The sequence below is a fragment of the Chenopodium album genome, chromosome 6 (assembly GCF_948465745.1).
Source record: "Chenopodium album chromosome 6, dcCheAlbu1.1, whole genome shotgun sequence".
Lineage (NCBI taxonomy): Eukaryota > Viridiplantae > Streptophyta > Magnoliopsida > Caryophyllales > Amaranthaceae > Chenopodium > Chenopodium album.
Genome location: NC_137839.1, coordinates 71,569,865 through 71,641,953, shown reverse-complemented (window position 1 = coordinate 71,641,953; position 72,089 = coordinate 71,569,865). Strand labels below are relative to the sequence as shown.

At 31.6% G+C, this 72,089-nt stretch overlaps 2 protein-coding genes across 3 annotated transcripts; one reads left to right on the top strand and one right to left on the bottom strand.

The window, feature by feature from the left end:
* The first annotated feature begins 20,707 nt into the window (after window positions 1-20,707).
* LOC145635170 (WUSCHEL-related homeobox 9-like) lies at window positions 20,708-24,610 on the top strand. Its single transcript, XM_081686456.1, has 4 exons — window positions 20,708-20,974; window positions 21,194-22,111; window positions 22,994-23,283; window positions 24,263-24,610. Exons 1-4 carry the CDS (start codon window positions 20,839-20,841, stop codon window positions 24,284-24,286), a joined length of 1,368 nt encoding a protein of 455 aa, XP_081542582.1. The 5' UTR covers window positions 20,708-20,838; the 3' UTR covers window positions 24,287-24,610.
* Window positions 24,611-40,459: 15,849 nt separating this feature from the next.
* Window positions 40,460-46,803, bottom strand: LOC145635169 (rac-like GTP-binding protein ARAC2). 2 transcript variants are annotated; one of them, XM_081686455.1, is made up of 7 exons: window positions 46,424-46,803; window positions 46,107-46,194; window positions 45,911-46,020; window positions 44,849-44,912; window positions 44,679-44,743; window positions 43,721-43,786; window positions 40,460-40,780 (listed from the first exon to the last, which is right to left on the bottom strand). In XM_081686455.1, exons 1-7 carry the CDS (start codon window positions 46,520-46,522, stop codon window positions 40,763-40,765), a joined length of 510 nt encoding a protein of 169 aa, XP_081542581.1. In that variant the 5' UTR covers window positions 46,523-46,803; the 3' UTR covers window positions 40,460-40,762. The 2 variants fall into 2 exon arrangements, with proteins under 2 accessions (XP_081542581.1, XP_081542580.1); XM_081686454.1 differs by having other exon boundaries at window positions 40,460-40,793; window positions 46,424-46,799.
* Between the last annotated feature and the right edge of the window lie 25,286 nt (window positions 46,804-72,089).

Sequence of the window (72,089 nt, the reverse complement as noted above, 5' to 3'; positions counted from 1 at the left end):
TAAGATCATTTTATAAGATGTAGTATTATATTTTTCTCCATTGAATTTTGTATATAAATAACTTTATTCTATTTATATATTCAATTGCTCATAATAATTCTCGTGGAATGTAGAATTCCTTCATGGTAAGATAGTGACATTAATCTATACATCGCATTATTATAATACCTTAATTATTAAAATAATTTGCGAATATTACAATTGCTGTTATTTGTTAATGTTATTGATTGGTTGATACAAGAAGAGTTAATATACTGGTACTTTCTTTCAAACACTACTCACTATAGTATTATCATATAATTAACCAAATCAACAAAATCTATCTCTTCTAAACACTATGTATATAATTTTAATTTATCATTAATCACCACATTTCCCCCAGGTATAGTACGTACTTGGTCTTAATCAATATTCCTCCCACCTGGAATATTTGTTAAACACCGAAAAATAATTAATAGAACTAATGTTACAATACGAGTTTTAATTCGAATAGATAAATCGACTAAATCAAATTGTATTAACCTAATGTATAAAAATCTAGACTTAGGTCAACTTATGTTTAATAATCTACAAATAGATAAGTTAATTAATCAACACAAATCATTTTTCTAAGATAGTTATGATATATTATATAGTATAATTGACTTGTGTCTTTGATATGCTAATCAAATCATGCATGAAATTCAATGAGATGTTCACATGAAAGCAAGCATTGGGTAGATTTAACTAAGACAAGCAAAATTTTGTGCCGAAGAATCTCCTAACAACATTCTAACTCAAATATATGCATATGTTTATCTTGCAAAATTTAGTGCCACAAAAATAATAATAATAAAAATAACACTCAAATATTTAGAAAAATCAGAAAATTTTTAAACATGAAAATAGTTAACATGCATGTGCCCCAAATTTATGAATTTAACCATTAGGATGTCCCCTATTTACTACAGGCACGTTTGCATTAACTGATCTTTGTAAGCGCATTTTGCGCCTAAGACACACATACCCATTTTCATATTTGCAATAGACTAATATCAACATTTATTGAAATCATGTGCTTGTTTCCCCTAGATTATACTATTTCTTCATTGTAATTGTATACTTATATCAATAAAAACTCGATTATATTCATTGCTCTGTATATATCGTTTAATGGTATGCACAAATTTGTTGTATGTATTATTTAACGACCTAATTAGTTGATTCACAACCCGAATACATCTGTTGCCTTGTATGTGTCATATAAAGGTATGCTCAAATTTGTTGTATATATTAACATATATACAGTGTAAGAATGCAAGGATATTGTAATTAACATGTAATATAGATTGGAATAAACTACTTATAATTAAAAGATTTGATATAATAAATAGACAATTTCCTTTCAAAAAAAAAAAGACAAGTTGAAATAGTCACAAATTTGAGCGAAATTTTCTTTGTATATGTTAAATTAGATAGAATTTCATGTCTAGAAGTTGAACTAGGGATTGATGTTGAGACGGGATGAACAACAAGGTCTTTTCCAAGGTTTGAAAATTTCTCGTCGCTCTCCTTCGGTTTCTCACTTGTTCTTTGTTGACGATGCTTTATTGTTCTTTCGTGTTTCGCCGTCGGCTTGTGATCATATTTTGTCAGTTACGAAGGAGTTTTGTTCTGTTTCTGGTCAGATGGTTAATCTACAGAAGTCCTTTATTAGATTTAGTGCTAATACTCCTTCTGATTATCGGGATTTTTTGGCTGCTTCTTTGCGTATGGACGCAAAATCTTCAATGGGAAGTTATTTAGGGCTCCCGGTTGATTTAGGTCGGAGTAAATGTAAAGACTTCCAGTTTTTGATAGATAAAGTCGTTCAACGACTTTCGTGCTATGCTTCTCTTAAGCTGTCTTCTGCGGCTAAGTTGGTGGTCATTAATTCAGTCTTGGTGGCTGCTTTTACTCATGTTTTGTCCGTGTTTAAGATTCCAGATACGGTTTGTGATCGTCTGGACTTGTTGTTAACTCGGTTTTGGTGGAAGGCCAGTTCAGATGCTAAAGGTCTTTCTTTGGCCTCTCCGGCAGGTTTGCATACCCCTAAAGGTTTAGGGGGTTTGGGTATTCGTCACCTAAGGTCCTTCAACATAGCTTTGTTGGCCAAGAAATCGTGGCGTCTTATGAGGCAGCCTCAGCTCTTGGCCTCTCGTGTGCTTAAGTCTAAGCATCCGGGGTTGTTTTCTCATCCGCCTTCAATTTCTGGGTCTAGGCCATCTTGGGGTAGTCGTGGTCTTCTTGAAGGTGGTTTGGTTCTTTCTAAAAGTTTGGGTTGGAAAATTGGTTCAGGGAGCAATATTAGTATCCTTAATGATACCTGGGTTCCACATGTTCAGGTTGTGTTTAAAGATACTGTTCCTGTTGAGAACCGTCCTGAATTGGTATCTGAATTGTTGTTGTCTGATTCGATGGTTTGGAATGCATCTCTAATTCGTCTCTTATTCTCTCCTTCCATTGCCTCTTCTATTCTAGGTCTTGATCTTCCTAAAGAACGAATTGATGATTTTGTGTATTGGAAGTATACGAAGGATGGTATCTTCTCCACTAAGTCAGCCTACTCAACCTTGGTTTCTCAGCATTTCAATCTAGATCCTGGTGGAAGACCCGTAGGTTGTTGGAAACAGCTTTGGGGATCTCCTTTATTTCCCAAATGGAAGATGTTTGCGTGGAAGTTAATTCGCCATGCTCTGCCTACGACTGACATCCTTGTTTTTAAGGGTATTCCTGTTGATCCTACCTGTGTCTTCTGTCGGGACACATCTGAGTCTATTGCTCATTTGTTCCGTGACTGTCGGGTGACTCAAGGGCTGTGGGAGGTTTTTCCTTTACCTTCTCTTCCTTCCTCATTGCCAGCCCATTGGTCGGTTTGGTTTATGGGTTTTGTTTCTGAGTTTCTTCGGGAGAAGGATTGGGACAATTTAGATAGAATGTTTGCTATGTTATGGGCTATTTGGTTGACTAGGAATAGTGTACGTTTTTGATCTGCGGTTTTTTCTCCACATGCTATTCTTGATTTGGCCTACACCTGGTTTGAAAGAAGTAAATCAGTTCGCTTGTTTGGTGTCACTCAGTCTGGTAGACCGCCTGGTTTTTCTCGGTCTCCTTTGGTTCATGTTCTTAGGGGTAGTATCCAGGATAGTTGTGATTCGACTGTTTGTTTTGATGGTTCTTGGGATTCTTTTTCTCATAATGCAGGGGCAGGATGGTATGTTTTGCCTTCTTCTGCTGTGCCCCAGGTGACTGGGGGGCTCGTGCCTGTATGACTAATTCGGCTCTTCAAGCTGAACTTTTGGCCTGTTTATTTGCATTGAAACATGTTTTGCGTCATGATGTTTCTCGTGTTTTGCTTCTGACGGACTGTTCAGTTATTCCGCACTTACTTCTGGATTCTGGGCCTGCGGATATCACTGTGGCTTGGATTGTTAAAGATATTAAAAGCCTTCTTCGTTCCTTTATGGTTTGCCACATTCGTAAGGTGCCGAGGTCTTCTATTACTCGGGCGCATGATTTAGCAGGAGCGGCTCGGCGTAGGGATTTATTGTCTTTTTTTTTAGTTTTTTTGTTCTAAGTTTTTTGTTCTCTTTGCCAAAAAAAAAAAAAAAAAAAAAAAAAAAAAACAAACACTAGTTATCAAGCAAATTATAGAGCCTCGAGTGATCTAATATTCTATCAAGTACCTTTTTCAATTGATACAATAGTACGGAGTAGCATAATATATATACCTACCTCTAACTACGATTTTCTCTAAGGAAATACTAGTAACCTAGCAAGTAGCAACTTGATGTTGAATTTTGATTTATATTATTACAATTGATTTGGCCTATCCTTGTCATATTGCTAAGAGCATACAACATAAGTATATACTATTATTTGTGTTGTGTAATTTAATACAACCAAGAATAACTTTCATTGACACAAACTTACTTTGGCCCAGCTATAATCATTGTCATCAATTATGTAACTTGTCGACTTACAAAAAAGATAACAATAATGTAGCACGATGTATATTGTAGATTGAAAATAGCTTGAAACCATATCATATACCGCCACTACAATGTACGGAGTATAGCAACAAGTCTATCCTCTATGAGCTTCTTCCCACGATCCTCACATGTCATTCAAGTTATTTTTCTAAGATATGGGCCTTGTTTGACAATTCGATGTTGGGTTTTGGTTGTCGGCTAATTAAACTTGACTAATTTGACTGCATGTTATCATTGATTGTTTTTGCACATGTTAATTGGATCAAACATTGTGTTACTGTATGTAAAATTTGCATAGCTTAAATAGTTAGATATGTCAAGATTCTAGAGAGAACTCGGAAAAAAAAATAAAAAATAAAAACAACGCTGACTATATATATATATATATATATATATATATATATATATATATATATATATATATATATATATATATATATATATATATATATATTAGTATATGTTCAATTGATAAAGCCTTGAATGCGGCATCACCTAAAGTATACGAGATCAAATTTCTTCTGTATTATCGCCCACAGTAACCAGTTCTATTAATTCAATGAGTTGGGCTTTATACATTTATTCTCCAAACATTAATTACTTGTCTACTTATTAAAATGATTCTTGTACAAATTATTGAACAATACAATGCAAGAATATCAAGTTGGAGAACTTTAGAATTGTTAATTCTAAGTTCCAAATAATGCTTGTAGGGTTGTAGCTAGTAAATGCAAGACATACACTTTAGCTAGAATATTGTTGACCAATGCCATAGCTAGACCTTATAAATGAAATCATTCAAAGATTGGATCAGTGGTTAAAGATGGTAAAAAATCAAATCGAAATTTACCATTCTAGTTGGAGACAAATTGAAAGAAACAGAAAAGGTTAAATACTTAAAATAGGTTAATGAAAAGGAAAGACATGAAAATAGCTTTAAAGTAAACATAAATGTTAAGTGTGTACGTTTGATTAAAAAGGTTATTAATCAGGTAACTATTTTGACTTAATTAGCTAATGATTTTTTTTTTTTTTTTTTTACCACTGTAAAAACTGTAAAGAGTAGAATGGGCAAGTTAAGTTATGTGGGTCCCTTCTTAAAAATATGCAATAAACGAGGTAGTACGTGCACAACATTTGGATTGATGTCAATTAATTTTTGTTATTCATACTCGTATTTTTATCTTTCTTACTCATTTGTTTGTGTAGTAAAAATCTGATTTCGTCTGATTTGTACTAAAAACTCAAGCTCAAACTCAAACTTTTTTCTGCACTTTAACTGAAATTTCTGATGACTTCAAATGAAGATTTATGGATCACAAGTCAAGTCACACCTAGTATAGTCTTAATAATGTGCAATGTTGTCATTGACTTAAAGTTATGAGTGAATAACACTTTTTACTACTTTACAGTCCTGTTTAGTTCACCTTACAAAAATATTCAGTAAAAATAATTTCACTTTAGTAAAATTAATTTTAATTTTGTAAAAATAATTTTAGTTCAGTAAAAATCAGTAACTCTAAAGAAAAAAAATTCAGTAAAAATAATTTCAATTTAGAAAAATTAATTTCAGTTCAGTAAAAATAATTTAATTACAGCAAAAATAATTTTAGTTCGGTTAATTAATTTAAGTTCAGCAAAAATAAGGTAAGTAATAAAAAAATTTTCTAGAACTCTAAGGCCCTGTTTGATTCACCTTAATTTTGCTGAACTGAAATTATTTTTACTGAAATGAACTTAATTTTATTGAACTAAAATTATTTTGACTGATTTTCTATTATAATTCTTCTTTAAGAAAACTGAATTTTACTGAACTGAAATTATTTTTACTGAACTGAAATCAATTTTACTGAACTGAACTTATTTTTACTGAACTGAAATTATTTTTAGTTAATATTATTTTTTTAAGTGTGAAAAGTCACCTTTTTCCGTTTTCAATAAATGTAGTTTTCCACCAAACTTTTCAAAAAATCAAAATTAGTTATTTCGAGAAATTGTTACATACACCCGGGTATACCGTACATCCATAAGTATTTATTTTTATTTTGATGATTGTTTTTCATTTTAGAGCAAAAACTAAACTTGAGTTAGTTGGGTGTACAGTACATGCGAGTGTTTATAAAAAATTATAAATTATTTCTCCCAACTCTTTTTTTTTTCTTTTTCTTTTATTATTTTTTTAACAAATAGTTATTCTCCCAACTCTAAAAGGAAGTAAAATTATCCAATTGACCATGAAATTTTAGGATTCTCATGAGATGTTCTATTTAAGTAGGGAGAATTATATATGGAAAGAAGTAATCAGTTTTCTCATTTATGATTAATCCAATGTCATTGTTAGTGTTTTTAAAACTTATTATGAGACTACCAAACCCTAAGAGCCATATAAGATGCCCAATGTTGTAAGATCAAATTTATGCGGCCCGTTGTTTCTATTTATATACTAGTAGTTTAATTTAACCGATGCTTTTCATTTATGTGGTTAGCGGTACTTTTTATTCACCTATTTTTACTTAATTCGGATTTGATATTGATGTATTCAATTCACTCATTTTTTCCTATAAATGATTATTATAAACTATCTTATCCAAATTTATTTGAACTCATTAAAATTTATATGCACTTATTTTAGCTGTAAGTAAACCTCACCAACCTTTATCGTAAGTTATTATAAAGAGAACTTGTAATTCTTTTTTTGACAAGAAACTTATAATTTTTGAACTTATCTTATTGGAACTTTATATTTGCTAAAATAAGTGAAAAAAATGAACATAGTTTACCCTGATTTATCTTATTTTATCTGAACTCAAATATGAACTTATATGGTCTTATGAACTTAGTTAAGTATGGAGCTTTGGTGACCCTTATAAACACTTATGAAACTAATCAGGGTCGGGTCTATTTTGTTCAACTTGTTTTCACTTATTTCAGATGTAATAATAAGTTCAGATAAGTTCAATTAAATTATATTCAAGAAAAATAAGTTCTGATAAGAGTTACTCAAGTACAAATTAAAACTATAATAAGTTTTCATAAGGTTCAATAAGTTCTGGTAAGTTCAAATAAGATAATATAAGGCCTCGTTCACTTCATCTAATTTTTTTTTGAACTGAAATTATTTTTGCTGAATTGAAATTATTCTTACTGAACTGAAATTATTTTTACAGAACTGAAATTATTTTTTGTGAAGTGAAATTATTTTTAATCATTATCTATTATATTTCTTCCTTAGGCCCCGATCACTTCACCTTATTTTTTTTTTTCTGAACTTAAATTATTTTTACTGAACTGAAATAAATTTTACTGAAATGAAATTGTTTTTGCTAAACTGAAATTAGTTTTATTGAATTTGTATTATGTTCCTTCTGCAAAGTTACTGATTTAATTGGAGCTGAAATTATTTTTATTGAACTAAAATTAATTTTACTGAACTGAAATAATTTTTACTGAACTGAACTTATTTTTACTGAACTGAAATTGTTTTTACTAAACTGAAATTATTTGCTAAGGTGAAGTGAACAGAGCCTTACAGTTATTGATTTTTAATGAAGTGAAATTATATTTACTAAATTGAACTTTTTTTTACTGAACTGAACTTTATTTGCTGAACGGAAATTATTTATTTATTAACTTGAAATTACTTGAATTAAACTAATCAATTTTTGAAAAAATTAATTATGACAAAATAAATAAAAAAAAAAAAACTGTATTTGGGATAGATTAGAGAATTCATTGGAGTATTGATTATTTTAAAAAGCATCAATTACAGTTGTTTAGAAGTTGGACAACACTTGTTTTTTTTGAAGAAGACAACATAAGCGCATAAACACTTGAGTGGTATTTAGACTATGTTTGTTTCATTTGATTTTTCTGAAATTAATTTTATTTTATACTCTATATAAACATATTTTATTTTAGGATAATAGTACTACACTTTGTATCAAATAAAATCAAGCTAAGTTAACAAATAGAGTCTAATAAGTACTTAATATCAATTATTTATCACATGTATATATGCATGAGTATAATAAAATTATATATTAAAGATAAAAATAATAGATGAAAATAAAATATATAAAATTCTCAATTATTTAACGGGGAAGAAACTTAGTTAAGCTTGCTACATCGACTATAGCTAGTAACGATTGATAGAGGTTTTTTTTTTTTTTTTCTTTCTTTTTTTAAAGAAACTGATAGAGGTGTTTTTTTTTCCCATATAGTAATTGGATTTCATTGACTTGAATTTTTGAGTAATATATATGAAAATCAATACTAATACAAATAGTATCAAAACTGTTAACTATGTTTCTCTCAAAAGAAAAAAAATATATATTATTCTATTAAATAAATTGAATAATCATAATTTATGTTAATTTTTGCAAATGGCCTATCTTCAATCTTTTTTTCCTCTATCAATTGGAGATATATATTTGGGTAGTCTTGATTAAATGAAATTTTACATATTTGTGTAATTATTCAAATACTCGTAATTGATTTCTAAGGAGTAATATTATTTTTTTCCATGGCTAAAGAATTGATTTTTTTTTTTTTTGGATAATTGGTTGACTTTATTTAATTATTTGTATTCTATATTGAAACGAAGAAGATTATTTTAGTATGGCACCGCTACCCTTACTCTATCTTATAAGATAGAGATCATATATTATTTTATTTCATTTTAAATTATTATTTAATTCAAATCAATTTGCAGTCAACAAGTCAATATGACCGAAAAAGATTAATATTTCAAATGCTCCGTCAATGTTTCCGTAGTTTTATGTTTGACAAATGGCCAAAATGAATATATAATGTGACAAATAGTTTAAGATTAAGCAGTGACAAACCTAACAATCTTTTTTAAGTGAGTTCAAATAAAGTAATACTAAATTTTATTTAAACTTAATTATGTTAATTAATCTATTTTTGTACACATATCATACATATATTGCACATATATCATATATAATACATGTACATATATGACACATACAACATCAACAAATTAATTAACTCCTTTAATTAAGTTTGAGTACCTTATATTTGTGGATTGAATACACAAATTGTTTTTTCCAAGATAAGCAATGTAATTGCTTTCTCTTCTTATTATGTACTGGTAGTATAATTGAATAATATAACAAACTTTTACAAGAGTGAGTTAATTTATCTTGAACATGGCTACCCCTATAAAACATATACACTATATAAAGTTTATATCCTTAGTAAAGTGAAACAGAATAGTCAAAGAAAACTAATAATCTTAAAAGTGAGTTAAAAAGATGGACAATCTCATCTAAAAAACTTGAATTTCTAAAAAGGAGGGGCATATATTAATTATTGGTTAAATTATCAAAGAAGTTACATTTGGCCAAATTAGCTGCTGTTTGCCTCACAATAAGCAAGCCAATGGTATCTAAAACAGTTGAAATTCAGAGGAGTTTTAATGCCAATCTTTTACCTTAATTATCTTTTCTTTGGTTTTTTTTTTGTTGGATGTGTGTGGACCCACACCTCACAATAATCTCATTCTTATCCCAAATTTTTTTCCAATTTTTTTTTTACTATTTTTAATTTATTAGTTTTTGCCTCCCTCTTATATTTAGTAACTACATCGTAAGAATTTCAATTAAAATCACGGGTAATAATGATATATACTACCTCCGTTTCATATTATGTGCAACAAAGGGGTATTATTTGTGAGACATAAAATATTCCTTTATTGCACATAATAAAAAACGGAGGTAGTACAAGATTTGATCTTAGTTAAATGTTGGATGCCACCTAATCGATTTTTTATGTTACACGAAGTAACTAAGTAGATTAGAAGACATTCATCTTTGGCATTTTAGTAGATGAATGATTTTCAGTAGATTATTTTTGCATGACATGAAAAGTAAATTTTTTTAAGCAACTATTCTTACAATATTTTGTACTCGTATTATTATTTGTTAGTTTGTATGTACTACTTCTTACTTCTTGTACTGTTGTACATGCTACTCTTAGTAATTACACAAATAATCTAAGATTGCATATGTCAGACCAATCTTTTTACTACTCACAGTTTCCACATTTTATTAATGACAACTATGAAAATTTTATGCTTACCAAAGCAAAATTTACATAAAAATGAAATTATGCAAAGACTAATCCAACGATAAAATTGCAAGTATTAGGCATCATAGCTTACCAAGTATGGCCGTTTGGAGTACTGCGCTACCAAACAATGGCTGCTATATGAGTAGTTAGGACCTGTTTTCATACGATTATTTTCAGTTCAGTTCTAATAAGTTCAGTTCAGTTCACCTCTTAATTTCCTTCTCTAATAAATTATTCAGTTCAGTTCAGCTCTAATAAGTTCACTTCAGTTTAGTTCAACTCAACTCATTTCAATCAATGAGAACAGGCCCTTAAGTTAGCTTTTGGTTGCTGAGAGAAGTGATAAGCTTGAGTCAACGGCAACAAAGTTGATACCTAGAAATTCTTTTGATATTCTATTGACTTTCTTTACCTCCAAAATAAATGCATACACAAACACAAATACACAATTTTACCTTTTTCTCGAAATGCACAAGACCCCTACTCCTAAGTCTTAACAAGTAATAATATCCACAAGAATCGAGCCCAAAATCAACCCCATGTATAAAAGATAAGGCACTTGAGACAAGCCAAGTTGTGCGTTTTTATTTTATTGAAATAATTTAGTCTAGTTAATATAATTAAATTTTAACAAAAATAATTCCAGTTAAAATTAAAATCAGAAGAAGATCAAGAATATATAGGGCGACCTTAGGTCTCGTTCACTTTACCTTATTTTTGCTCAAGTGAAATTATTTTTACTGAAATAAAATTATTTTTACTGAACTGAACTTATTTTTGCTGAACTGTTATTTTTATTGAACTAAAATTAATTTTACTAAATTGGAATTAATTTTATTGAACTGAAATTATTGTACGGATTTTCAATTATATTTCTTCTTTAAGTTTACTGATTTTAACTAAACTAAAATTATTTTTACAAAACTAAGTATTATTTTTGCTGATCTGAAATTAATTTTACTGAACTGAAATTATATTTAATGAATATTTTTTTTTTAATGTGAAGTGAAGGCCTTAGTGTCTAATAAATCAATCAAATAAAACAAAGTAAGAAAATTTTCTATATTTATTCAGAAAGTTTGAGTAATATTTGCTGTATTGCCTCTATACATAGTTCGTATATGTTTTGATACCAAGTAAAATGTACATATTTTTACTCCATAAATTAATGATTTTGAAACACAAAATTTGTACCCCATAAATTAACTATGGGAAATGATTTTGAAACACAAAATCTGATTTTGATACATTTTTACATGAGAGCATAATTTTTTATACTCTTCTCATCTAGGGGTGTGACCGTGTGACAAAATCAATAAGTGGTATGCCAAAATCAATTTCACTAACCACCATATGATTCATATGAAGCAATAAATAATCTAAATCGTACGTATACACATGAAATTGATTGACTAGACACTACACTAATAATCTGACATGCTCTATTGTTAGTTTTCCTAGCAGGCAACAAATACAAAAATATGCTTTGCTATATAATGGAGGCTCAACCGCTCAAGGCCGTCTCCTGCTTCTCAGGGAATAGATCACCATCATTAATTCATTATAATTTTTTCAAAGCTAAGGTTACTTGGGCTTTTTTCTTTTGGAATGAACTGAGAAATTTTTTTTTAAAAAAATAAATATAATAATAATAATAATAATAATAATAATAATAATAATAATAATAATAATAAAAGAGAGTAAGTTGAATTGAAGTGAACTAAAATAATAAACTGAGTTGTATTACATTAAACAAAATTAAAATGAAAATAAACTTAGAAAAACCAAACCTTACTAAATGACAAATTAAAACTAAATCATTATTGTGGTCTTGTGGATGATGGTGAGATCGAGCAAATACATCACTGATGAGAAAATCATACAAGTGATGTAGTGTGTGTGATAGACAAATTTGAATTAAATTCACAACTTTATTTGCCTTTTAAAAGTATAGGGAACCACTTTTGAAATGCTAATTAAAAAAGCAGTATATCTCATAATGAATTAATAAATTTAGATAAAAAAAAAAAGGTTGTACAAGGCACAATCGCCTTAGTTATTTCTTGTATGATCCGTTTAACTCTTCTAGTGATGTATTCTTGTTGACCATCTACGAGGATTAAGTAAATTGGTGTTTTGTTAAGGGCTCACCTAATACTCCATTTGTTCTCAAATAATCACAGTTGTTGCAAGTATTCAGAAATATCTGAAGAAGTTTTCTTCCCTTCACCAAGAAAATATAAATTAGAAGTAAATATAATGACCACTATTGGTTAAAACCAACATGTAATATTTGGGGATACTACATTTGATTATTTTTAGCAACATTTTGACTTATATACTAATTGTATACTCTATGCTTGTTTCATTAACACCAAATATCATGAAAGTCCAATTTCTTATGAAGTAGAAAAGTGTAGAAAAGTGTGTTATGTATATTTGTTTAATTTGGTTAGCAAAATAATGGGAAGAAACCGTACTTTATAGGAATACAAACTTCTCACAAACTATAGGGAGTTGTTTACTTACATCTCCTTAGATATAAGTATTTCTTAGGGAAAATTTTACTACCCGTAGGAAAGCAACCAATTTTAAACATTCTCTACATAACACTTTTGATCGGTGTGTAGCAAGGTTGAATTTGAGGTCTAAACTCACCCTGCTAAAGAAATAGATGAGAAGTAAACTTCAAGACAGTAGACAAAGTTTAAATTTGTGTGTTCGTTAGTTAAATTAAGGGTATGTTCTTATTTTACTGAAATGAGCTGAACTGAATTGAACTAAATTGTTTACTCCGTATAAGAGAAGGAAATTAGGAACTGAACTGAACTGATTGAGATTGAACTGAACTGATTGGAGCTGAACAGAAGTGAAATTAAGCTGAAAAGAACAGACTTTTTTTTTTTTTTAGTACGGAGTACAATACCATATATATAGGACTTAAATACTTGCTTTTTTTTTTTTTTTTTTTAAGGGAAAATACTTACTTGTTCTTCACTTCTCACCATGATAAAGTTGCTTATTTGGTATAAATATCAACTTACTTACTATCTCCAAAATTCAATCCGATGAAAAAAATTCATTGCGATTAAACATTAAATTAAAAGACCAGCCAAGTGCTTAAGTTAAGACCATTAAATCCCGTATTATTGATATTGGCCAATTAATATAATTAGTATGGGTGCAACTTTGAATCTGATCCTTTGTTTTCTTAATCTAATGATCTAGTCACATGATGATTTTCAGTCACATTTTTCTCCTTCATAAATTGAATTGTACTCTGTAACAAAATTTCTGGTATTTGTATATTACCTTATTCCTTTTTAGTCTCTCTTTTCCTCTCTTTGATGAACGTTAACCATATATTTTGGCTTTATTTGGTATTTTTATATTCTTTTATTTGTCTTTAGTATCTCTGTATAACATTTTTTTGGGTGTTTGTTACTTTAGGATTAATAAGGCAATACAAAATTACCACCTATAAATCAATATGCTTATATAAATGGGTATATGTAGTTGTAGTCCTAATGGCTACATATAAGCATTAAATACACTCGTGATAAAACACGCATAAGTCAGTATAATTAGTGTTCATATTTTTATGATTTTCAAAATATATTTTTATGTAGCCCTAAAGAGTAAAGACTATTTATAGCATTTTTTCCTATATATTACAATAAGGGTCTGTTCTCATACATTTATTTTCAGTTCAGTTCAGCTGAGTTCAGTCAATGAGAACAGGCCCAAAGTTCAATTAGTTCTTGACTTCTTGTTTTATTCATCCTATTTTCACTTAGGTCCCCTAAATTTATATAAAGGTTAATAGATTTGGAGAGTGAGGGATAACTTAATTAGTAGAGCTTCCCTCTGTGTTTCAGTTAGATTTTGTAAATAGAATAGGACCAGCTAATCAGGTGATTGTAAATTTGTAATGCACCATACATGTAAAAAAAAGTCACTAAATTGAATTTACTAATTGATAGATTATGTTAATAATCTATTGTAATTATCTTGTGAATATTTTCGTATATATCTTTCCTTAGTTAGCTTTAGCTTAACCTAGTAGTCTTGATGTATATATACTCAATTCACAGTAATGAGAAGGCACGGCAAATATTCTCATATTCTCTCATGGTATCACGAGTCTAGGTTTTTCAATCCGAAACCCTACTTCTCTTCCGCACATCTTCTCTAATCTTACCTTTCTTCTTCTTCTATTCGGTTCTTATCAATGGTCGATCATAAGATTCATCCTGCTACTCTTGTCCCCAACATCAAAACTTGCATACCTATTGTCCTTGATTACAGCGGTACTCAGTACAATACATGGTCTACACTATTCCAACTCCATTGCCGTACGAATTTAGTGATCGACCATATCATCTCTCCCGTTGCTAGTGACAAGCAGAAAGCCCCTGAATCTTCTTCTGACCCTGTTATGTGGCAAAGACTTGACAACATCGTTCGACAATGGATATACAATACCATTTCGACTGATCTTTTTGATTCAATTATCGATCCTAATGATAAGGCTATCGATGCTTGGAAACGTTTGCAGAATTTCTTTCTCAACAACAAGTCAGCCCGTGCTCTTCACCTTGATGCGCAATTCACAAACACCAGGCTCGATCAGTTCGAGGGTGTTAAGCCGTATTGCACTCGCCTGAAATCCCTAGCGGATAGTCTCCGAAATGTTGGTGATGCAGTCTCTGATAATCGCATGGCTTTGCAATTATTGAAGGGGCTCACGGAAGAATACAAGCCTTTCCGCACCTCCGTTCGTCACTTAAATCCGCTTCCAAGTTTTGACACTTTGCGCTCCATGCTCGAATTGGAGGAGCAGGGTAATGCGTCTGATGTTCTAGATTCCGTTGAGGAGGCTCATCTCTCACAATCATCATCATCGAATGCATTTAATTCACAACAGGGCAAGCAGAATTCTGATGCAACTCGTAGCAATTCGCAGCCCTCTCGTGGTGGTCGGAAAACTAAGGGGAAGGGCGGCAAAAAGGCCGGCGCTGGGTCCGGTGGTCGGAGCACCCAGCCGCCGCAGCAAGCAGCACAACAACCACCGCACAGTTTACGGGACAGCAGGGGTGGATGTATCCACCTCCATGGGCATACTGGAATCAAGGTTCTTGGGCTACACCACCCTGCCCATACCCTTCTCAAGGCCCAGGCCCAATGCCATGGGGTGCACGGCCTACCCAGCCTTCTCCCTCACAGAATGGTGTTCTGGGCCCAAGGCCTCAACAGGCGTATTACATGGCTAGTCCGCCTCCTTCTTCCTCGGGTTTTGTGCCAACCAACATCGAGCAAGCTATGCATACAATGTCTCTTGCCGACCCGAACTATTATATGGATATCGGAGCTACCTCTCATATGACGAACTCTCAAGGTAACTTGTCATCGTATTTACATTTGAGCAAAAATAATAATAATTCTATTATTGTTGGTGATGGTAGCAAAATTCCTATACATGGTTATGGTCACAAATCCCTAAACCAAAACACACTTCAACTCAAAAACGTCCTACACGTGCCTAAACTTGTCAAAAATCTAATTTCTGTTAGAAAATTCACTATTGATAATCATGTGTCAATTGAATTTGATCCATTTGGGTTTTCTGTGAAGGACTTGCAGACGGGGAGCAAAATACTGAGATGTAATAGTAGTGGCGATCTTTATCCCTTCTTCACCGATCGTCAAGTCATTTCAAATTCCAATCCGTCAGCTTTTGCAGTTGTTTCTCCTAGTGTGTGGCATTCCCGTTTAGGTCATCCGGGAAATGCAATTCTTAGCTCTTTGCGTAGTAGCAATCTCATAAATTGTAATAAGGATTCTAAGCACATTTGTCATTCTTGTCCTTTGGGAAAATTAATGAAATTTCCTTTTTATGATTCAATGTCTCATACTACTATGCCGTTTGATATTGTTCACAGTGATTTATGGAAATCTCCAATTGTTAGCTCTCTTGGTCACAAATATTATGTTCTTTTTCTTGATAATTACACGAATTTTCTATGGACTTTTCCTATCTCTTCCAAGTCTCAAGTCTATGACTTATTTATTCGTGTTCGAACATATATTAAGACTCAATTTGAGAGGGAGATTAAAGCTTTCCAATGTGATAATGGAACGGGATTTACCAAAACTCCATTTCAAAAATTTTGTGAACAAAATGGCATGACTTTTCGCTTCTCTTGTCCATTTACTTCACCTCAAAATGGCAAGGCCGAAAGAAAGATAAAAACGATCAATAACATTGTTCGCACTCTTCTCTGTCATGCTTCCATGCCACCTTCTTTTTGGCATCATGCTCTTGAAATGGCTACCTATCTCCACAACATCTTACCGACCAAAATTCTAGACTATAATTCGCCTACTCAAATTCTCTATCAAAAACTTCCCGATTACTCTCATCTTAGGGTGTTTGGTTGTTTATGTTATCCCCTCTTTCCATCCTCTAAAATTCACAAACTTCAAGCTCGTAGTAGTCCATCTGTTTTTATAGGATATCCATCTAATCATCGAGGGTATAAATGTTTTGATATGTCGAGTCGGAAAATTATCATAGCTAGACATGTTTGGTTTGATGAGTCGGTCTTCCCATTTTCAAAAATTCATACTCCCGAACCTCATACTTATGATTTTTTGGATAGTGGATCGAGCACCCTTGACAACCCCCTTTTGCGTCAAGCCCTCACTCAACCCGAGCAGCCCCCACACCCCGTCCCTACTGCTGCCACACAGCAGATTCCACGGACAAGGCCCCTGCTGCCATACAGCAGACTCCACAGGCAGGCTGCGGTGTGGGAGCACAGCCCGCAACCCTCCTGCGGAGCTCTCTGCCCAGCCCCACACATCACCTCCCTTCTCCTCGCTGCCCATCTCCTGTGCATGACTCGTCCCCCACTACTCAGCAGCGTGGTCCTAGACCACCTCCTGCTAGCCCCGCCGGGTCAAACGCGGGCAGAGGTGTGGCCGAGCACATGTACGGCGAGACAGAGCAACCTCCATCTCCTACTCTCACTCTTCCTCCCTCTCCACCTCTCTCTTTCCATCAACCTCATTCCATGACAACTCGTAGCAAACACGGGATTGTCAAGCCAAACCCAAAGTACTCCAATCAAGCACTTCACACTTCTACCTCCATATCTCCTATTCCCCAAAACCCGGTCCATGCCCTTCGTGACCATAATTGGAAATTTGCTATGCAGGAAGAATATAATGCTCTTATTGAAAACGGTACTTGGAAATTGGTTCCCCGACCGAATAGTGTGGATATTATTCGCTCTTTGTGGATTTTTCGGCACAAAACGAATTCTGATGGCTCTTTTGAGAGACATAAATCTCGTTTGGTTGGTGATGGTAAAACTCAAAGAGAGGGTATTGATTGTGATGAAACTTTTAGCCTGGTTGTCAAACCGGCTACTATTCGGGTGGTTCTTAGTATTGCTTTATCTAAGTCTTGGCCTATACATCAACTAGATGTGAAGAATGCATTCTTACATGGTAAATTGAATGAGACTGTTTACATGTATCAACCTCTGGGGTTCAAAGATCCAGATCGTCCTAACCATGTGTGTCTTCTCGAAAAGTCCCTATATGGCTTGAAACAGGCACCCCGGGCTTGGTATCAGCGATTTGCAGATTTTGTGGCTACTATTGGTTTTGTTCACAGTACATCGGATAATTCTTTGTTCATTCTTCGCCATGGTAACTCTACTGCTTACATTCTTCTATATGTTGATGATATTGTTCTTACAGCTTCTTCAGAGTCTCTGTGCCATCATGTTATCTCTCAACTTAGCTCTGAATTTGCAATGAAAGACTTGGGCAATTTAAGCTATTTTTTGGGTATTGCTGTATCCCGGAGTAAGGATAGTTTATTTCTATCTCAACAGAAATATACTAAGGAAATTATTGCAAAAGCAGGCATGACAACTTGCAAACCGACTACTACTCCGGTAGACTTAAGTGCCGCTTCGGGTGCTCTGTATGATGATCTAACTGCTTATCGTCGTCTTTGTGGTGCATTGCAATATTTGACTTTCACCCGCCCAGACATTTCCTATGCGGTGCAATAGGTTTGTCTATTTATGCACGCACCCCGTGTAGAGCACATGAATGCGTTGAAACGCATTATTCGTTATCTTCAAGGTACGTCAGATTATGGTTTGCATCTTCACAAGTCATCCGTTTCTTCTTTACTCTCATACACGGATGCAGACTGGGGCAGGTGTCCAGACACCCGACGCTCTACTTCCGGGTATGGCGTCTACCTTGGTGATAATTTGATTTCTTGGTCCGCAAAAAGACAGCCCACTTTGTCTAAGTCTAGTGTTGAAGCTGAGTACAGAGGGGTTGCAAATGTTGTTTCCGAATCTTGTTGGATTCGTAATCTGTTGCTTGAACTTTATTGTCCTATTTCTAAAGCAACATTGGTTTATTGCGACAATGTTAGTGCTATTTACCTCTCCAGTAATCCAGTTCAACATCAGCGCACTAACACATATTGAGATGGACATACACTTTGTTCGTGAAAAGGTTCAGAAGGGCGAAGTTCGTGTCCTACATGTCCCATCCCGATATCAGATCGCAGACATCTTTACTAAGGGCCTCCCTAAGGTTTTATTTGATGATTTTCGGGACAGTCTCAACGTTCGTAAACCTCCCGTTTTGACTGCGGGGGTGTGATAGATTATGTTAATAATCTATTGTAATTATCTTGTGAATATTTTCGTATATATCTTTCCTTGGTTAGCTTTAGCTTAACCTAGTAGTCTTGATGTATATATACTCAATTCACAGTAATGAGAAGGCACGGCAAATATTCTCATATTCTCTCACTAATAGCTTTAAGTCTAAAATATAAATAGTTTAATAGTGATATTGTTTACTATATACACGAGTACAAACTATTCATTCAACACATCAAAACATACCATTCAAACACTAATCCATTTTTCACATTTAAGTTTCAATTGATAATACTTATGTTATTATTTGATAAAAATTGTTAATTATTCCCTCCGTTTCACAATGATTTTCTTGTTTAAATGATTACGGGCGTGTTCTAATTGACTGAAGTGAGTTGTACTGAACTAAACTAATTAGAACTAAACTGAACTGAACTAAACTTATTACAGTTGAACTGAATTGAACTAAACTAATTAAAGCTGAACTGAACTGAACTTATTAGAGTTGAACTGAACTGAACTGAACTGAATATTTTATAAGAGAAGAAAATTAGAAGCTGAACTGAACTGAACTTATTAAAGCTGAACTGAAATGAAAATAATCGTACGAGAACAGATCTGTAGTCACATTTAAATGAAAGTATCTTTCTACCAATAATATCTTCACATTTTTTTTGATAGATATTATAGAAAGTATGAATCTATATTTAATACTTCGTATTATAACTACATATTCACACAGTTCATGCTTGAATTTTCAAAATTAAAACACATGTATGGCATTTCTATTAGTCTATCACCAATTAATACATAATTTACTCTATCATACGAGTATAATACTTAGATTATTCGAACTTCTTAATATTGTTCTATAAATATAAATATTTGTATTACAATAGGAGTACTTTTTTTTTTTTTGAAGAAAGACATACGATTACTTTTTAATGTTTTGAAGGACATATTACTATATTAGCATAACCTTAATTAAGAATTACATTTAATTAACATTCCATTTGTATTCAACTAACTTGACCAAAAATTGAAAAAAACCATGCATGTATCATAATTACTCCCTAATTATGAACAAATGACTAGTTATGAAGAAAGAACAAATTATTCTTTTTCACATTTGAGTCAAAAGTAACAAGTATAGTATTGATCGATTTGTCATTCATTCATTTCAATGAACTTCTATTGATTTTGAAAACTCGAAAAGTCTTTCTTCTTTTACTCTTTTGAAGTAAGAGAATCTAATCCTACTCATCACACTTTACTTCTCTCCTTTTACCTCTTTTTTTCACCAAATTACGCAATTTCTACTCCTAGTTTCAAACATTAAAATTACAATTTTATTTATTTTTGTTTAAAATGAAAGGATTATAACTGTCATCTTTGAAGAATTTAATCTTTCCTCTCGAGTCAATCCAAAAGGCTTTCAACTCCCAACTTTTTATTTTTTTTAAAATTATATATAAAAATAAATAAAATAAAAACAAAATTAGTGTGTATGTTTGCAAAATGCAATAACTCTTCACACCCCCTATTTATTCCTGCAACAACCTCTTCCACTTCATTAGAATAATCCCACCCCTCAATCAATAACCTCTTCCTTCTGCAACCAAAACCAAACTTAGGAGAGAGAAAATTAATATACTTACAAACACCAAAATATAGATCCAAATATATCAACTAAAAAGGTACATATTTTCTTCAATATTTTCTTTTTTTTTTTTGAAAAAAAAAATAAAAATGATGGGGTTCCTCTTCTCTTCCTATAACATTTTTTTTAATATATAGTTTGATTAATCTTGTATTATATTTGCTTAATTATTAATCAATTTACAGGCGGTTCTTTGTCTAATTAATTTGTTGATGTATAATTGAAGGTACATATATACAAGCAGTACTATATAAAGGGTTGTTAAAAACCTAGCAACTACTTCAAGTGCAACTTCATCAACAACAACTATTTCAAGTTCTTTGTTGCTTTCTTTTATAATTTTCTTACAAAAAAAAAAAAATCATCATAAAAAATGGCGTCGTCGAATCGACACTGGCCGAGCATGTTCAAGTCCAAGCCGTGTAATAATCAACCATGGTCACAACAACATGACTCCAATCATCACCAATCGTCTCTTCTCTCCAATTCATGTGGCCGTTCATCTTCGAGTAATTCCCCTTTCTCTTCCGGTATTATATTTTCTCCGTCTGTTTGAAATTAATAGTCACGTTGATAGTTTAATTTAATATGAATACGCGACAATTAAATTTGAACAATAGAACTATTCATCATAACAAAAAAAAATATATGTTGATTATATTTATCATTTCTCTAGGGTTTTATATGTGTAATTTTTTTTTTTAATGAATTTTTATTTATTGATATAGGTTGTGAAGAGAGGAGTCCGGAGCCAAAGCCGAGGTGGAACCCGAAACCGGAACAAATTCGGATCCTAGAGGCGATATTCAACTCGGGTATGGTTAACCCGCCACGAGACGAGATTCGGAGGATCCGAGCACAACTCCAAGAGTATGGTCAAGTAGGTGACGCCAACGTGTTCTATTGGTTCCAAAACCGTAAGTCCCGAAGTAAGCATAAGCAACGCACACTCCAAGCTAAAACCACTGCCGCCACCGCTGCCGCAGCCACCAACAATAATGTCATTACTAATATCCATCACCACCACAGCCCGCCGCAACCAATGCCAGCCTCCTCCTCCTCCTCCTCATCCGATAAGGCGTCACCTCGTAAGGTGCCGCCTTCTAGGTCAGGAGGAGGCTCATCATCTTATGGTGGTAATAGTAGTAGTAACAATAGCATTAACAACAACAACAATAATAGTAGCAATACTAATAATGTTGTTGTTGATCAATTTGGAAATTCTCCTACTAGTGTTAACCAATGTAACCCTTATTTCCACCAACTTATTCCTCCTACTACTACTAATATTACTACTCATGAATTTGTCCCTCAAGACCCTTTGTTCTTTCCCTTGCACCAAAGTGGTGGTGGTAATAGTTTTAGTCAAGGGTTATGCTTTGGACCTACTCACCACCACGACGATGCATCGGCTACAATCAATGTCCCGGCTAGCTCCGATCAAGCCGTAGGCGGGTTCTCGTCTCTCTTGCTAGGTGATATGTTTGGTGGTGTTCATTCTAAGAGAGATCATGAAGTTGAGAAGCTTAAGTTTCAACAAGAGTTGAGTTTCTTGGTCACTAATCCTCCAAATACTTCTACTTGTGCTGTTACTTCCTCTTCTCCTGTTGTTCCTACCGCGATTTCGGGTAGTCTTGGTCAATTGCTAGGTAACGCTTAAATTTTTTTTAGATGCATTTTTTTCATGAATGTTGCTTTACTATACTTTTTTTTTTTCACATGATATTTGCTTAATTAGTTGAAATTAACAAAACTTGCACATTATTTGAATGCTTGACCTTAATTGTAGTTTGTAACGATTATAGAGTACTAATCACTTAATTAATGTGTTTCCTTTATTGTTTTGTATTTGGTCACATGATATGTGTCACTAATAATACTAATGTAGTGTTTTAATTTGTTTTATATTTGAAATTAAGATCGCTATGAAATATTATTAGTTGATTTTGAATATCCATGCAATAACTAATAATTTCTCTTTTTGCATAAAAAGAATCAACATTACTTTTACTTGTATAAAAAGAACATATAACGTCTTAATTCGTGTGTATAATTTCAGAAGACGGTTATAAAAGAACAAAGAGAGTAATTAATCTAACTAGAAACTAGGTAGGATAGAGTAATTTACATTGACCATAAAACTATTGACCCTATTATTAGAAAGATTTGACAGGTAAATGAAAAGCTAGGAAATTTATTAGTTAGACTTATCATTTCATAATTATATGTATCCAATAAATTTGGGTAGACAACTATAAGAATATTGAATGTGATACGACATGATTGATGTAATGTAACATAACATATAAGTTGAACTGAAAATTATGTAACACACCTATAAAAACTAAGGACAAATTTGTCATAGTAACTTCAAATAGGGGCTAAATTTGTCTTTTCCCAACAGAAAATCAGCAGACTGAACACCCTCTTCCTAACTCCGGACGTGTGCATGGCCAGTTTTTATGATTGACTGTTTTTAATTGATTTGTTTGCTTAATTTTTTCAATGGAAAATTGTTTGTGTGTTTGTTGGTGTAGGTGAGTCTGGTGGACTTTCAGGGAAATCAACGGTGTTTATTAACGGGATGGAATTTGAGCTTCCGGTCGGACCGTTTAATGTTAAGGAGGAGTTTGGGGAGGATGCTGTGCTGGTTCATTCTGGTTCCGGACACCCGGTTATGACTAATGAGTGGGGTGTTACGGTTCATCCACTTCAACATGGTGCGTCTTACTACCTTGTTGGTAGTGTTACCGCCTCTCCGTTGCTCCATAAGCTCGATTCCACCCCGGATCTTCTTGCTCCGGGGTTTCCTTACCAGGTATTAATGAAACCATAATGTTATGTGTTTAAACTTGCATTGTTAGTTATTCTTAACTTTTTTTTTATAAGTGTTAATATGAAAAGTGAAGTGACAACTTTTTTTACACGTCTTAAATTCATAAGGAGTAGGTTTACTTATGATCTAAGGGATTATGTATGATGAAAACTATGGAACACATATCATTCAATTCATTTTTTAACCATATGGACAAAATAAATGCGGTTTATGAAACGTCTTAAATTAGTAAGGAGTTTTCTTATAATGGAAGGGTATATATCTAGTGATGAAAACAATGGAACACATAACGATCACCACATTTTTTACCATGTGGAAAAATTTAATGCTGTTTATAACACGTCTTAATTTGGTAAAAGTTTATTTATAATCAAAGGGATACTCTATTGTTTTAAACATTGGAACAAATCGATCGTTCAATTCTTTTTCCCATTTGGGAAGGTTATATGTTGTTTATATTTAGATAATCATAATTTCTCCAATGTTATCGAAGCAAAGTAATTTTGATTTTCATGTTTTTAACTATAATAATCACTGTTTGTTTTTAAGGCAAAAGTAACTAAATTTAAAATGCTTTAATTTGCTTGAAAGATAAACTATAGGAACATCTTAACTAGTTAACTTCTTATGGTATAAAAGACTAATCATTATTTATTTTTTATAAAGAGAAAAAGAACAATTTTGATTAGCAATAAATTTATTCAATGATTTAGGCAAAAAAAACTTACATCAAAGTTTCAAAATTCTTTGGTACGTTGAATGAATAAACAGTGCATGTAAACTTGAAGTCAAATTTGTCAGGTTTTGATTGCTTTCTATTTTTGTATACATTATGTTATTTCATCCCATAGTTTCCAGCTTGCAATTCAATCATATATTTGGTATATTTATTACGGAGTAGTTTTGATTAAGTAATCAATATTTAATTTACGCTTATTATTGTTGCCATCTTTATTTGCAGTGGAATACAATGAATTGGACATAGCTAGCTAGCTAAGTACTCCGTTGCTATGATGCGCCATTTATTTGAGAACAATGTTTTTCTTCTCATCTTGTGCAGATCTAGAGGAGCTTTTCGACACCGGGTGACGAATGAGGATCAATACTAGAAAGATGGAAAGAACTTCACCCCCCTTCTGAACTAGTATTATTAGACTATTATAGATTTAATTTAGTTTTACAAGTTTCTTATTATAGCTAGTTTATGTAATTTGAGATAATTATGTATGGTTCAATGAACTTTTTTCCCCTTCTTGTGAGCTAGACAGCTAGTACATATAATCTTGGTTAATAAAGTGATTACTACACTTTCTTGCTCTAAATTGAGATTGACAAGTTGATTACTTATACGTTTTTACTTTGGTTCCTATTTAATTTTACGTTATTAGTTGAAACAACATTACAAATTAACAAGTAGCAAATGTTCAGATATTGTTTTGTTTAGATTTAACAGTCACGTCACAAATTAAAATTACACTATCAATACGACAACAAATGTTGAGATGGAGTGTGTTATGTGATGAACTCATGAGTGATGTGTGTGAAACGTCAAACATTCAATTCCAACAGACTTGGGTGATATCACTATCTTGATGCATGCCAGTATTTTAGGGCAACTTAGACGTTTCCTTGCTTTTTTGGTACGTTTTCACTTCTTTTTGTGGGGAGGGTTGTTTTATGTTTGGGCATTTATTTTTATTTATTTTTTTTTTCTTTTTTACACTAATTAGCTTAGGTCATCTATATTGTTGTGGACTTGTGGTGTAGAGAAAAGGGTGGACATCCTATCACCGGTCTACTTCCTATCCATCCCATATTTTCGCATAAATCTTACTCTTTGGAAGTTAATTAATTATTTAAATAATTTCAATAGAATAAATTATCTAGTTTACCTCATTGCTTAGCAAAAACTTTGTTTAGAATTGGCTCATTGCTTAGCAAAAACTTTGTTTAGAATTGGCCAATAAAAGTTTAAACTTGAAAGTTACAATAAGTTTTGTTATTAGAAGATATATTTTGTATTTAATTCTATTTAATTGTATAATTCTATTTAATTCTATTTTGTTGTAAACAATTGAATGTTGTGCTCATTTACTTGTACATAATATATATTATTGTGGACGATAGTTGTTGTGTAAGATCACATTTATCTATCAAGTAGCTAGTGTAAAGATGGTATGATGGACTTATAGGAATAGATTCGCACTCTCCATTTTCCAATGTATTGGGGATACCTAATATAGTGATTGCCGATTGACTTTATACATCTCTTATATGGACTAAATTTCCTTCTCTATTCCTTTGGACTTAGAACTTGATTGAAATTTCCCTCTTTTTTTTTTTGTTGCGACAGTTTGACTTTTACATTATTCATGTCTTTCATTTGGCTAGCTTTGATAATTTATAGCTATGAAAAAATATAGTTATGTGGTATCTTATTAGATTCGTCTCGATTTATACTAATTTAATATCAAATGTTAATAATTTTTACATATTGGTAATTAAAGATATTAACGATTGATATCATGCATCGAAAAGCTTGAAAAGAGGAGTGTTGCAGCTATAAGGAAACATAGGAAATATAAAAGATAAATTAATATAAACTTAAAAGTTTGGGAGGGGGATGGTGAGTTTGGCCTATCTTCATTTTAATTACCAAATCTGTGATATTTGTTATTGCTGACATAATTAATTTGTAGAAGAATGTAAATTGATGTTGTTCTTGGGTTTAAATCTAGCTAACTTATATCGAATTATTATTAGTAGTTGTTAGTACGACTAAATCCAACTAATAACCATACAAAGGTTATATGTTCAAATTAAAGTCTATTTTGAAGTCATTTTCACAAAAATATACCTCGAACAGTTATTTGAGAAATGAAATGCCAATAAACTTTTGGAGTATTTCTTGAATGTAAAGTCAATCAAATTACTACTCAGGTTATAAAACAAACTTGTAAGTATTGTAGTTAACTTGTAAGTATTGTAGTTCACTATTGAAACACATGGTGTGTCAACTCAGGTTATAGCACTTATAAGTGGTATTGCTTATCGATTGGAGATGCCCTAATAGCTAATTAATCATCATTATTATACTGATAGTTTTTGCTTGACATATTCTAAAGATCTCATAAATTGTATTTTATTTATTTATAGTATAGTACCAACTACGAAGTATAAGGTTAGTTATAGTTGAAGTTTGGAATAAGTGGTTGTGTATATAAATATATTTAGGATTGTATTATTTAATTTGGGTGTTATGTTTAGTATTTGAAATCTTTTTGAAAGAGAAACTAAAAATGACTGTCAAAACATAAAAACAAAAAGGAATGGAAGAATTACGTACGTAGCATATTTTTGCCACAGCTTGGTAAACTTTTTAAATATAGCAAGTAATTAAAACTCAATATTGTTGGGAGAAAATTCTATAAACCTACAAATTAGGAAAAGATTATTAAATGATCAATTATAGAATACAAAATATGACCTCACTTATACATAATAAGAAAATAAGTTGAAAAGGCAAAATATGCATAGTCAAAGATATCAAACAGAATCATAGCTCATCAATCAAGGATTTGATTGGTCCAATCAAGAAATCAACAAATAATTAAAGATCTTATGCAATCAATCAAGAGTATAGAATGAATCAATCAAAGCTAAACAGAAAAACGAATCACGGTGATTGGCGAAATATTATTCGCGCGGTGGTCTTAACTAAGTACGGACAGTACAAACTTAACTGCACCATTCTGAGTAGTCGACCACCTTTTTGAGCCTTTCTAAGAAATGAAGTTAGCTTGCCTTCAAACCTCAGATCATTTGATGACGTGTAATGAATGTTTGGGCAACAAGCAGAATAACGTCCCATAAATGAAGAAGCGAATTAAGGAAATATCAATCAACTAAGGGTCAGTTCTGATTTGCTAAACTGAGCTGAACTGAACTAAAATGAACTGAGCTGAACTGAATTGTTTAAGAGAGAAGAAAATTAGAAACTGAACTGAACTAAAATTAAGCTAAAGAGAACAGGTAAGTCAATATTTTCTAACAGATAAAAGGCCAATTAGTATTGTCAAAAACTCAAAACAACAAAGATTAATTACGCCTTTATAAGATTTTACAGGTTATTATAAATAGGTTGCTCTTTGTAATAGAATTCATTCATAAATGTGTTGTCAAAAAAAAAAAAGAATTCATTCATACATGGTCTAATACAATTTACAACACTTTTATGTTAAAATATCTCATATAGTTATGCCTTGCTCAAAAATATTCCGGCCTTACTAAAAAATGTCTCTTCTACGTTGGTCTTCATTCTTTGATTTATAATTATTATTATAGTTCTATTATTTATCGCTTTTAACTTGTTCATTTTGTAGATTGTGTTTATTTTCTTTTAACAGATGTGATTACTAAAACCCCGTAAAACCTTTAACAAATTCCTAGCAAACTTTTTCTAAGATTTGTCCCAAAAAAGTATTATAAATGTGGTTAAAGCTTATCCTAAACATCTTAGCTTCATGTACATGATTTGAATATATCATCTCCATATGAGATATGACCATATTATGCGATTATAAGGGGGGGGGGGAGTTTGGTTGACAAAGTAAAATGGGGGAAATGAAAATTCAAGGGATTTTATAATTTGGAGTGTTGTTTGGTTGACATAAAAAAAATAAAAATGGAAAAAATTGAAATACATGGGAATTTCCACTTCCTACAAAATTTAGAAAGTTAATTACCTATTCCTCTTGGTGATTCAAAGTTCACGAGAATTCCAACTTTCCATTGCACAACCAAACAATTTAAAAAAATTCGAGAGTACTCTCATTCATGGGCAAAAAAATGCCCATGAGGAGAATTTAATGGTAAAAATGCTAAAAATGTTATCCCACTCATGAGCAAAAAAAAATATGCCCATGAGGAGATTATCAAATGCCCATAGGAATGACAAAAATAAATTGCTACAGTACCTATGGGTCCATGAGTGTTTGTGAGAGAAAATATAGGAGAGATGGTGGTGTGGTTTTTTTTTTTTTTTTGTTTAGCCCATGAGTGTGGGAAGAGTTCTTAAATAAAATACCCATAAGAAAAAATGGGAAAGAGGAGTGAGAAAGTGATTAGAGAGAGACTGACATTTTTATTTTTTGCCCATGAGTGAGAGTGGTCTAAGAATTTTATTTGGGTATAATTTCCCATAAAATACAACTTCCTATAGGAATTTATTTCCGGTGTCAACCAAAACGAGGCCTAAATTTGAATATGCTTATTCTTGGTGGAAAGAATAGTGGTACGAGAGGAGTATTGATTGAGGGGACGTAGTGGTGGAGGCATGAACATAAATGATGTTTGTGAAACGTGACGGTTCATGCAAAACAGTAACTAAACGTGACAAAGAGTGAAGCAATTTGGTTTTAATATTTTGACTTAATAACTCTTTGCAGTGCTATCTCATTTCGATAGATCTCCCATCACTCAACACCCTACCCATCTATCTGTCTCCCTAAGCTTAGCTTCTAATTTAACTTCCATCAATCATACCTTTATTTTTCTACTTCTCTTTTTTGAACCCGCTATTTGTATAGATGACTATTGTTGACTCACTTGGTTGTGTCGAGTTTGCGTGCCTTGAATTTACTAGGTTAACTTGGTCATAGCCGAACTCATACTTAGTATGTGTCGTCTCAACCACACGGCATTATGTTGTGTTGCATTGTACTTATGTGCCTAAATTTGATTAACTAATTTTTAATGTACTTTGTTGTCTTGTATAATTCTGGCCGTGAGCTATTAAAATAAGCCCAAGATAAAAAAAAAAAAAAAATGTTATGATATACGGTACATATTGTTTTCTTTTGCTGTACAATTTATTTCCGTATTGTGTTATGTTATGCTATGCTATGGGCCAGTATGGCCCAATGTCACCTTTAGCTATTTGTATTCATCCTTGTTAGGCCTTTGATTCTGTTCTTTTGAGTTGTTCAATCTGCTCTGGTTTGCTGACTCAATTCGCTCTGCTTGGCTTACCCAAAAACTCAAAAGAACTAGGCCTTATTCGGACTGAGTTCATATGACTCAAGTATTTCATATTTATGTTTAATAAAAAATGAAGCGTTAAGTGTCCAAACCAATGATTTGAGTTAGATGAAGAGATCCGATAAACACGGGTACATATATATTCGAGATACTAGTGCTATTACAATAAATGAAAAGAGTTTGATAGACTTAGGTTTAACTTGGACCGTTTGGTAGCTATAAATGCAATCTAAAAAGACCAGAGACATATACTGTTGTTAGAAGTAAGCACGTAAAACATACACTGCATCACTCAACCACAGATCGAATATAACATCTAATATCTAACATCTAATCAAAATAGCTATCGATGGATCTCTAGTCATATCAAATGGAACAAGAAGCTGACAAAATGGAGGGATATTAGTTGCTTTGGTCGAAATTTTTTTAACCAAACTGGAGTTGAAAATAGCTGCAGATGTTACACTATTTCTCAAAGATTTACCGATTTTGCTCAGTCTCTTGTAAACTTCTCATTCGTGTGTATTATGCATCGAAGCTCATCAGAACTTGGGTACTAGTATACTGTACTAGTACATATATAATGTATTGAGAGACATATCAATATTATTTTAGTATACCAGACGTTAGAGTATTAAAGTTGTTGAGCCCAGGAACAATCAACATGTGAGCATTCTCTTGTCCCACAATAAAACACTAAAGGGGGAGTGTAGTGGTAATGGAATTCCACATTGAAAGAAGAGTTACCACCATAATATAAGGTTAACGGGCTACTCCCCTCATTACCATATGGTTTTGAGGTGGAATCTCCTTGGTTTTGTAAAGTGGTAGACTTGCACTCTCCCGATGCGGCCCAGACCCGTCTTTAACAAAAGTAAAAATAAATGTGTAAGTTATCCAATTAGGCAATTACCCATAGCTGCAAAGGTGTCAAATCTTATTACAAATAACGACCAGACACAATTTTTATCCGAAATCGATTTAAAATTTAATTTGCAACACTAATAATTTAGCATCAGAATAAACCTAATCTGACTAGATCTGACCCGATCAAATTGACATCTATATATGTTGCATATGCGTAATTTAAAACTAAGAAAAAATTGCTACACCAAGGGCCTGTTCCGGTTGACTGAGCTGAACTGAACTGAACTTATTAATTAGTGATTTTTAACTACGGATTAGTGATCTTTGATTATTTATTGATTATTTATTACTATACATATGTGTATATACAAATGTACATATTATTATTATTATTAATTATTGATGATGATTATTATTATTATTATTATTTATTGATTATTATTATTATTATTATTATTATTATTATTATTATTATTATTATTGTTATTATTATTATTATTATTATTATTTTTATTATTTATTGATGATTATTATTATTATTTATTGATTATTATTATTAGTATTATTATTTCAATTATTATTATTATTATTATTATTATTATTATTATTATTATTATTTATGATTATTATTATTATTACTATTATTATTATTATTATTTATTACTTATTTATTATTATTATTATTATTATTATTGTTGTTGTTGTTGTTGTTGTTGTTGTTGTTGTTGTTGTTGTTGTTGTTGTTGTTGTTGTTGTTGTTGTTGTTGTTGTTGTTGTTGTTGTTGTTGTTGTTGTTGATATTATTATTATTATTATTATTGTTGCTGTTGTTGTTGTCGTCGTTGTATTAAGAGCTTAAAAGAATGAAATTTGGCTTTATATCATTAGCAATATCATTAGACGTAAATTAAAAGCTGAACTGAACTGAACTGAACTGAACTGAATTTCAACGGAAGAGAACAGGCCCCAAGTCACACCCTTAAGTGTTACGAAGTACTACCTCCGTTTCTTTTTAGTTGACACATATTCTTTTTTAGGAAGTTTTTTAGTTGATACATTTTCTTTTAGGGTAGATTTTTTACCTTCCATTTACAAGCTGCTCTACTTGCTTTTTCATTCTCTCTCCTCTCCTTAATATATGTGCCTTAATCAAACACGTCAACTAAATAGAGACGGAGGAAGTATAAGGTATCGACGGTAGTATTCAATATCATACCTAGATTAAGTTCTTAAATCACGCCGCTAGTTTCTTACAATTACATATTTTTTTAAATTTTTTTTGCATGTTTTTATTAATTACAGGCCATGCATATTTCTAGTTTAATAACTTATTCGTCTTTCAATAATAGCATCAAGTTTACTTGTTCCTCAAAAGTGTGAAAATACATTATTTTGATGATTAATATATTTACTCTTTATTGTAAGAAAAAAAAAAACCGCACAACCCCAAAAAGGCTACCCCCTCCTCGAAAATGCCACCCTCACCCCAAAAACCCGACCCTGAAAACGCAGTCCCTCCCGAAGATGCCACCCCCACCCCGAAAACCTCATCCCTGAAGTAGAGCAAAGTCGCTCATGATGGGGGCGTGTGTCAGACGGAGAGCTGGGAAAGGGGTGGATATTCTGACGATGCGACGCAGGGGTAGGGAAGGGGTTGGTCGGCACTACTATAAAAAAACCCCTAATAAGTCAGACTTTTAGAGTCACCTGTACATACGGTGCGACTTATAAACCTATCGAGTCGCCTCATACTTTTTAGGTGACTTGTTAAGTTGGGGTTAAAATCAACAAAGCACCTAACGAGTCGCCTAATATCTATGAGGCGACTTGATAGGCTACCAAGTCGCCCCATTTGTGCATGCGACTCTATAACCCAACTTATTTGGTGGTTTAAATTAAGTGTTTTCCGATGGATTTTCATGTCCGTCGGAACCGTTCCGTCGGAATTAGACCTTTTTCTTGTAGTGACGTAAGGTGCGACTCAAAAACCTGTCGAGTCGCCTTATACATAGTAGGAGACTTAATAGGTGAGTTTTGATAGCTATAACTCTCACCTAATGAGTCGCTTAATATGTATAAGGCGACTTAATAGTTTAATGAGTCACACCTTATATACAGGTGACTTTGAAAATCTATTTTAAGCCACCGAATAAGTCAGATTATAGAGTCATATGCATATATGATGCAACTTGTAAACCTACCAACTCACCTAATGTATATTAGGTGAATCGTTAGGTGTTTTGTTGATTTTAACTCCAACTTAGCAAGTCGCCTAATTAGTATGAGGCGATATGTTTACAAGTCACACCTTATATACATGCGACTCAAAAAGTGCGACTTGTTAAGTGCTTTATTATATGACCACTACCTAATAAGTTGCCTAATACGTAAGACACGACTCGATAGGTTGATTCTTACAATATATTAAAAATAGTTACAATATCGTATCTACATATAATGTAACATTGGCACAATGGCAAGAACTTCAACCTTCCAAGAAAAGAACCAGAGATTAAGCATGCTAATAAGTAGAATCGGCACCCAGCTTCACCATTCTCCAAGGCGACCCACCCCTTCCTTTCCCCCTTACCCTACGCCCACGGCCATTGCCACTGCCCGAGCTCTAGAGCTCCCTGCAAAAGCACCAAGCAGCTTTTAAATATACCATCGCAGCAGCCACGCACAAGCACACTAAGTATCATCATTGCAGCTTAGCAACCCTTACACCAGCATCTGCGGATAGCATTGTAGCTCAAGGAATTGGGTCGTGGTGGTGAAAGAAGGGGATGGGGTTGAAAGGGCTAGGGTTTCGTTGGGACGTTTGGTGGTCGCGCGGTGGGTAAAGGGGAAGGTCGGGGTAAGGGGAAAATGGAGGGGAAAGGTCAGCTAGGCTCCGGAGACCGCCGGCGTTGCCGATCGTTGGCAGGGGTGGCGGCAGGGAAGGTGGTATGGCTGGTGGGGGGAGGGGTTTTATGTGATAAAATTGGAGGGAAAAGGGGTGTAATTAGAAGAAAAGAGGAGCACGTGCTAGTCACGTGGGAGTCAACGCCTGAATCCGGTGGTCAATGGCCTGAAAGTGGGGGTTGGTCTTCCTTTACAAAAAAAAAAAAAAAAAAAAAAAAAAAAATTAAGTGGTCTGACTTTGCCAAAAAAAATTTATAAGGTTGTCCCAAACAAAAATTGCTTTATAAAAGGTTGTCCTTGACAAATTTTCCTAGAAAAAAATATTAATTTTTTTATGTGTCGCCTCTTTCAACACAAGCGACACCATAGATTAACCTATTGAGTCGCCTCTTTAACCACAAGTGACACAATAGCTTAACCTATAGAGTTGCCTAACAACTAATAGGCGACTTATATAAAAGCTATCGAGTCTCCTCCGAGGTGACTCCTAAAGTTGGAAGCTATCGTGTCGGTGGCTATAGAGTCGCCTTTGAGGCGACTCGTTAGGTCATATACAGGTGACTCGATAGGGGTTTTTTGTAATAGTGCGAGCATGGGGCAAGCTCCAAAATAGGGAAGGGGCCGGTATAAGTTGGGTAAGAGTGAAGAGAAAGGGAAAGTTTTTTTTTTTAATAATTAATTTATTGATTTTTTGACGATTACAACCAACAATTGTTGCTGTTTTAGCCATTACCACATATAATTTTTTTTTATTTTTGAATTTTACCTGATACTATTTTTTTAAATATCAAAACAATATAATGGAATGAGAAATTGAGTAAGAAATAAAAAAAAAAAAAAGGAGGAAAAAAGAGTGGGAGGTTAGTTAGTAGGCCCCACATAATGTAACATTTGAATTGAGAGCCAAGTAGGTGAGAAATTTCGTTGTTTTAAAAAATATAGTAGGTAGTAAAATTCAAAAAAAAAAAATAATAAATAACAAAAAAAAAAATTATAGGTGATTATTGCTAAAATAGCAACAATTGTAGGTGATAATCATCAAAATTTCTTTAATTTTTGTTTAATTATTTTTGTTTTTTAAATTAGTTTTAAAAAGGACTAATAAAAAAATGTGACGTGTTGCAAGTCGCCTTTTAAAGCCGGTTACCAAGTTAGCAAATTAGTGAAGGGACCATTCTAAGCAGATGGGGGGCCAAAGGTTGAAATGTTTCCAAATTACTCAAAAGTGGGATTGTTTTGAACAGGAGAGGCAAATTTGAGATTATTCTTTTTAATGTTCCTTTTTAAAGTAATAGAGTAATATAAATGTGGTGAAAATCTATATAAAAATGAATAAATAAATAAATAATTTTTTTAATTTTTTTTTAAAAAAACAATCTGATGCATCATAAGTAAATAGATTAATAATGCTAAATTTACGCTATTGATCTGATCATGAATCCATGCTAATGCAATTTCAAATATTTTTTTATTTGTTTACATTATTGTGAAGCATTTATTGAGAGGAGGCGAGGAGCTATTAATGGTTATAAGCGATTTAGCGTACCTAACAAATCGACATGATCTCACTTTTTGATAATAAGTGCATCATGAATTCATCAATAAGTAGGTTGTGTTGTGGATTTAAAATTGTTACATACTGTATAGTCGGAGAAAACTTAATTCACCCACTAGGTAGTCTACCCATGTGAGTTGGCAAACAATGTGGCATTGCTTATAATATGTGGCATGTACATGTCATTGAAAGGAATCAAAACACAATTAATGCTTTGTTGGAGGAAAGAGGATAATATTTTGGTATTTGTGGCTTTTGTTGTTCCTTCTCTCCCACTGATTTTACCTCATCAAGCTACTAAACTAATGATTCAACAGGTTGCTTGGTGAATAACTGAGAATCCCTTGGCACCATTAATTTTCATTCTTAATTATATATATATATATATATATATATATATATATAAATTTTTTTTGAGAAAGATTAATTGGTAGACTTGGCCTACCCCTTTATCGTACTAGTGGAGACAACTCTATTTTATATGACCATGACTTAGAAAGGTATTTCTTATACGATCAACTTTGTTTCTTATGATAATATTAATTTCTATTATTAGTTGATACATAATTGAAGTATATTCAAGAATGAAGTTCTATCAATTGTTCTTCGGGTGCTTTTAGGAGGAACATTTGTTATATTAATTCTTATCAAGATACATTTGTTAATATTAATTCTTATAAAGATACATTTGTTAAGGAACAGTGCTTCGGGTTCTTCACATCTTCAAAAGATTTGAATAGAGTGTATCTCCTCCGGAGTTTTTAAAATAGAGGATACGAGTACAACGTATAATATATTCTTAAAATTATATCTTATGAAATTTTCAATAAAATTTGTTATGAAATGTAATAGTAAAAAAATGTTAAAAATTTAATAATTACTTGATACTCATAAGAGTATGATTGTACGAATGCATATTACGCGAAATAACCAAGCATTAAGATAAGGTATAACATCCAATAACATACGATTATAAAAAACGGTGTATACTAGTATGCTACTACTCCGTACCTTATTTAAGGAAAAAAGGGTGAACCTTCATAGCAAAGAAAACTTTATGTCATGATTGCTTATGTTATGAATATGAAAAATTATTTTTATTTCATCATACATAAAGTTGTTTCATGCATAATTATTAAAACATAGGGCATGTTCACATTAACTGAACTGAGCTGAATTGAACTTATTGGAGTTGAACTTGAACTGATTGGAGCTGAAGTGCTAAACTGAACTGAGCTAAAATGAATATTTTATGCGAGAAGGAAATACGGAGCTGAACTGAACTTAACTGAACTAAATTGATTGATTCCAGCTGAACTAAACTGAACTGAAATTAAGTAACTGTGAACAGACCCATAATTTTGTTAGATACATTAAATATACTAACATTTAGGTTTAACAGAGGGAGTACAATATAACAAAATTGAATTAGAAGGGGACGTGATGATGAAGTTTAACAGAGGGAGTACGACAATATAACAAGCAATTAACTTAACCAAGATTTTGGGTGTGTTCTATTTTCTTTAATTTCACTTATCTGGATTTATCTGAACTTAAATGAACTTATTTGAAATGAATTGAATTGATTTCATCTGAACTTTTTTGAATTTAGGGCATGTTCACTTCAGGTTAATTTTAGTTCAGCTCCAATCAGTTCAGTTCAGTATAGTTCAATTTAACTTATATCCTAATTTCCTTTTCTCATAAACTATTCATTTCAGCTCTATTCAGTTTAGTTCATCTCCAAACAGTTCAGTTCAGCTGCATATGATCCAAATTTATCATGTTTGTTAGAATCTGAATTTGAATATTGTTACAATCGAATGTTTTTATCGAAGGTTCTTATGAATCCATGACACCTATATATGATCCGACTTTCAATAGCATCAAAATTTTAGATCATGCAAAACTTGAATTGCCAAATTGAAGCTTAGTTAAGTTTGACTTGAGCTCGAATAATCCTAATCAAACCTAGGTCAAAGAACTTAACATGTGCTTGGTTAGATTTCAATCTAGCTAAATTATGTCATGGGATGCAATCATATGATTGACTTGATAATTAAAGACCAAAATCCAAAAGTATGATACAAATCTAAACCAAATATAGATCCAATTAGTAATTTTGATGAGTAGATTCAAATCGGATTATAATTCGAAGTAAGTCAGATGAACTGTTTTCAAAATTAGGATCCGATTAGACTCGACTTTTCCAAATCCAATCATTATTCAGGTAAGATTGGAATTGGTCTAAATAAAAACCGAACGATTTCAAACCTAATGTTACATTTTACTATTTTTTTTTTATTTTAAACTAACCTTCATGTATTTTCCCAGCTTTATATCAATGAATTTCATCGGTATACTACTAATTTCATCTTTTGGTTTGAACAAATTTAAACGCAGTTTGTTTCATTATTTATGTTATAATCACTTTAACTTAACATGTTATTGATAAACTATTACATTTTTCCAAAATCCCAGTTCATATGCTAAATTTTATTTTTTTTCTCATTTCTATTATCTTCATTTTTCAGTTAGAACAAATCTACGTGTAAAAAAAAAAAAGTTAGAACAAACTAAAAGCATTTTCTTTCATTATTTAAAAAAATCACTTTTTTTTAAAGCAATTAAAAAATAATCACTTTACCTTAATATTTAATGTGAATTTTTTTTTTGCCATTTCATGTGCTTAATTTTTTCCCCCCATTTTTATTAGTTTCATCTTCCATTTTGAACAAATTTAAACACACTTGATAAAATTTTTGTTTCCCATTTGATATGTTATTTTTTTTTAACGACCTGTATATGTTATTATTTAGTATTTTGTTTATTTTTTTTAAAGGGTGTATTTAGTTTAATTTCCTAAAAAAGGCAAACCTTGTATTTAAAAAAAAAAACAAAAAAAAAATTAAAAAAAAAAAATCCATTCATGTAATTATGTCGCAACCGTATAGAAAAGAAAACCAAAATTACACTACATATTTTTTTTAGAGTAAAACGGTTATACCCCATTTATTCAAAATTTATCTCAAAAAAAAAATTATAAATATAATAATAAAAAAACAAACAGACGATTGACCCCTTCCCAATGTTTCTTAGCAATAATGGAGTTTTTTGGAAAACTTGAAAAAACTTTTGGTATCCACCTCTGTACAATTCCCAGATGAAATCAAATATTGAAAAACAAGAGAAGACACTTCATATTCCACTCTTACTTTGAATCTAGTCTTTGATAATTTCCTATAAATTACACTACCTTCCAATAAGTTTCATACCCATACAAACTTTACATATAAAATCAGTCTTTTACTCAAAAAGCTTTGGTGAGATATGGACATCATCGGAAGGACAAATTACCTGTGATAAACTCCTTTAATATTGTTATCGGAAGGACATCATCACTTGAAGCCAAATTACAGAATAATTGTTTTGATTGAAGCTTGTATAATTATGGAGTATATTTTTTTGATAACGAAAATCATGCAAGACTTTGTCAATAAAGAAGAATAGTTAGCACCTTCTTGTTGTACTCATGAAGAATGCAAATGGTCTTTTTTTTAAAAAAATAAAAAATAAAAATAAAAATTATTTACTGTTGTACAGTAAATTAAATCTTTACTTTAATGATTTAGATTTAGAAAATTGGAATGCATTAAATATGTTGTCTAGTTCCCTGTATTATGCTTATTGGAAAATTAAATTGCATTATTAATGATTTTATGGTGTTAAAAGTGGGTCAAATAAACAGTTTTTTTTTATAAAAAAAATTACACATCATTGCCACATCATTGCCACGTCAATTCCACATCAACCGGGTAAACTAACCAGTGGGTAGGTGTATCCATGCCCTAGTACGTACATTATCTTTGGAGTTATCCACTTCTCAAACCACATATGTATTTAACATTATGTACTTTGTATAATTTTACTACTTTACTAGTATCATTTTCTTATGATCAACCAGATAATGTCCGAATTATGCTCGGATTTATAATTAATACATATAATAAATCAAAATTGAGAAATTTACTCAATAAAAATTGATATTTAATTGCTAACTGGCTTAGGTTCTAATACAAAATCTTTTATGAAAAAAATACTCCGTAATAAGGATAAATGGAATTTAGGAAAAAAAATCTATAATGAATTCAATTGTTGATATCTAGTAGATGAATAAATACACAAATAATTAATATTTAATTTCATAGGATATGATGTTGTCATAAATAATTTTGGGAAAGTATTAAGTAGACAAGGTAGCTTAAAAATAATTATAAAAAAAAGGCAAAAGCTAATGAGCGCCCCCGGGGCGTTAGATAAGAGAACTAAAGTGCAAATATTAGAGTAAAATTAACATTAATTACACCGAACGACGCGTGATTTTATCATGAATTCCTAAGTTAATACCATTTCAACCAATATAATTTATCCTTATCTAACGCCCCGGGACGCTCGTTAGCAAGATCGTAAAAAAAAGTGGTTGTAATATGCATGTTTTTTTTTGAATAGATATGCATGTATGTATTTCATAGAGTATAGAATGGAGTAGATTTTAGTTTTGATTTGTATCAATTGTGAATTAAGAGTTGGATTTTTTTTATTCCAAGTTTTTGTACATTTATATGGGGTGATTTTTTTTTTTTTTTTTTTTTTTTTTTTTTTTTGTATAAATAGATTTTTTTTTTTTTTTTGAACGGCATATAAATAGATTAATTAATTATGAATTGTGTAGAGAAAGAAAAAACAATCACAAATTTTAAGGAGTAAAAGTAGGATAATGTTTGATTAAAACAATTGAAAAAAAAAAAAAAAAAAAAAAAACCTAAAGCATTTGGGATGTATTATGTAAATTTCATTCAATTATGGGTATAGTTGTGATAGTTCAATACCCACTAGTGACAATTTGAGGGAGAGGATTCCCTTAATTATCTTTCTTCATATATACTTTATGCAAAATAATCCGGACTAGCTAGGTTGACCTGTGAGAGATTTCGGCTCGATAAGATAGCCTTTCATCTTATCTACTCATACCAAAAAAAACCTTGGACATTGAATTAAATGTTGACAACTAACATGCATGCATGGTATGGTATTCTGAAGTGTGACCCAAAGACAAGCTACAAGTAGGGGTTGTTGTTTTGAAATTGTCTTTGTATGTGTTCTTCTTGGTGTATAGTTTATGTCTATTATTATGGCATACAAAATAAATAAGTTTAGTATGCCATTTAAATTTTTACATGATGTTTTTCCAGTTCGTTGTCACTTTTGTTAGAGATATTGATAGATTGCTTTGCATTTTGCATGTAAATTATCATTGAACCTCTTTGGTTTCCATAGTGAAAGATTGCCAATTAAATCTTCAATTCTCCAACTATTAAAACATTTTCTATGTTTAAATCCATTCATTTTTCTCTTTGATTATTTTGTTGTTCTATGTTGGTTGTTTTATTATTTTTTGCAAAATTGTATAGTAAGTCATCTATTGTTCTCTACATCAAGCTTCAAGCTAGGTTAGTTTTCGGGGGATAAACATGTATTCTTATTTTAATAAATCTATCATAATCTCATTTTTTCAAACTGTGTTGGTGGCTAAGTATTGTTAATTTTAAGTAAATTTAGTGTTGTAGAATTCTATTTGGATCCTCGCACTTCTATAAATATTAAAGAGATCAAAATTTGAATTTGTATAAACCGGCGACCTAATTTCAATTGTAATTGTATATATGCTATAATTGAGAAATTCCCAATGAAGATTATTTTGATACAAACTAACAAAGCAAAAAACACATCTACTTATATAAGAATAATAATTTCTCTATTAATTAATGTCATCACTTAAAGACTAAATTGCTAAGAGCCATGTTTATAAAGTAAAAAAAAAATAAAATAAAAATAAAATAAAAAAAAAGTGATGAATATCAAGGCATTTAATTTTACTAGCAAAAATAATATTGCTTGTTTACAATGTTCTTGAGACGAACAATAATAAGAACATTAAAAATAAAAGCAATAATGCTTAGTATCAAAGGAACGTGCATGCTTTGAACCTCCGGCCTACATGCTTCTTCTTCATTTTAGGTGGCCTCAATGCTACCTTTATTGCTGAATCAAACACTGCTTTCACATTCTGAAATATTATTAAAACCCAATTAAACATATCAGGAGTTTATAATCAATCATTTATTTAATTTTTAGGGTATTTAGACAAGATTCTTAAGCAAGAGTAATGATTTCTTAATTAAAATTCTTTCATTACTACCAAATGTTCTCATTTTTGCTAAATCATCAAATGAGAGGCTCTCTTTTAACAACCACTTTTTTTTTTTTTTTTTTTCCTCTCTCTCTCCAACCTCTAAATCTCTAATAGTGCACTTCCATTCGAGACAATATAACCAATTACTTCTCATAATAGTTTTTTGATAGCTACTCTACTAAATAGTACAAAAGTCATAATATTGCATCTATTTAATAATGAAAATATATATACTCCTTCCGTTTTAGAGAAGTTGAATCATATTCTTTATAAGAGTAAAGAGCACAACTACTCCCTAAACTTAGCCAAAAGTTGCAGTTAGCTCACTTAACTTTCAAAAGTTGCAATTTACTCACTATAACCTCTTGTGACCTTCATTTACAGGTTAAATGGTAGAACTCCCTAAACTTTTGACATAAAAGTTAGTGCACACCCTAAACTTTCCTACAACCCTAAACTTCCTCACATAATTTTTAATTAATTAGCCATTTAATTATAAAAAATTATTATTTTGAAAAATTCTAACAACAGTTATATATATACACTAATGCATTTTCGATACTATGTTATTATTTTGTAAAATAGATAGTGAAGGGAAAAAAAATTGAATTATTCTGTAAAAATGAAAAAAATAGCTACTTAGCAAAGTCTTTTTTTTTTTTTTTTTGAATAAATAGCTAATTCTAGTTTGCCTTCCTTAAATAATTATTTTTAGTCTGGTTTAACTCTTGTCAAAAAAAAAAAAAAAAAAAAAAAAAAAAAAAAAAAACCTTAATATAATACGAAGTACATAATAGTGACAAAACATTGGCTATTTATATAATTTAATTCCATAACTAGCTAAAATATTGATTTGGAAGGAAGTTATTTATTTAGTTATTTTTATTCATCTCTTTTGAATTGGTTTAGTTCAATTTTTTTTGGTTTTTATTTTCTAAATTTTTATTTTTATTTTCTGTTTTATTGGGCTTTTTAGTTAGAAAACTTTATAGCCACGTACTAATATAAGTAAACAACCGCTATTAAGAAACCCTAATTTCAATATCACGAAAAATTCTAAACTTTCTTCTTGATCATGATCGTATAACAAAAAATTGGAATTTTAAGTAGTTTTTATTTTATCAACACACGCAGCTGCAAATTCTTATGATGATCTGATGAGGGGTTTTTTTTAAGGAGACGATAAGGGATTTTTAGTACTATGTTCTCTGTTGAAGTCTGCTAATTATAAATTTTGTTGAGTTTAATGTGTATAATAAATCAAACATTCAAACTAATAACTACTCGTATGTGATATATAATGGCATACAATGAATATGCTCATCTTGTTCAAAGAACAATTTGATTCTTGATTGTTTGATTTGGTAAGCCATTCTTTCTACTGTGATGTTAATGTATATGGATCATCTAATTAAAAAAAATAAAAAATAAAAAAACGAACCAAATTAAAGCAAAGGAAAAGATTCCGTCCAAGTAAAAAAATTTAGTTAGTTTTAGAGTTTAAATTTAGAGTTCTCATTGGCTTTCAAATGTATGATTAGATTGTTATTTGTTAAATTAAAAAATATTTTTTAAAAAAAAAAGAAAAAAGAAAAAACCAAAGTTTAAGGAGTACAATAGTTTAGGCAAAGTTTAGGGAGTTAACCTGCTATATCAGGTTGCTACCTGAAAAATGATCTCCAACCACCTGAGTAGTGAGTAACTTGCAACTTTTAAGAGTTTAGTGAGTGAATTGCAACTTTTGGCTAAGTTTAGGGAGTAGTTGTATGCTTTACTCTTCTTTATAAAGTCATGTTGAATATTTAACTATACTTTCATATGAGAAATAGACTATTTTTTTTATTGATTTATTTTATAATTTTTAAGGAAGATTTATTTATTTGTTTCATTTTCTTAATTATTAATTTTATTTTAAAAAAAATCATTAAATTACTTCGCTCATTGTATAAAAGCTATGGCCTAACTTCTAGTAACTTCAGTAAAAAATACACTACTCCAAGTATTAAAAGTACCATTTACTCGATATTTGACTAATTCGAAACCGAGAAAGTACCTTGAAATTGAAATTAATTTTGGATTCTCTTTCAAGTTGTTGGTAAAAGTCACTTAATTGACTTGCTTTCTAGAGTAGCACATGCTACATAGGCCCACATTTGATGAAGTCCATTTATCAAATCACAAATTGGGCCTTAGGTTGTATTGATCAAGTCCTTATTTACGAGTACTTTTAGTCCTAAGATCGCCAAACCAAATAATAGAGGCCAAAGGATTACTTTTTTATTTATTTTTTTTTCTTTTCATGTCTATACTTTTTCTATCTTGGGTGCCAAACTGCCAACCTATACTTCAAGGTGTCAAATTTAAAACAAGACCTTACAATCTTACATTAATACAGTTAGCATATACTTCCTTTGTTCTTTTTTACTTGACCTGTTTCTTTTATCACGCTTGTCAATGCAAAACTTTAACGATTAATAACTTAAATTCTTCATAAGTAAAAATTATAAAAGTTATATATTATGATAATACTTATTGAGACGAATCCAAAAAGATCATACATCAATATATTTTTTCCTTACATATTATTTACAAAAGACGGTTAAAAGAGGGGTGATGAATAGTGTAAAAGTCAAAGTGAATCAAGTAATAAAAAACGGAGAAAGTAAGTTATTTGGATCGACTAAATCAAGCTTATGATTCATGAAAACATCAAATAAATTTGAAAAACGTTCGAATTTAACATGTTAGATAATTGGATACGGAGCACATGTTAACTTTGTTACTCATATTATAGTAAGTACCTGTTGAGTCTTGGCACTGCATTCGATGTAAACAACGGCCCCAATCATCTTCTTTAGCTCCTCACCCTGCTCGACCGCGTTAAAACTTGTTAAATAGAAGTTAAAATAAAAATTAATACTTCCTCTGTTTTTTTTTTTTTTTTTTTTTTTTTTTTTTTTTTTTTTATATATATACTTGCAATACATCTCTTATCACGCTTATCGATAAGGTGATTAAGCTAGGTAAACGAATGAATAAGACTATGAAATTTAAACTGTACCAACTTATCCCTTTCTTCTTATAGGTGTTAAAATTTTGTAATTTAATTTATCCGTTTACCTATTTTAATATCTTCCTTAACATGCGTGAGTAGTCGTTTGAAAAATGACTACCATATTATTTTAATGATATACAAATATGATTGGTTTATTTTTTCACCTTATAAAATAGTCACAATTAGTCTTATTATATCTACAACGCAAATATATTTTTTGAATTTTTTAATCCAACATAAAATAAATATTTTTCGAGAAACTATAAACTAAGAATAAAAATTACATAAATGAAACTAAAAATTTGATCAATCAAAAAATTGTTGATAATACTATTTTATACCTAAAATAACGTAATATAATTAATTACTTGGAAAAAATATGTTAATTATGAACTATATAATCATTAAAACATTATGGTAGTCATAATTCAAATGACTATTATAAAATTTTCAGCGTGCTAAAGGGGTGTGTTGCAACTAAATAAAAGCGGAGAAAGTAGAAGTTAAAATAATTAAAGATTATATAGGATAAGTAAGTAATGATAATTGGAACCCCAAAAAGATTTGACTTTAATTTCCCCCTTTGCCTAAATAAATAAACAAAAAAATATAATACAACTAGTGATAATTGTTCGTCAAACATTGGTTTTGTACAAGTAATGATAATTGGAGTAACTTGTACTACAATTAAAAAACCAACTTGCCTGAGCAGTAGTAATAGCTGCTGTCCCTGGATGATCCTTTAAGAATTGTTGGTCCTCTCTCAAATCTATATATCATTATTATTGTATTCAACAACATTATTATAGCTTACTTAAGCTATAAATTAACAAAAGCTTATAATCTAATTTAAAGGTTGTTGTGTTTTACTTACCCAATTTGGTTCCAACTAGCACAATTGGCACATTTGGGGCGTAGTGTTTCAGCTCTGGGATCCACTGTTCATGGTTTGCATAGATCATTAAAGTAATAATCATATAGATTTCCAAATTGAAAATTATACTAATGATTATCACTTAAAACAAAAACTCTTGGAAAATACACTACAACAAGTTGTTACATGCCATTATTTATAGCAACACGAAATACCAAAAAATAAAATGGTAAAGAATGAACTGATTTGACTTGAAATTAATCTTAGATCAAATATTCTTTAAAATATGTGTCCTTTTTAGTTATTAAACTAGCATAATGTGAGTTATATATATATATGATACTTCCTCTGTCTAATATGGATCATAAGGCTTTGTTTACCTTCGCTTATTTTTAGAGTTACTATGTCACATGAAATAACATGGATTAAATATAGTACTCTTAGAGTCGTAGTAGCATAACTAGTCGTGTAATGGCTTATTAATGTTGTGTAATAATTGCTTATTAATTAGGTGCATCTTATTCACCTGACTTTCATCACTTATCTTAATTTATTCAAACGTAGTTAAACTATGAAAAACGATATATGCAGCCCTAAGAATGACATATAAGAAGCTAAAAGTGGAAAGAATTGACAATAGCTAAACATTTATTATACCGATTTACTCATAAATTGTCAATAATATAAATTACCAACTTAATACTATAGCATTATTCTCAAACTATATATGACTTTTTTTCTTTTTTTTTGAAGTTTTTAAATTTTTGTTAGATGCAAATTAATTAAATTGGTGCATTCCTTTTTTTTTTTTTTTTTAATAATTCCAAACTTATGCATTCCATTTCTAAAAATTGTTTTTGCTAAATTTATCTATCTTCTTATTTAAATCCATCAAATTTTATTTGAATTTATTTTTCATGAAATATTTAGAGAAAATAAAAGGGGAAAAATATGAAAAAAATGTAGTTAATTGATTTGCTAATTACTCCATCACAATTACGCGGCTAATACATATGATAGAATATTGATTGAGATAGAGAATTGCAAAAGCTTGAAATGTACCTTCTTATAGATATTTTCATAACTAGCTTTACTGATCAGAGAAAAAGCCAAGAGAAACACATCAGCTCCTCTGTAACTTAGAGGCCTTAATCTGTTATAATCTTCTTGTCCTAATATTTCATAACCCAATTTAATGATTTAGCAAATATACTTAATTATTAATAATCATATCAAATATATGAAGAAATGGGCTAACCAGCAGTATCCCAAAGACCAAGGTTCACAGTGTTACCATCCACCACCACATTTGCGCTAAAGTTGTCAAAAACTGTTGGCACATAATCCTGGAAAAAGAATAAGTATGAAGAATATGAATTGAAATAAAAAATCTTTCTATGATCGATTTTTAAATGCATGCGACGGAAGCTCATTAGAATGTCTCTAACGGCACTAGCTGCTTGTTTGGTTGATCATAAAAATTACTATTTTTTTAAGCAAAAAGTAGTCTTTACAAGGACTAACTAGGCGTAAAACAAGATATAAATAAATTTTCGACAAAAATAACAAACGTACCGTAGGGAAAGTGTTGCTGGTATAGGAAATAAGCATGCATGTTTTTCCCACAGCTCCGTCTCCAACAGTAACACACTTGATAAATCTAGCAGTACTCATATTAATTACCTTGTAATTAATTTCTTTGGGTAAATCTATATTGAAAGAACAAATCAATGTAACCTAAGCTACTAAAAAAATAAACTTCCTAAGAGTAAGACCTTGTATATATTCCAACCCATTGCAAAAAAGAGAATCCTAGGAAAAATGTAACAAAAATTATAAGATATATTTTTTATTTAATTAAGAATCATATTATAACTTGATATATAATAACATGTTTATAAAAAGAAGTGTTGGTGGAGTTTGATGGTTCTAACAACTTAAACAACCACCACTATATAGGATTATAGGTAGATTTATTATTAAAAAAAAAAAATTATAATATAAAGTTTTGTTTCTAATTGATGATTATAACACCAATGACTTTGCTTTCCTTTAAGTGCAAGGCTTGATAGTTGCTAGTACTATCCAATAAAAACTAAAGTAGGTCTTTTTTTGGTGGTTAAAGTGATTGAAAGGTAGAAAAAATGATGATAAAAAGGAAATGGTGGTTGTTTAGCGAAGCAACATCTTTTGACAATTACTATAGAGTTTATATAACTAGATTTAAACGGACTTTATACATTGATAATTCCTCGGAATTGGTTAGTTTTGGAAACTTTTGTTGTCTTGGTTTTATGACTATATAATGAGGTTCTTGTGAGATCATTGATGGAACATTTATAGATAAATGTGCTTATGAGTTCATATATGAAGTTTATATTATGCTAGGTGTTGAGGAGGATTAGCATAATGATTATACTTAGAGGTATGGCAAAGCAATATGTATTAAAGTGACAATACAAGGCAAAATTGACTAATTTGTGCTTTGCCCTGGCTGCCAGGGCAAGATTGCCCTGTAGGGCGAGCACGAGTAAAAATTGTCAATTATCTCAATTTCATTGAGATGTTGCTCGCGCCCGGTAGGGCTCAATTGCCCGGTTTGACCGGGCGGAGTTCAAAATTGACGGTTTTTGACAGTTTTGAACGTATTGCTTTGTGAACGGACATATCCGTTGGATATTAATTAACTACTCTTCATATAAACTCTATAAATAGGAGTTTGTATGACATATATGAAAAAAAAAAAATGAGAAAAAGAGATTATCACGAAACTTGCTTCTTTTGAGAGAATTTGATCTATAGCATTTTCTCTTAATTGGTTTGACAAACACTTGTACACAAACTTTTTGTAGATTGATTTTGATAAACAACCAAAATCAATTGTCTCTTCTTTGTATCCCAATAATTATATCGTGTTAACCCTATTGTTTCGTAGAGGGTCGATAATAAATTATTAGGAAAGCGGCTATGATACGTGCCTAGAAGAAATATCCGGTCCCTCTTGTTCATTCCTCCAGTTTTTGTTCTAACAATCATATGGAGATAATTGGTTTTATGACTATATAAATAAATTGTCCATTCTTATTTCTTATTGAGGTTTTATAAAACAGAAGTTACTCAAATATGTTATAACTTACTGGTAAATTTCGAAATAATATGAAATGGGTCTGGGCAACTCGAACAAGGAGGAGGAAAGTTTGGTCGACAAACAAGACTTAAGAGATTTTTTTTTTTATATTAATGTTTGATATTAATCCACCAAGCAATTATCATTTATCATCTATTAGTCCACAAACTAGTCGCACATAAAACGGCAAAACGTGCTATATGACTAATGTTTGATATTAATCCACCAAGCAATTATCATCTATTGATCTTTATTTTTTTTTTTTATTTTTTTTTTTGTTTTTTCTTCTGCTTATACAAATCACAAATGATAGTGATGTATATTGACTTTATGCCTAGGACACCATTGCAAAACTTAAAGATTTAAAGAAGGTGATAGTATCTTGTCAAAAAAAAGTTTATAGTAAATAATTGAATTGTTAAGTTTAAGGCACACATCATATGTCATAAATACAACTCAATTGTAGACAATTTAAAACCAAATTAACGAGTTAAATTTGAACTAGTTTTCATGAACATACTCATTGTCCACTTTTAAATTTCACGTCTTTTAAAAATTGCTTCTATGACTTTTTTTTAAAATAAATTTAAATTATGCCTGCAAAACAATCCGCAATATTTATGAGCTTTTTAATAGCAAGTATCTTACTAATGAATGCCCCCGGGGGCCGGGGCATTTGATAACAATTAAAAATATTTCCAAAAATGATACTCGCTAGCAATATTTTTAGTGTCCTATTAGGGGGCATACGTGGAGTTTTCGGCAAAAGAGTAAAATAACTTCCTCTATCTTTTTATAGTTGCAACATTTTTCTTATCACGCTTGTCGATCCATGATTTTAATCGTTAAAATCTTTAATTACCAATATTTAAATATTATAAACATTTGACATTAAAATAGTATAAATTGAGACAAATCTAACAAGATCTCACATGACTGTTATTTTACTTAAATATAAATTATCAAAGCTAGTCAAAGTACTACTTCGTATACAAATGGGTATAGTTAGGAATAAAATTTTGGAAAATTTGCCAACCACCTTTGGGCGGTCTTCCCATAATAGCACCACCTTTTGATTATTCCAGAATAACACCACCTTTCGCATGTATTTGCCAAAAATGAAACAAAAAACCGGTAACTTGTTTTTCAGGTAATTTTGGGACACACGTGTTCTAATTTGATTGGTTAATTTATTATTTTTATTTTTAATTTTTAAAATACTTATAAAAAAAATAAAATTAAACCCCCCCTTTCCAACTTTCCAGGCCCCTTTGCCCACCCCCCTTTCACCGGCATCCACCACCCCCACCAAGACCAATCACCTGAAACCAAAAAAATTAAAACCCCCCCTTTCACCGATAACCACCACCTTGATTTCGGGCTCCTCCCTTCCCCGTTCCCGATTTCAGCCCCCCACCTCTCCTCCCCATAGCAGATTCAATCCCCCCTCCCTTCATCGTCCCCAATTTCGTGCCTTTTCCCTTTACACAACCAACATTTTCGATTGGTTATGGTTTCGGGGGAAGGAGATTGGTGGTAGGGGTCAGAAATTAGGAAGGGAAAGGGAGGGCGTATCGAAAATGGAGAAGGGATGGGTAGGGGCATCGAAAATAGGAAAGGGGCACCAGACATGGATAAAGGAAGGGGGAATGGGTGGAGGGGTGTTTAGGGCGGGGGAATGGGTGGTGGGTTGTTTAGGGCGGGGGAACGGGTGGAGGGGTGTCGTTTAGGAAAGGGGGGAAGGCTGGGGAGGTTGATCGGCGGCGAGGATGGGGAGGGGGAGGGGCGGCGGCGAGGGTGGGTACGAGGTGGGGGCTGGGTAAGGAGAGACTGACAGGGGGGCTAACCGGCTTGGTGGTGGGTTCTTTTTATTTTTATTTTTAATTTAAACTTTGTTTTTTAATTACTTAGGTTTTTAAAAAAAATTAAATAAATAAAATTGACCAATGACATTGTGACACGTGCACAGGTAACCTGTTTTACAGGTTACCAACCGGTTCTGTTTTATTTTTGGCAAATACATGTGAAAGATGGTGTTATTCAGGAATAATTAAAAGGTTGTGCTATTATGGGAAGACCGCAAAGGTGGTGTTATTTTTGACAAATTTTCCTAAATTTTTGGAAAAGTAAGAGAGAAATATAAATAGAGGACCACTAGATATAATGTGAGGGAAAGAAATTTTATAACATGATGGTGGGGTCAAAAGAAAGAGGGAGGAATAATATACGAGTATAATGTGAAATTGTGAAGGGGACTTCTAAATTTAGTAATGTGGTATTTAAATAAAGGAAAATGTTATGCATAGCCCTTAAGGCTACATATAAGCATTAAATTTTCATTTGAAAATCGTAAAAAGTTAAGAAATCATAAAAATATAAACACTAATTATAGTGATTTACGTGTGTTTTTATCATGAATTTCAAAATTTATATAATTTCCAAGAGAGTATTTCATACTTATATATAGCCCTTAGGACTATATATAGCATTACCCTTAAATAAAAAGGGTCGTTTTGAAAAATGGGACACTTGAAAAAAACGAAGGGGGCATTAATTTGAGAATGTATTCTCAAATCACACGTTGATCGGGGTTATTAATATTTATTTTAATTAATAATTCCATCCATTTTTAGTGATCTTATCCAAGGTCCGTGTGTGGGTGTTTGTTAGCTTTATATTGTTAGTTGAACAAAATTGTTTAGTTTGATAGACATTGCCACGTGCCTACATACATCTATCTGCTACACCAAAAAAATGGATATATGAGGTAGATTGTAGATGGTAGAACAAGTAAAAAAAGTTAGCTACTATAGTTGATTAGATACCACAACGACAATTATACCATGCCTATTCATACATGCTGATAAATTTTTTTTCTGAAATGATGAATGTTGATGAGAAATTTTCTTATTGATGATTACAGAAATAAAGGGCAGATAAATGTAATAATTGATGAAAAATGATAGTGTGTGTTAAGGTTATGATGATTGATGGATTTGCAAGAGTATAACACAAGGGGAAAATGTGTCTTGCAAGGCCCAATTGATTGATACTCCGTATTAATTGTTTTATAAAAAGCCCATTTATGTGAAGGTATCATCAAGCCCATTAAGAGTAAGCTTGTCGTCTATTTTCTATTACTTTTAACTTCAAACAACTCAAGAATGAAATTAGTAACTAGAATGTACCCGTGCAAGATGTATGGAATATATTTTATATTAGAAACAATTAAATATATAATATAAGAAAAATATATATATATATTTCAAAAAAGGAAGTTGATTTGATGTAGTAACTTAAGCCATGTTTTTTTAGAGTTGTTGTGGTATGATCTGCTTTATAATGCTCTGTTCAAATCTACTCTATTGAGTATTAGTAATTTGCCGACACTTGTTCTGCTCTGTTTAAATCTGATATTCAGTGCCAAAAACTCAAAAAACAGGGCTGACTCTTATATGTGGGTGCTACTTTGTTAAATCTATAGAGGTTACCCGTTTTGTGTTATAGGGGTTACTTAGTTAGTATCATACGGTCTATTTTTTATTTTTTGCAAGTAGCTATTCGGTGAGGCCAGTCACGCAAATAGTGTGCTGTACATTTTTTTTTTGTCTTGATGATTAGGGAAGTGTAGGTGTGTTAAATCTGTAGAGGTTATGGTAGTTAGTGTCATAGGCCTATTCTTTATCTTTTGCAAGTAGCTATTCGGTGAGGCCAGTCGCGCAAATAGCGTGCTGTTCATATTTATTATTATTATTATTATTTTTTTATGATGATTAGGAAAGTGGAAATTGTTTATAGGATAGTCCCCAAAAATATGCATATAATTGAAGGGTTGGGGATTAGAGTGCTATGGTATATTATTGATAAATAAATAAATTGTATATCCGTGCTAATGCACGACATGTATTATACGTGAAAGAAAATAACACAAAGTGAAATGTTAAAAAGTGAATTTTTATTAATTATTGCAATTCCTTGAAATAAAAAATAAAAAAAAAGGTGGGATGGGTAGTTATTATCCTTATTAATGTTTTTTTTTTAAGTTAAAATATAAATAATACATAATATGGTGGGATGGGAACTTGGGTAGTTATTGGTTTGTAATTTTTTTTTTTTTAAAAAAAAAAAAAAAAAAAAAAAAAAAAAAAAAAAACTCAAATGCATAAGATTTAAGTATTGGGGATTTGGAGGGTTGTGGTGAATTGACTCTGCAATTATAATATAGATTAGGTTCCGGCGATTTACCGTTTTACCAAATATCTTATTTCCTCAATTCTTTTTACTTCACCTATTCTTTTATCACGCTTGTTAATGTAAGACTTTAATGACTTTAATTTTTCTTAAGTAAAAATTATAAAAGTTATATATTATGATAATACTTATTGAGAATTTAAAAATACCCTACATGAATATGACATGTTATTCACAAAAGACCGTCAAAGAAGAGATGATGAATAGTGTAAAAGTAAAAACGGGTCAAGTAAAAAAGAACAGAGAAAGTATTACTTATCAAATAAGAAAAAATATGTTCAAATTAGAAAAAAGAAAAAAAAAACCAAAAAAAAAAAAAAAGAAATGTAACACTTATTAAAACACGGTTGTGTTTGGTAAGTGTAACACTTATTAAAACAGGAAGAGGGTATTGCTATACACTCCCTTGTTAGTGCTATATTTTGATCGACACGTAATTTTAGGTTATTTAATTAACTTATAATAAAATAAGAGGTATTAGTGGCAGTAGTGGGTAATTGGAGTATTAAAGGGTAACTTTAACTATTTTTTATTATAATTTTAACCCCTTAAAAGATAACTTTTAATTTGTCGTTTGTTTGAATTTTATTTTAACGCGTTATTTCTTATAAATTCATGATTACATACAATAAAGGCTAATATGGTCAATCTAATACAATATAATTACCTTAGTTTCTGGATAAATTTAGCTATTTTTATTGTAATTTTAACCTCTTAAAGGCTAACTTTTAATTTATCGTTGGTTTGAATTTTATTTAAATGCGTTATTTCTTATATATTCATGACTACATACAATAAAGGCTAATATGATCAATCTAATACAATATACTTACCACCGGTTTTTTTATTTGACATGTATTCCTTTTTAGGAAGTTTTTTTTTTAGTTGACACTTTCTTTTTTGGTTAAGTTTTATACCTTGCATTTACCAGCTACTCTACTTGCTTTATCATTCTCTCTTCTCTCTAGGGATGTCAATGGGGCGGGTCGGGGCGGATGTTGGCCTTCCCATCCTCATCCCCACCTAAAATTTTCATCTTCATCCCCATCCCCATCCCCGCGGCGGGTCCAAAAATCATCCTCATCCCCGCCCCGGCGGATACAATTTCAAAACCATCCCCGCCCCATCCCCACCTAAGACCCGCCTAATCCCCACCTACCAATACACAATCCAACATATTTAATATAAACTACAACAAATAAAATGATTATTAATATTACACACTTTTTTTTTATTAATTATAAAATAGGTGTATTACAAATTATTACATCTTTTAATTTATTTTACATAATTTAATTTATATAAAATAGTATTAAAGTATATAATTTTACTTTATAAAATATATAAATGTGATTGTGAGGTGGGGATGAGGCGGGTACGAAGCGGGGCGGGTGGAGCGGGGCGGGTATGGGGCGGGTACAATGTTAAATCCACCCCCGCCCCATCACCCATGGCGGGTATGATTTTTATCCCCATCCCCGCCCCACCACCCACCAAACCAAGACCCATCCCCGCCCCACTGGGGCGGGGATGGGGCGGGTCTCCTACTTGACCCGCCCCACTGACATCCCTACTTCTCTCCTTAATATGTGTGCCTAAATTGAACGCGTCAACTAAATAAAAATGGATGAAGTAAGTTTTTTTGTAAGATAAAATTTAGAATTTTTTAGAAAATAACACCACAAAAAAGTCATAATTTGGATTATAACACCAAACAAAAAAAAAACATTTATTATAACACCATAAAAAAAAAACCAAAAAATTAATTTCACCACCATTTTATGGATTCTTGGATGGAATCCGTTAAGTGGGGTCCACGTTGCCACATGTCACTATATTATTGGTTAAAAAAATGAAAATTCAAAAAAAAAAAAATCCCAAATTTAACTTCAGCCACCCTATCCCCACCACCAGTCAACCCTTCCCTGTCGGAATTTCATTATTTCTGATTCCGACACACCCGGGCCCCATCAGAATCATAAATTATGGACCGATTTAGGGTCGAATTTGACCACCCACGCACTAAACCTGCCTATTTCAAACGTTACTGGCCGTTTTGATGGTGGTTAGGGTTTTGCGAGTTGCGAAATCTGGAGGTCTCACTACGTGAAAAAACGAATTTGGCACCGGTTCAAACCCGGCCTAAGGCATCGGTTTGAACCGGTGCCAATGTGGGGGGGTGCCAAAAACCCAATTTTTAGCACCGGATCAAAACCGGTGCCATAGGGTCAAATAGGCACCGGTTAACCGGTGCCATAACTTCTTTTTTTTTTTTTTTTTTTTTTTTTTTTTTTTGGAAATAAAGTCAATTGGCACCGGTTAACCGGTGCCAATTCATGTATTTTTTTTTAGTTTGCTTTATCCACTTAGACACAAGCTTGAATACGAAATATTGATCAAAATTGATCATTAAATAAGAAATATAATCAGAAACATATAACAAGCTTGAATACGAAATATATTGATGATTAAATTGTTATTTTACAATACAAAAAAATAAAATAAATTACAACATCAAAATCTAGAAAAAAAATTATAACATTGAAGAAAAAAAAAATTACAACATTGAAATCAAAATTCCAAAATCAACACCTTGATTCTTCACCTGCATCAATTAAAACACCGACATTAATAAAAACTCATTGTAAACTAAAATTACGAAAATTAAGATTCAAACCCAGAAAAAAAAATTGAAATTCAAACCCAGAAAAAAAATTAAGATTCAAACCCAGAAAAAAATTAAGATTCAAACCCAGAAAAAAAATTGAAATTCAAACCCAGAAAAAAAATTAAGATTCAAACCCAGAAAAAAAATTGAAATCGCAAAAAAATTAAAGCGAAAAAAAATTAAATCGAAAAATACTCAGAAATAAAAAAAAAACCCAGAAATGGAAATAAATTGAAATCGAAAAAAAATTGAAATCGAAAAAACCCAGATAAAAAATAAAAAACCTAGAAATCGAAAAACAAAAAATCAAAATCGAAAACAAAATATATTAAAATCGAATAAACAAAAACAAAAATCGAAAAAAAAATTCAAAATCAAACATAAGAAAAAATATAATCCAGAAATCGAAAAATAAAAAATCAAAATAGAAAACAAAATATATTAAAATCGAATAAACAAAAATCGAAAAAAAAAAATCAAAATTGAAAACGGAAAAAAAATAACCCAGAAATCGAAAAACAAAAAATCGAAATCGAAAACAAAATGTATTAAAATCAAAATCGAAAAAAAAAATCAAAATCAAAATCGAAAAAAAAAAATCAAAATCGAAAACAAAAAATCAAAATCGAAAAAATTAAATCTATTACAATCGAGTTAAAAAAAAACCAGAAATCGACAAAAAAAAAATCAAAATCGCATAAAAAAAACCTAAAGTGAAATCGGAAAAAAAAACCCAGAAATTGAGGGAGAAGGAGACGTGTTCGTGGTGTTGCATGTGCTTGCGGTGGTCTCCGTGGTGGTGTTGCATGTGCTCGCGGTGGTCTCCGTGGTGGTGGTCTTCGTGGTGGGCTTGAAGGAGAAGGAGACGCGGTAGATAGCTTAGTCTTGAGGGAGAAGGAGGAGATGAGAAAGGGAAGGAGGAGATGAGAAAGGGAGTGAGGAGATGAGAAAGACTGGTGAAGTGGAGCGAAAGAGGAGGAGAGGAGAAGAGGAGAGAGAAAGAGTAGGAAAGAAGAGGAGAGGAGAAGCGGCGAGAATGAAGAAGTAGGGTTTGGGGGGTATATATATGGGCGGGTTTTTTTTTTTTAAAAAAAGTTTAACCGGTTTTTTTTTTTTTTTAATTAAGGAGCGGTTCAATTGGCACCGGTTCAAACCGGTGCCCTTTTAGTTTTTGGCACTGGTTTGGTCTGAACCGGTGCCTTTTATATTTGTGTAAAATGGCGCCCAAATTTGGGCCGGTTTAGGGCACCGGTTTGGCCTGAACCGGTGCCTTTATGGGGGTGCCTTATTGTATTTTTCTACTAGTGTCTAAATGGGTAGCTGGTGGATCGAATTCGTCGGGGCTGATTGTGGAGGCTGGTGCACGGTCGAATTCGGTGGTTCAAATGGGATGGGTGCAATTTGGTTGTGTGTGTGGAGTGCGGAGGTGGTTGTGTGGGCTGGTTTGGTTGTGTTATTTTTTTAGAGCTGTGAGGCTAGGCGGGACTGGGGTAGTTTCGGGGAGAGGAAATGATGGAGTCGCTGGTTTCGGCGGGTTTCGATGAGAGCTCAGGTGATTCCGTATGCATGTCAGGGGCTTCGGCATTTTGGTTGGTGGTTCCGGTGGTGGGGCTGGGTTGGATTAGGATTTAGGGTTTTTTTTTTCCTTTTTTAAAAAAAAAATTAATTTTGATGATTTTTTTTAAAACAAATCGTTGAGTGACACGTGTCCACAGTGAGCCCCACTAACGGATTCTTTTTAAGAATCCATTGAAAATAGGATAGTACACCAGGGTGCACCACATGGTGTACCCAAAAGGCAGAAAGAACATACTAATGTTTGATAGAGAACATATCGTGTTTGACAAAGAACATATCTATATGTGTGTGTGTGTGTGTGTGTGTGATAATATGTTCCTTTATTATTATGTTCTTTAACATATGTTGATTAAACATGTTTTTTTGGTTTGAATGATACAAAGTATGTTTATTGAATTTGACTCGTATGTTTGAGGTAATGAGTGCGCATATGTCAAATTCTTATTTATTTATTTATTTTTAAAATTATATATCATATATATTTTTTAATTATTTATATAATATTTCCCCAAAAAACTATTTTTTGGGAAATATTATCTTTGGTAAAGATTTTTCGTTAATGTGTAATTTTTCATGAAATTTTAATAAAGTTTTTATCACGTTCTTTTTGTAATGTCTTCATGTTCCTTAGTAATGTATGTTATTTGTCAAACATAAAACATGTTCTTTTTCAAACACCTGAATGTTCTTTTTCAAATAAATGAATTTTTTTCCATCTTTTTTTATTTAACCGAGTGCACCATGCGCATGGTGCACCCTGGTACACAGTTCATGCATTAAGAATCCATTAGATGGTGCCATGGTGGTGAAATCAGATTTTTAGATTTTTTTGTGGTGTTATAATAAAAGTTTGAGATTTTGTGGTGTTATAGAATCCATTTTTTGTGAAATTTGTGGTGTTATTTTCTAATATTTCCTAAAATTTATTATTAGAAAAATACATTTAAGATAACTTTAATCCGTCTTACAATAAACTAGCTTACACCCGCTTTTTTTTTTTTTTTGGAGATTTTATGAATAAATTAAATTAACTTAATAAAAGTAAGTTTAGATTGGAAAAACTTAATTCAGATTAGATCTGATTAAAAAATAATTTCTGATTAGATTAGATAAGTAAAAATAAGTTTAACAAAATATAGGCTATGTTCATTTAAGTCGGTATGATTTTCTAAGGTGAAGCTAATTAATTGATATGTATAAAAAAAATAATCAGATTAGTCAAGTCTTATTAGTTTAATTTGCGTTTATTTATTATTGAATATTTTTATTTATGTAATTTTAATAATTATGAAATTTCTATATTTGAAAAATAATTAAAGCCATGTTGTTCTCTTCACCTTTTTTTTAATAAAGATTGATTCATGCATAAATAAAAAATCATACATTCTTTCAAATAGAATCAAATAAAAATATCCTATTAGCAAAGCTACGATCGGTTTTGCAAATCGTACATTCTTCATACCCCTCTTTCACATCGATGTGATTATCCTTCTTCATCGAGGGGGTCTATCGATCTATTGTAGTTGTGAAGAAAATTTTCGTTTGATTCATTAAAATGTATGTAATAGAAGGATTAACCTCTTTTTCAATCCTGCACAAATCTTTACCCGGCCATAAAACAACTTGCTTGTACCATAATAAACTCATAAAACAATAACAAAACTAAAACAAAGCCCACCATAGGGGTGCTTAATACACTCAAATCCATTATAGGGGTACTTAGAACCTTCAAAGAGTGTAGTTTTATTGTATTTAATAACAAAAACATAAAGAAACTGAAGGAAAAGGGTCAGAGAAAATTGACTATTTCTAGCCTATGAAACCCATGTTCTCTTCCCCTTGAAAAATTAATATTCAGTAAAAATAAATTAAGTTCAGTTAAAATAATTCTAGTTTAATAACACTTCATAATTTCAAAGAAGAATTATAACAGGAAACTTTAAAAATAGTTTCAATCTAATAGATTAGTTTTAGTTCACTAAAAATAATTGAAGTCCAACAAAAATAATTTTAGTTATGTAAATATAATTTTAGTTCAGCTAAAATAAGGTAAAAAAAAAAAAAAAAATACATGGCCTAATATGAATATGATGATATCTTATTTGATAATTTTTTTTATCTTATGATGTAGTGTACAAATTAGATTAGAGATTGGTCAAATATAAAAGGAAAAATTGAAAAGAATAATCCCACCTTTCGCCCATCTGCTCAAAATATTTCCACCTTTTTGAATTCCAGAAATAATCCCACTTTGTAACCCCATCTTCTCAAAATGAAAAAAAATAAATAAATAAAATAAAAAGAGAGAGGGTGAAAGATATACCAAGCGCACACGAGAACCTCCCCCCAAGCTAAATTAGACAATGTCCTCATTGTCTTAAAGGGAAGCTAGTAGTCAAGGTGACTACTCCTCATCATCACCACATCAATGTCACCAAATCCTCAAGGATTGCAACGCATCTCTTTGGAACAAAATTGGGCAAGAAAGAAACAAAGTGTTAGTGGGAAAAAGTTCAAATTTGAGTCATGTGTACTATTTCGTTCATAAATTTTGATACATATATGATAATTTAGTGATTTTAATTTCATTAGAAAGTAGACTTGAAGATCTTTCCAACGATAGGTCACACGTAAAATTCCATTAAGAAATGCAAAAGTTATGGCCTATCGAAGTTGACAAATTTTGCTGACGCTACGCGCGCCCGATCGGGCGAGCTCTGCCCGATCGAATACGAGTGCAGTTCCAGCGTGAATGAAGCCTTCTCTAACTCAAAATCTGCACAAAAACAAACTCCCACAAGCATTAGTCACACTCTCCTTAACTCTCTAAAAGAAAAAAAAAATAAAATAAAACACACACACAAAAATAAGAAAAAAAACTAAACTAAAAAGCAAAAAAGGTACGGGTTGCCTCCCGCAAAGCGCTAGTTTATCAAGGTCCCGCTCGACCATACTCCTTCTCTCAATCGGAAGAATTCAACGCCTTGAGTAACTTATCAAACGCTCCTGCAAACATTTCATTAAACACTATATAGGGCTTAATTGCAAGCACATTAATCCCTACAAAGAAAAGGTTAGGAGCACATAAAGAGAACTCAAGGTAGAAGGAAAAATCAAAAGAGAGAGATGAAAATACACCACAACCTTCTACTTCCTCCGTTAAAAATTTAGAATTAATAGAACGAACATGGAGGTAGTCATTGTCTTTATCATCCAATAATGACTTGAAAATTTTACACTTACGAATAACCTCATCATCAACAAAGGAATTTTCAACCACCGTTTCTACAACTAATGATTTTTCAATCACCGATTCGTCAACCAATAATTTTTCAACCACAAATTCTATAACCGATGGTTCTTCATCCTCAATAACATTCGTATTATTATAGTGTCCATAGACTTTTTCATCAAGAGCCTTCCAATAACTTTCATTAGCAACTAATCGTTTCCGAATATGATCATATGTATATGGAAAGACTCTAAAATCATCAGGAGCACGCACGAAAAACTCACTATAAGGGTATTCAGGATTTTCATGACAAAGACGATATTGACAAAGACAGTATTTAGGTGCTGCATAAAAATCATATAATTCTTGTAGTGGCGTAAGCATGGAGATTTTCAACTCATAAATATTAAAAAAATAATAATAAATAATAAAAAAAAAAAAAAAAAAATCTAGACTTTAATAATAATAAGAAATAAAAATAAAACTGTTTCCCCGGCAACGACGTCAAATTTTTCCAGGCTAAAGTCGTATCACCTAATCAAAAGTAATTCATAAATCCTCTAACTAATGCGCAAATAGGGAAGTAGGGTCGAATCCACAGGGAAACAAGTCTTTTTATTCCTAATTAATTCAAGCAATCTAAATTATCAAGTAGCAAATTGTTGTGATTAAAAGACTATACTACGAAGAATATGAGTAGAGAGAATAAAATAGGAGAAATCAAATATTAAAAGGCCTAGGGCATAGGTTCACCAATAAATAACATTCCAGGGTAAAACATAATAATCAAACATCAATGCATCAATTAATCAGATCATAAAGAGCTTTCGCTAAGTATTACAATTACATAATTAATTTACCGGTATTAAATCTCATCTCTCGAATCTCGACTTAACCATTTATAAATTAACCTGCCTATTGAAACTAGACCTAAACATCAATTCTCATATCTCGAATCTCGAATCAATATTGTCAAACTCATGCATAAAAGATCAGACCTAATCTAGTCACAGAGCATTAAACCAATCAATAGGAAATTAATCAAGCATTGATAATTAACAACATAAATTACCCCTTCATATTATTTATGGATCCCCATAAACCCTAGAAAGAAAACTACTCACACATAATTAAATCTAAACTAATCAAAGCAATAAAATAAGACATGATCAAACAAAAAAAAATAAAAATAAATAAATAACTGAGATTAAGAGAAAAGGAATCGTTACCAAAGTAATCTGGAATTAAGAGTAGAGTTAAGAATAAAGTATTAGAGAGAGAAACTAATCTAAAAGCTAAGTAGAGAGAGAAAATCTAAGAGAAGAATTAAGAAAGAGTAAAAGAAGATACTAAACTCGCTTAACGGAAAAGTATTTATATTAAGCAAGAATCCTAAACTAAAACAAACTTAAACGACGATTAAACCGCCTAATAATAACACGCGCCCGATCGGGCGCGCCTTTTTCCTCTCAGGTATGTCTCTCGCGCCCGGCCGCGAGTTCGGGCGCCAGCTTTGCTTCCCCCCCTCCCCCCCCCGACCGCCCGGTCGGGCGCGCCTTTGAGCGGGAGCTCTTTTGGCCGGGCGGCACTCTTGGGCCACTCTTTGGACTTTGATTGGGCTCCAATTCTTCGGGCCAATCCTGATTTCCTCTTCTCGTCTTGAATACTCGGTCCAAATGCCCCGGTATCACATATACCGAGCCCTTAATCACTGGTTCGGTGGCTCTAACCGGCCCTGGGCTATGAAGGATGGTCGTGCATCTCCAATGCTCGTAGATACTCCATAAAATCCTGGAAAAATGCTCCAAAATTGCAAATCCCTACAAAAGTCAACCAAATTTACGAAAACACTAGAAAACACCAATTAGTAATAAAAGTGGCTCTAAAGAGCAAAAAACAATACTAATTATGACCAAGGGACGGAGGTAAAATACTATATAGAATGAACATATCAGCGGTTTGACGGTGGTACCCTTCTCAATTTTGTTACAAAAAAAACTATCATCTAGAAAAAACTACCATCTGAAAAGAAAAGAAAAAAAAATCTTCCATCTGAAAAAAAAAAACCCAGAGAAATGAACGTGATATATTTACACACGAATTTTCGTGTGTTGCTTAGCTTGTCATTATAAAGTACAAACCTTTTATTATTATTATTATTATTATTATTATTATTATTATTATTATTATTATTATTATTATTATTTTTTAGAGAAAAAAACTGTTCCATTTGTCATTAACGAGCTTAGGTTCTTTATAAAGTGGGATCCTCCATTTATTATATGCACCATTGATAACAAATATGAACATCTCCGACCTCATATATAGTTCTTGTTCAAATAGTAAAAGTCATCTAGTCAAGACACGTGCGAATACTATTACTCCTAATAATACAATATTATTCAAGTTGTTCAAATTCAGTCGTTTCCACGATCATAAGAGCTCTTAAACGGACCCCATTAACTGAATTGATAGACTTGCTATAAAGTTGATGAGATCACTTTTGTTTCAAAATTATAAAAATAAAAAGTTTATAATTGAAATTGTGAATATATGCTATATCATCAAGACATTCAAGATCGAAGAATCATGGTCATAGACGCCTTTCATTTACCTTTTAATTCTTGCTTTACTATTTTTATAATCATGTATTTCACAAAAAAAAAAAAAAAAAAGCTATGACGAAAGTCCACTTCAATATATTATCATAAACAGTCTTCAATTTCAATTAATTGAATGAGAATGATATGTCATTGGCAGCTAATGAAGTACTTTTCCATTCTTTATTAATCACCATTCTTAATATATTGCCCTAGTTGACTTTTCACGGTCTTCAAAACGTATTTTAAAACGGTTTTATCTCTATTTTTATAAGTGCAAATATTATAAAACTAAATAGCAATAAAATATACTTCCTCCGTTTTTTTTTATTGCACCATGAGGGATTTCACGCTTGCCATTGCATTACTTTTTTTTTGAATAGTGTCAATGCATTACTTTAGCTGTTAATATCTTTAATTATACTTTTGTAAAAATTATAAAAATTTGATATTTGAAAAGAAGATTTCAAGACGAATCTAACTAGATACCACATGACTATATTTTTCCTAATGGATAAATCACAAATGATGGTCAAAGAAGATTAAGTGAATAGTGTAAAAGTCTTAATGGTGCAATAAAATAAAAATGGAGGAAGTACAATGAAACAAATCGAACAAGATTTCACATGATTTTATTATTATTATTATTTTTTTTATAGATTCAAAGTATTTTATGGTCAAATATTTTATAATTTGACCCATATTTTTACAATGGGAGAAATATTTAGAGATACATGAAATACTTGTTAATGCTTAATTTGTACTGCAAATATATTTAATTACTAAAGTAAATTGAGTATATAAGATAGACATGATATTTAGAACTAAGGCCCTGTCCTCATCACCTTAATTTTGCTGAACTGAAATTATTTTTACTGAACTGAAATTATTTTTATTGAACTTAAATTAATTTTACTGAACTGAAATTATTTTTGCTGTACTGAAATTATTTTTACTGATTTTTTTATTATAATTCTTTTTTAAGAAAACTAAATTTTACTGAACAGAACTTATTTTTACTGAACTGAAATTACTTTTACTTAATATTATTTTTTTAAAGCTGAATAGAACATGGCCTAAGGCAAGAAAGCTTAGCTTATATACAATGCGTGGTTGCTACACCCAAGAGTGTACCATGCACATGGTACACCTGAATTTTGAATTTAAAATTTAAAATTTTACAATTTTAATTTCATTTTTTAAATTTTACAATTTTAATTTCATTTTCAAAATGTTATTATCCAAAATACTATATTTAGTTCCCTTTCTTTTAAAAAATAAATAAATATTTTTTAAAATATTTTTTCACCAATTTTTTTTTAAATATTTGATTATAATATTTATTTTAATGATTGTTCTGTGTACTTTTTATGAGGCTCTTTATATGACTATATAATGTTCTTTATAAAAAAAATAATTTTTATTCTTTAAAATTATTTCACCGAAAAATAACTTAAGATTTTGTTTTTAAATTTCAAAATTTAAATTCATAAAATTTCGTTTTAAAAATTTTAGTTTTCAATTTTTTTTTTTTATTTCGTTCATATTTTTCACCTTTAATATATATAGTTACAATATTCATTTTAGGGTTGGTATATATAAATTTTTTGTGATGTTCTATATGTGATTTAATAATGTTCTCTATTAGAAACATGATGTACTTTATAGTTGTTTGTAATGTACAATTATTTTGTAAAACTATATCTTTTTCCTCATGTCCACAATTATATCATATAATGATTTTTATTAGATTTTTTGATAGTTTATTTTAATTTTCCATGTTTTTTTTATTGTAATTGCAATGTACTTTTATCGTCACATAATGTTCATTGCTTATTGTGAAATGTTATTTGAATTTTGTTTTTGGATCGTTGTAGGTATATATATATAAGTTATGTTCATTACATAATATTATCATGTTCTTTAATAATATTACATATGTTCTTTAGATCTGAAAAACAATCATTAATAGAGGAGATCTCAAAAGAATATTGTCATCAACCTTCACGATCCCAATTTTTAAAAAATATATACGTAGTTAATGATTATTAATATTAAAAAAATATATAAAAAATTAATAAATGATATATTATTTAAAAATACAGAATAAATCAAAGAACATCGAAGCAAAGAACATAAAGGATAAAAATAAAGAACATTCATATAATTGTTCAATAACTATAATGACGAACATAAATACAATTTATAAAGAACACCATCTTCAACATTTGACAAAATATAAAGAACACCATCTTCAACCTTTGACAAAATAAAAGAACATCATCTTCAACCTTTGTCATATGGATCTCAAATTTTTAAATATCAAAATTGAAAAAAAAAACGACGATATTTTACAATAATCGTGTAAAATAATCACGAAATATAATCAACCTAATAAGCAATATCCTGAAATTAAAATCATAACAAATAAAATCAAATTACCTTCTCCGATCCATCGATTACAATGTTGTCATAATTTGCTCTGTAATTTTCTCTCTACAAAACTCTTTATAAACTTTATTCTCTCTTAATTCAAAATTGAAATATGGTGAAATTTAATTTTGAAAGTTATGTAAAAATGGAGAATATCACGTTGAATCCCATGAATTGTGGAAGAGATTGATTTTTTTTTTTTTTTTTAAAAAAAAAAAAAAAAAAAAAAAACTGACGGCTTGCAAATGATATGTTAAAAACGCATCAGTTAACACTAGGTGTACCATGAGCATGGTACACCCTGGTGTACTATACAATTTTCACTTATATATGACTTTTTTTTTTCCAAACAAAAGCTTTGTAATTAAATGTCATTTGGATTTTTGCGAAGTTATGAATTTCTTTGGTTCTAAAACCAAGTGAATTTTAAGGATAGATAAAGTCACAATCTTGGAGATTAATCACCATTCAATTCACCACCAAGCTATCAAGTGTAAAATTGATGACCTGGTACAGCTCATATTTAGATTGCCAGCTTGGCAATTCTGTTATGAATTCTGTTTTGTCTAACAGAATTCTGTTATTAGCTGTCTAAGATATTTTCAGATTTTTTACACAAGTTTCTTGTGTTTTGTACAAGCTATATATATTCTGTAATCTACTTCTTTCATAAGTTTATGACATAATAAAATCTGATTTACAATTTCCAGAATTTTCTCTCTCTATTTTCTCTTGATTCTGTTTTCAGAAACTTGATCTTCTCAAGTTTTCATGGTATCAGAGCAAGGTTTTCTGATTATGAGTTTCTTTGATTTGATTTTCTGATTTCTTCTTCTCTCTTCTTGAATTACTCGAATTAATCGAGTAGTTTTTCTTCTTGATTTCTGGATTTTGATCTGATTTGAGGAATTTATCTTCAATATGGCTGAAGAATCGAATCTACAATCGAATTCGCATTCAGTGAATTTCAATGATCCTTACTACATTTCTAATAGCGATCATCCAGGTATGCAGATTGTGAATCTTCCTCTTACTACTTCGAATTTCTTGAACTGGAGTAGAGCTGTGAAAATGGCTTTGATTGCTCGTAATAAGCTTGGATTTATTACTGGATCATTAAGTATGCCTAGTACTGATTCTTCTGATTATCAGAAGTGGATAAGGAATGATTACATGATAATGTCTTGGATTTTGAATTCGATTGATAAGTCGATTGCTGGTAGTTTCATGTTTGTGAATTCTTCTCATGAATTGTGGAAGGAGATCTCTGAACGTTTTGGTCAGAGTAATGCACCTTATATTTTTGAATTGAAGAGGAGTTTATCTCGTATTCAGCAAAACGATGCTTCAATTGCTGAGTATTATGGTCAATTGAAGCAAATTTGGGATCAATTGCAATTTCTGGAAGGATTTCCGGATTGCACTTCTGGTGCTATGAAACACTGCAGTTGTGGTATGCTGAAGAAGGTTTTGGAGCTGATCAACGCAATAAGTTGATGCAACTTCTTGTTGGTTTGAACAAATCTTATGATCCTGTTAAGACGAATTTGTTGAGTTCTGAACAACTTCCTCCTGTTACTAAGGCATATTACATGCTGCAACAGGTTGAAACTCAGAAGAAATTGAATGATACTGTTGATTCTTTACCTGAAATTAGTGCTTTAGCAGCTAATAGATCAGTTGTTTCTAGTGGTCATAAACAAGCTGTTGGAGGTACTGGTTCTGGTTCTATGGTGAAGAAGGACTATAAGAAGCAGAAGTATGATAAGTTTTGTGACAATTGCAAAACTAGAGGTCATACTATTCAAGACTGTTTCAAAATAATTGGTTATCCTGAGTAATGGTCATCATTGAAGTCTAAATCAACTGTGAAGTCTGCTGCTAGTGTTCATTCTAATTCTGGCATTCTTGGAAAAGCACCGATGGAGTTTGTTAATGGCAGTGGTTCAGATTCTGTTGATCCTGGTCCTGATCCTACTATGGTCTCAGCTGTATATCAGCAGGTTGTTAAGATGATGCAGAATAGCAAGGAAATGGCATCTGATCCTATCACTACAGTTAACTTTGCAGGTATAACTTCTGTTCATACTGCTCAGTTAATGCAAAAATCTTTTGATCAAAATGCTTGGATAATAGATACAGGTGCATCTAATCATATGGCATCAAGCTTAGCTTTATTCACTTCTTTAAAACATTGAAAAACACACATTATAGTAGGATTGCCTGATGGATCAATTAAACATGTTAAGTATTCAGGAACAGTTCAATTAATTCCTGATATTATGATCTCAGATGTTCTTTATATACCAGAATTTAGACATAATCTTCTTTCTGTAGGAAAACTTCTTGAACAATCATCTCTTCTAGCTATTTTTGAGCACAATTCTTGTGTGTTTCAGGACCCTGTCACTAGGCAAAATAAAGCTTATGGAGTCAAGTCTAGTGGTCTTTACAAATTTTCAAGCCTTTCTTTACATTCAAGGTCACATACTAGTGATCATTCTGATACTGTTGTAAATAACACTATTACTTCAGTCTCAAATAAGCCTAGTATTGATGTTCTTCATGCTAGATTAGGGCATTTATCTGTCAGTACAATGAAACATGTATCAGAATTGTTCTCAGGAAATAATACTAGTGATTTTAATTGTGAAGTGTGTGTTCTTGCTAAGCATCATAAAACGCCTTATTCTTTATCTGATTCTATGGCTCTTGCACCATTTGATCTTGTTCATATGGATTTATGGGGGCCTTATGCTCATGGTTCTTTATCTGGAGCACATTATTTTTTGACTATCTTAGATGATAATACAAGAACTACTTGGACTCATCTTGTTCATGATAAAGCTCAGGTTCAGACTATTATTACTGGTTTTCTTGCCTATGTTGAGAATCATTTCAAGGTGACCATTAAGACCATTAGATCTGATAATGGTACAGAGATCTTGAAAGAGTTTTGTACTTCTTTATTTTTGAGCAAAGGTATTGTGCATCAGAGAAGTCTTCCAGGGGAACCTCAACAGAATGGGAGGGTCGAAAGGAAACATAGGAGTTTATTGGAAATAGCTAGAGCTTTGATGTTTCATGCTGGTTTGCCAATAAAGTTCTGGGTGATTGTATTCTGGCAGCTACATATTTACTGAATAAAATTCCTACTGCTGTTTTGGGTTGGTTATCTCCAGTTGAGAAGTTGTTAGGTGTCAAACCTGATTATTCTACACTGAGAGTGATTGGTTGCTTATGCTATCCTTACCAAAAACTCCAAGATAAGTTTGCCCCTAGATCAAAGAAATGCATTTTTCTTGGATATCCTTATGCTAAAAAAGGTTATAAACTCTATGATTTAGATACCCACAAAATCGTTTTGAGTAGACATGTTCATTTTGTTGAACATGTATTTCCTTTCAAGGTCACTAGCACAGATGTTGTTGTTCCTCAGCAACATGTGTGTGATTTTCCTTCTCTTTCTTTTTTGAATAATGAGCTGCCTCAAAATTCATCTTCAGATTTTTCTTCTCCTTCTACAATTCCTCATTTTTCCTTGATTGATCATTCCTCTCATAATCTTTCTTCTTCTGGTTCTGATTCTCATCAAGAATTTATTTCTGATTCTTCTTTTTCTTCTGTTCCTACCCATCAAACTGTTTCTCCTCCTGAGATTAAGAGACCTAGGCACATGCCTAAGAAGTTCAATGATTATGTTGTATTTCTGCCACATTCTGTTCTGCCTGATAGTTCTGCTTCTCAGAGTTTCAATGTGTATTCTGAGCCTTCTTTGGCTTTCCTTGGGGCTGCTGATGCTGCAAGTCTTGCTAAGGTTCTAGATGTTAAAGAACCTAGTTCTTACAATGAGGCAAGGGAGAGATCTGAATGGGTTCAAGCTATGCAGGATGAGATTGATGCTCTTGAAAGAAATGATACTTGGGAAATTACAAACTTGCCTCCAGACAAGAAGGCTATAGGCTGTAAATGGGTCTATAAGACCAAATTTAAGCCAAATGGAGATGTAAAGAGATGCAAGGCTCGTTTGGTAGCCAGAGGAGATAGACAGGTCAAGGGAAAAGATTATAAACACACTTTTATCCCTGTTGCTAAACTGACTACTGTGAGATTGATTCTTGCTATTGCTGCTGCCTTGAATTGGGATGTTCAGCAACTTGATATTAATAATGCATTTTTGCATGGATATATAGATGAAGATATCTACATGCAGCCTCCTTTGGGTTACAATAAGGTTCAGCCTGGGCAAGTGTGTAAACTTAAGCGTTCTCTTTATGGCCTTAAGCAGGATTCAAGACAGTGGAATGTGGAGCTCTCTAAGTTTTTGATTAATTTTGGCTTTACTCAGTCACATCAAGACTATTCAATGTTTCTTCATAGAAATGGCAACAAGTACACTGTTATAGTTGCTTATGTTGATGATTTACTTGTTGCTGGGAATGATCCTGACTTTATTGCTGCAGTCAAGGGTGCTTTGCATAGAGCTTTCACTATTAAAGATCTTGGAAATATCAAATATTTCCTAGGGATAGAAGTGACAAGATCTAGTGCTGGAATTATGCTGAATCAACGAAAGTATGTGCTTGATATGCTCATTGATGTTAAGATGGAGCACTGTAAACCAACACCATTTCCTAGTAAAAAAGGGCTAGCCTTGAGTTTACATGATGGTGAGCTTATGCAGGATCCTGAGGTATATAGAAGACTAATTGGCAAGCTTCTTTACTTAAATTTGACTCGGCCAGATATTTCTTACATTGTGCAGCAATTGAGTCAATTTTTTAATGCTCCTCGAGTTCCACATTATCTTGCTGCTACTTATGTCCTGAGATATCTGAAAGGAACTTTGAACTATGGGTTGTTTTATGCTGCAAATGTTGATTTGAAGTTATCTGCATATTGTGATGCGGATTGGGGAAATTGTTTGGATTCTGGGAGATCCCTTACAGGTTATTGCGTTTTCTTGGGCAATTCTTTGATTTCTTGGAAAACAAAGAAACAGAAAGTTGTTTCCAAGAGTTCAACTGAGGCCGAGTATTGAAGCATGAGTCAAACAACTGATGAGGTTGTTTGGATTGATGGTTTATTAGAAGATTTGTGGATACAAGTTCCTAAACCTATTACTCTATTTTGTGATAATGTCGCTGCTCAACATATTGCTGATAACCCTTGTTTTCATGAACGGACTAAACATCTCAGGATAAAGCATCACAAATTGGATGTTCATTATGTTCGTGAGAATGTTCAACTTGGTTTCATTAAGACTGCTCATGTGTCTTCTGCTCTTCAATTGGCAGACATAATGACAAAACCATTAGGGGCTGATCAACATAGGTTTCTGTCTCAGAAGATTGGCCTTGTTTCTCAGCCTTGTGTTCAAGATTGGTCAGGGTTGCCACCAAGTCAATCTTGAGGAGGGGGTGATGAGCTGGTACAGCTCATATTTAGATTGCCAGCTTGGCAATTCTGTTATGAATTCTGTTTTGTCTAACAGAATTCTGTTATTAGCTGTCTAAGATATTTTCAGATTTTTTACACAAGTTTCTTGTGTTTTGTACAAGCTATATATATTCTGTAATCTACTTCTTTCATAAGTTTATGACATAATAAAATCTGATTTACAATTTCCAGAATTTTCTCTCTCTATTTTCTCTTGATTCTGTTATCAGAAACTTGATCTTCTCAAGTTTTCAAAAATGCTCTTGAAGATCTAGCAATAATTTTTTGTACTTTAGCTTATAAATATATTCGTTTCCTTATATTCCTCACCCAAAAATCAATTTAAATTCGGTAGACTTTATTTGTTGGACATTTGGAGTGTCCCATTCAAAAATAATTTATTATTACTAATAGGGTTTAAACATATAATGTCCAAATCATAAGGCGAGCATCCTAATACTTACACAATCACACCCAAATATAACTAACTATACATACCTTTAGCAATATTACGATTTAAGAATTTGTTTTCATCTATATTTTCGAACTCATTATTTTTTTTTATTAATCATATTTGTTAGAATTTATATTATTGGGCTTCAATTCAGCCATCAATTTAAACTTTTGGTTGATAAAGTCCTTTAACATGGTATCAAGAACCAACGTGACACAAAGGTCATAGGTTCGAATCTCATCCACCCCCACCTTCAAGTGAAATTTTAAGCGTAGGGTATGAGGAGGGCCCATATTACATCAATTTGACCATAATATTAAAATCAAGGCAAATTGAAAATTTTAATTTTTTCACTTATCAATAGTATTATAATGGATACAAGAAAGAACAAATATTAAATGTTAAATTAACAAGAAAAATAGACACAGATTTACGTGGTTCACCAACAATGTGTTGGCTACGTCTACGGGCAAGTGAGAGTAATACTTTTATTGATATTGGAGAAAACAAATTACAGATTCAAAATAGATTTGATCACAGAAAATAGATTGATTGTCTCACAGATTTCTAATGTTATCTCTTTTAGAACTTACAGATGAGAAATACATAAAAGACTTTTAGATTTTTGAATAATCACTCAAATAATGATTAATGCATGTACATGGCTAGGAAATAACCTAGGGATATTTATAATAACCCATAGACTAGAACAATTTAAGGGAACAAAGTCCACGAACAAAGTATCCAAATCGGCCAATGTTGAGGCATGGAAAGCATGAATGTGCCTCACTTCCAAAAAACAGCAGAACTCAAAATCCGTTGAGGCACGGACATGCTTCGTCGGAACATCTTCTAGGCACGAACGTGCCTGGCCGAATACATGTGAAGCTCGATGAGACACTGATGTGCCTGGTGAGTTTTCAATACTTTTTTGTCGAGTCATATCCATGCATCCCCAAGGCATGAACATGTCTTGCCCCACTTCTTCCTAGTTCCTCACTCCTCGCTCCCGACTCAAGGATATCGATTCAAGGCATATTCCTTACAAATACAATAAGTATATCCTATGTATAACAATAATTACAATATTTTTTTTTTTGGATTGAACACTTAAAAGTGTTTTTCATATACTAGCTCCGTTTCATATTATTTGCAACGATTTGATATAAAGTAGAGAGAAAATAATATGAAACAGAGGTAGTATTTAAAAAGAATTACAAGATTATGTTTTTCATATACATTGATCTAAAAATATGGTCAAAGTTTAATAATTAGTATAGGGAGATCAAACCATGCACATGAAACCAAATTTAAACTTATTAAAATCACACCGATTCAACACACTTTAATACTTTATAGTAAGTGAAAAGATTAAGTTCTACTTAAATTACATGAAATGATTTGAATTATCCCGTTATTCAATTCAATGATAACTTTCTACCCATGTACTTCCACTAAT

Bases quoted from the DNA above. Each gene is read 5' to 3' on its own strand.
- LOC145635170 (XM_081686456.1), top strand. From the start codon at position 20,839: ATGGCGTCGTCGAATCGACACTGGCCGAGCATGTTCAAGTCCAAGCCG. The intron at 20,975-21,193 runs GTAATTCCCCTT...TTATTGATATAG, and splicing joins ATGTGGCCGTTCATCTTCGA to GTTGTGAAGAGAGGAGTCCG. The intron at 23,284-24,262 runs GTATTAATGAAA...CTTTATTTGCAG, and splicing joins CTCCGGGGTTTCCTTACCAG to TGGAATACAATGAATTGGAC.
- LOC145635169 (XM_081686454.1), bottom strand. From the start codon at position 46,522: ATGAGTACTGCTAGATTTATCAAGTGTGTTACTGTTGGAGACGGAGCT. The intron at 44,913-45,910 runs GTACATTTCAAG...AACCATGAACAG, and splicing joins ATGAAAATATCTATAAGAAG to TGGATCCCAGAGCTGAAACA. The intron at 40,794-43,720 runs GTACTTACTATA...ATAATATTTCAG, and splicing joins GCAGTGCCAAGACTCAACAG to AATGTGAAAGCAGTGTTTGA.